This window comes from Oncorhynchus keta, unplaced genomic scaffold (assembly GCF_023373465.1).
Source record: "Oncorhynchus keta strain PuntledgeMale-10-30-2019 unplaced genomic scaffold, Oket_V2 Un_contig_3009_pilon_pilon, whole genome shotgun sequence".
Lineage (NCBI taxonomy): Eukaryota > Metazoa > Chordata > Actinopteri > Salmoniformes > Salmonidae > Oncorhynchus > Oncorhynchus keta.
In genome coordinates, this window is record NW_026286891.1 from 17665 (window position 1) to 89753 (window position 72089).

A 72089-nucleotide genomic window follows, 5' to 3' on the forward strand; every position below is an offset into this window, starting at 1 on the left:
AGCTCTTCAGGCCATTCTACTGACAATGTTTGTCTATGGAGATTGCATGGCTGTGTGTTTCTATTGTATACACCTGCCAGCAACGGGTTTAGCTGAAATAGCAGAATCCACTAATGTGATGTGGTGTCCTCATACTTATGTATAAATAGTGTATCAGTAGTAGGAAGAATTATGATGTAAATGTTCTGATGATTATTCCCCATTTGAGGCACTCGCTAGCAATGCTTAGTAGGCTCGCAAACCATATAAGACAATAGCGAGCCTATTTTGATTATTTTTCCCCCCATTGCGCATACTCACGTTGCTGTTTCTTAATTTGGTAGTTTAAAGCTGAGAATAGTTCATAAGCATTGTATTGTCAGAGTGTAACTGCCAAAATGGTTTAACATTAAACGGACAGAATGACAGTCTACTTTCTTCAATACTGTCACTTGATCAGAAAGAAACGCAACGCCAAGATTTCTTGACATTGAACGAAGCGGTCGTTGTCGTCGATGTTTCCCGAGTCACATCGGCCATTTCCGGAAGTATCGGAGAACGGATGCACGGATAAGTTGTCAGGCTACTAGTTCCAGCACATCTTTTATCCCCGACATCTTTATCTTTAATTCATCGGTTTATCCGTTTACAGTGGGGTTTGATGTAACTTGTTGCTTGTACCAATGTCGCTTCTGTGTTACAACAAAGGATGTGGTCAACGTTTTGAGGCGGACAACAACCCCGAGGGTAAGCTAGCCAACGTTAGCCTAGCGTTAACTTGAAACCACATAAAGCGACATGCTCCGTTTGGCGATAAAAGCATTTATTCATCTGTACTATTACAACGAGCTAACACGTGGAACAATATCAAACGTGATGCCTAGTCATTTTACCCTGCCCATTGATCTGTCCCCTTGTAACTTACACCCTGTAGTTTACTCCTCTTCTTGCTATTTAGGATTTGTTCATATGTATTTTTAAACATCTGAATCGGTGGGAAGGGCTCCTATGTCGGTATTTCGATGTAGTCTACACCTGTTGTAATTTGTCTCATGTGAATGTTGTGATTCTTCGCTTACAGTACAGTAACTAACGTCGGTCTCCAGTAGCTACTGTTGCTAGCCACGTTAACAAGTACTCTCTTTATTAAACGTGAATATCCGTTTAGGGGACTATATCGTTGTCATTTCATCAGTGACGGGGTGGTTTGATTAGCGAAGCGCCGACACTTCGATGCAGTTTTCAAAGCACTAACGTGGCTGTACGTAATTTCAACACCACGTATCGAGGAAGAGACGCGGCAGAAATATGTCTCCCTCCAGCATGTGGCCCATTTCGTCCACCCAAAACCGGGAATGGTTGTATGTAAAAGGGCTTATTCGCTACGTGAGGTTGTATTTAATCGAATGAAAGTTTCTTAATGCTTAAATTGTTACTAGTGTTCGGATTTAAGTAGGACAAGTGACACCCCGGGAATTTTGATAAAATAAAAAAAAAAAAACACTTTATATCTGAAGATGGCTATACATATTCATAGTTGAGGCTGGTAAGCATAGCATCTATACGTTGAATTTACGTGCGGCTGACGTCAACAGCCCTCATCGAATATTCAAAATAGGATTAGAATACGTCGTGCTGCCTCTACGTGATGACGTGTGAATCTTCTTCTTTTTATGTCGAACTACACTCAGGTTTTGTTGTCGCCACCTGCTGGACTGGGGGAAAACTTTTACAAAAGAAAAGTAAATTCCATACATGTAGAGAAAAATTCAGCGTTAGCTAGCTAACTGCTAGAAGGATGCCATCTGAGGAGTGAATGAGTGATCGTGACTTTCCCCCGTCATATTGTTTTCCTTCCGGGGGCTATAACGTTACACAACTAGAGATGCAGTTATCATTTGGTTAGCTAGCAAGAAGTTGAGTTACCCAGTTAGCATATCTCTTGAATTTGTAAATTCAGTCTGGAATCTGCTCTGATTTCAGAGCACTTTCGTCTGAATAGCACAGTAAACGTAGGTTAGTTAAGAACGCTCTAGATAACCAGCTCTGCTACGGCAAGTAAAATGGTCAGTGTTTTCTCATTTGTGTCTGGAAGTAGTTAGCTAGCCAGCTTTAGCCAGTTAGCTTGGGTACTTTTGAGAGGGTTCATCTAAAGTTCCTTCGTTAGATTTTAGCTCATCTTGCTCTGGCTAGCATTAGTTGTTGATCTTGTTGTTGTTGATGTGTATAACTGAGGGAGGGAGAGCCTACCGTTTTCATGTTGTTTATTTTTATTTCACCTTTATTTAACCAGGTAGGCCAGTTGAGAACAAGTTATGATTTCCGACTGCGACCTGGCCAAGATAAAGCAAAGCAGTGCGACAAAAACAACAACACAGAGTTACACATGGAGTAAACAAATGTACAGTCAATAACACTGTAATAATCTGTATACAGTGTGTGCAAATGAAATAAGGAAGTAATGAGGCTCTCTCTCCGTCTCCCTCTCTCTGTCTCCATCTCTCTCTCTGTCTCCCCCTCTCTCTGTCTCTACCTCTCTCTCTCTGTCTCCATCTCTCTCTCTGTCTCCCCCTCTCTCCGTCTCCCTCTCTCTGTCTCCATCTCTCTCTGTCTCCCCCTCTCTCTGTCTCCCCCTCTCTCTGTCTCTACCTCTCTCTCTCTGTCTCCATCTCTCTCTGTCTCCCCCCTCTCTCTGTCTCTACCTCTCTCTCTCTGTCTCCATCTCTCTCTGTCTCCCCCTCTCTCTGTCTCTACCTCTCTCTCTCTGTCTCCATCTCTCTCTCTGTCTCCCCCTCTCTCTGTCTCTACCTCTCTCTGTCTCCCCTCTCTCTGTCTCCCCCTCTCTCTGTCTCCATCTCTCTCTCTGTCTCCCCCTCTCTCTGTCTCTACCTCTCTCTCTCTGTCTCCATCTCTCTCTCTGTCTCCCCCTCTCTCTGTCTCCATCTCTCTCTCTGTCTCCCCCTCTCTCTCTGTCTCTACCTCTCTCTGTCTCTACCTCTCTCTCTCTGTCTCCATCTCTCTCTCTGTCTCCATCTCTGTCTCTACTCTCTCTCTCTCTGTCTCCATCTCTCTCTGTCTCCCTCTCTCTGTCTCCATCTCTCTCTCTGTCTCCCCCTCTCTCTCTGTCTCCCCCTCTCTCTCTGTCTCCACCTCTCTCTCTGTCTCCCCCTCTCTCTGTCTCTACCTCTCTCTCTGTCTCCATCTCTCTCTCTGTCTCCATCTCTCTCTCTGTCTCCCCCTCTCTCTCTGTCTCTCTGTCTCCCCCTCTCTCTCTCTCTCTCTCTGTCTCTCTCTGTCTCCCTCATTAGATGCCTGTACCCACCACCCTGGAGTTCCTGTGTTCCACGATGCACTGAAGGTAAAAGGAATACACACATACTCACTCTCTCGGACAACCTCCTGTCTGTCTCGTCAGGGCTTGTCTCTCTTTCTGACAACCTCCTGTCTGTCTCTTCAGGGCTGGTCTCTCTCTCTGACAACCTCCTGTCTCCTCTCCAGGGCTGGTCTCTCTCTGACAACCTCCTGTCTGTCTCTTCAGGGCTGGTCTCTCTCTGACAACCTCCTGTCTGTCTCCTCTCCAGGGCTGGGCTCTCTGACAACCTCCTGTCGGTCTCTTCAGGGCTGAGCTCTCTGACAACCTCCTGTCTGTCTCCTCTCCAGGGCTGGGCTCTCTGACAACCTCCTGTCTGTCTTTTCAGGGCTGGTCTCTCTCTTACAACCTCCTGTCTGTCTCTCCAGGGCTGTGCTCTCTGACAACCTCCTGTCTGTCTCTTCAGGGCTGGTCTCTCTCTCTGACAACCTCCTGTCGGTCTCTTCAGGGCTGGGCTCTCTCTGACAACCTCCTGTCTGTCTCCTCTCCAGGGCTGGGCTCTCTGACAACCTCCTGTCTGTCTTTTCAGGGCTGGTCTCTCTCTGACAACCTCCTGTCTGTCTCTTCAGGGCTGGTCTCTCTCTGACAACCTCCTGTCTGTCTCTTCAGGGCTGGTCTCTCTCTGACAACCTCCTGTCTGTCTCTTCAGGGCTGGTCTCTCTCTGACAACCTCCTGTCTGTCTCTTCAGGGCTGGTCTCTCTCTGACAACCTCCTGTCTGTCTCTTCAGGGCTGGTCTCTCTCTGCCTGTCTGTCTTTTCAGGGCTTGTCTCTCTCTGACAACCTCCTGTCTGTCTCTTCAGGGCTGGTCTCTCTCTCTGACAACCTCCTGTCTGTCTCCAGGGCTGGTCTCTCTCTGACAACCTCCTGTCTCCTCTCCAGGGCTGGGCTCTCTCTGACAACCTCCTGTCGGTCTCTTCAGGGCTGGTCTCTCTCTCTGACAACCTCCTGACTCCTCTCCATGGCTGGTCTCTCTCTGACAACCTCCTGTCTGTCTCTTCAGGGCAGGTCTCTCTGACAACCTCCTGTCTGTCTCCTCTCCAGGGTTGGTCTCTCTCTGACATTCTCCTGTCTGTCTCTTCAGGGCTGGTCTCTCTCTGACAACCTTCTGTCTGTCTCTTCAGGGCTGGGCTCTCTCTGACAACCTCCTGTCTGTCTCCTCTCCAGGGCTGGGCTCTCTGACAACCTCCTGTCTGTCTCCTCTCCAGGGTTGGTCTCTCTCTGACATTCTCCTGTCTGTCTCTTCAGGGCTGGTCTCTCTCTGACAACCTCCTGTCTGTCTCTTCAGGGCTGGTCTCTCTCTGACAACCTCCTGTCTGTCTCTTCAGGGCTGGTCTCTCTCTGACAACCTTCTGTCTGTCTCTTCAGGGCTGGTCTCTCTCTGACAACCTCCTGTCTGTCTCTTCAGGGCTGGTCTCTCTCTGACATTCTCCTGTCTGTCTCTTCAGGGCTGGTCTCTCTCTGACAACCTCCTGTCTGTCTCTTCAGGGCTGGGCTCTCTCTGACAACCTCCTGTCTGTCTCCTCTCCAGGGTTGGTCTCTCTCTGACAACCTCCTGTCTGTCTCTTCAGGGCAGGTCTCTCTGACAACCTCCTGTCTGTCTCCTCTCCAGGGTTGGTCTCTCTCTGACAACCTCCTGTCTGTCTCTTCAGGGCTGGTCTCTCTCTGACAACCTCCTGTCTCCTCTCCGGGGCTGGTCTCTCTCTGACAACCTCCTGTCTGTCTCTTCAGGGCAGGTCTCTCTCTGACAACCTCCTGTCTGTCTCCTTTCCAGGGTTGGTCGTGCTGTAAGAGGAGAACCACAGACTTCTCTGACTTCCTCAGCATTGCTGTAAGTTAACCTTTTTGTTGTCATGACAATGACAGAATGTCATGACAGAATGGCAGGTTATCCCAGCAGTAAGTGGTCATTACATTATCTATGTTGACATTGCTCCATAGCCATGTGTATCAAAGCACCACTACAGTCTATGGTCTACACCACTACGGTCTACACCAGCACAGTCTACACCACTACAATCTACACCACTACAGTCTATAGTCTACACCACTACAGTCTACACCACTACAGTCTACACCACTACAGTCTACGGTCTACACCACTACAGTCTATGGTCTACACCACTACGGTCTACACCAGCACAGTCTACACCACTACAGTCTACACCATAATATATAATAATAATAATATATGCCATTTAGCAGACGCTTTTATCCAAAGCGACTTACAGTCATGTGTGCATACATTCTACGTATGTATGCACACTACAGTCTACACCACTACAGTCTATAGTCTACACCACTACAGTCTACACCACTACAGTCTACACCACTACAGTCTACGGTCTACACCACTACAGTCTATGGTCTACACCACTACGGTCTACACCACTACAGTCTATGGTCTACACCACTACGGTCTACACCACTACAGTCTATGGTCTACACCACTACAGTCTACACCACTACAGTCTACACCAGCACAGTCTACACCACTACAGTCTACACCACTACAGTCTATGGTCTACACCACTACAGTCTACACCACTACAGTCTATGGTCTACACCACTACGGTCTACACCACTACAGTCTACACCACTACAGTCTACGGTCTACACCACTACAGTCTACACCACTACAGTCTACACCACTACAGTCAGCACCACTACAGTCTACAGTCTACACCACTACAGTCTACAGTCAGCACCACTACAGTCTACACCACTAGAGTCTACACCACTAGAGTCTACACCACTAGAGTCTACACCACTAGAGTCTACACCACTACATTCTACACCACTACAGTCTACAGTCAGTACCACTACAGTCAGTACCACTACAGTCAGTACCACTACAGTCTACACCACTACGGTCTACACCACTACAGTCTACACCACTACAGTCTACACCACTACAGTCTACACCACTACAGTCTACAGTCAGCACCACTAGAGTCTACACCACTACAGTCTACACCACTACAGTCTACACCACTACGGTCTACACCACTACAGTCAGTACCACTACAGTCTACACCACTACAGTCTACAGTCAGCACCACTAGAGTCAGCACCACTGGAGTCAGCACCACTAGAGTCAGCACCACTAGAGTCAGCACCACTAGAGTCAGCACCACTAGAGTCAGCACCACTAGAGTCAGCACCACTAGAGTCAGCACCACTAGAGTCAGCACCACTAGAGTCAGCACCACTAGAGTCAGCACCACTAGAGTCAGCACCACTAGAGTCTACAGCAGAGGTGGGCAAACTTTTTGACTCGCGGGCCACAATGGGTTCTCAAATTTGACAGAGGGGCCGGGCCAGGAGCATTTGGAGGGAGTGTTTGGGCCGGATATACTAAAGCATTAAATGTAGTGTGTGCAAACCTCATAGCACAGTAAGAACACTACAACCCAATTTATTAACTGTTAATAAATTTGTCTCAAGGAATATGCAAGATATGGCATTTACATACTATTTCGCAGATACTGGGAGGAGGAAATGTAAATAGATTAAAATAACATACGCACTGTGATTTATCAAGATTGCGTCTGTTTTTAATAAGTTTCAATCGAAGGTGCAAAGTTAAAGAAATCAACATTTATTGAAAAATGGAATCACTTTCAACATTCAAAACATATTATTACACAACGAAATACTCAAGCTCAATAATATCTACTTGTGTTAAACTCCGCAAAATCATGGATGGATTGTCCTGACCGCGCGCTCTACAAACTCGCCACGGACGCCCTCGCCTTCACGCGCAAACAGTACACGTGTATCGTTGCCAAGCACACAGACATAGGCTGTATTAAATATCCTACCTGCAGCTGAAAATTTAAATTAAGAGCGATGTGCGGCGTGTTAATTAAGCTACTGTACCGCTGCTGTGCGTAAATGCGCATTGCTCTTAATTAAAAGACGCACTTCCAAACTTTCCATATGCATTTTTTCATAACACAGCAGAAAAACTCACCATTTCAGTGGGAACAGTGTTGTTGGTCTCCCTTTTTTGCCAGTGCATCAAAGTCTGGAGTTAGTTTTGTTGTGGCAATTCTCAGGACAGATCTGAGGTGTTGGTCAGTTAACTTGGATCTGTGATGGGCTTTTGTTGAGTCAAGTTCTGTTGACTCTGTAAATTAGCTGCCAACCTCTGAGCAGTAGCCGCCCGTTCTTGTGTTGACTGCTTGCTAGCATAGTTTGCATGCTTCGTGGCAAAGTGACGGCTGATATTGTACTCTTTGAAAACCGCAACAGCTTCTTGGCATATCAGACATACAGCCGTTGATCGGTTCAGTGAAGAAGTATTTTGTTGTCCACTCCTTATTAAACACTCGGCATTCGCTGTCCACTTTCCTTCTCTTTGGTCCGCTCATTTTCACAGAATGGCTTAATGGTGACGTGAAAGAAGTGAAAATTAAAGTGAACTAAAGAGAAATACGCGCCACTCCAACAACGGTCAATGTGTTTTGAGTGCGCCATCTATTGGGGAAACGTGGGCATTGCAGGGAAAGGGGAAAAAAGGAGGTTTTTACTATAATTTGGACAAGTTCGGCGGGCCGGATTAAAAAGCCTAACGTCCATGTCTGGTCTACAGTCAGCACCACTACAGTCTACAGTCAGCACCACTAGTCAGCACCACTACAGTCTACAGTCAGCACCACTACAGTCTACAGTCAGCACCACTAGTCAGCACCACTACAGTCTACAGTCAGCACCACTACAGTCTACAGTCAGCACCACTAGTCAGCACCACTACAGTCTACAGTCAGCACCACTACAGTCTACAGTCAGCACCACTAGTCAGCACCACTACAGTCTACAGTCAGCACCACTACAGTCTACAGTCAGCACCACTACAGTCTACAGTCAGCACCACTAGTCAGCACCACTACAGTCTACAGTCAGCACCACTACAGTCTACAGTCAGCACCACTACAGTCTACAGTCAGCACCACTAGAGTCTACAGTCAGCACCACTAGAGTCTACAGTCAGCACCACTAGAGTCTACAGTCAGCACCACTACAGTCTACAGTCAGCACCACTAGAGTCTACAGTCAGCACCACTAGAGTCTACAGTCAGCACCACTACAGTCTACAGTCAGCACCACTACAGTCTACAGTCAGCACCACTACAGTCTACAGTCAGTACCACTAGAGTCTACAGTCAGCACCACTACAGTCTACAGTCAGCACCACTACAGTCTACAGTCAGCACCACTACAGTCTACAGTCAGCACCACTAGAGTCTACAGTCAGCACCACTACAGTCTACAGTCAGCACCACTACAGTCTACAGTCAGCACCACTACAGTCTACAGTCAGCACCACTACAGTCTACAGTCAGCACCACTAGAGTCTACAGTCAGCACCACTACAGTCTACAGTCAGCACCACTACAGTCAGCACCACTACAGTCTACAGTCAGCACCACTACAGTCAGCACCACTACAGTCAGCACCACTACAGTCTACAGTCAGCACCACTACAGTCTACAGTCAGCACCACTACAGTCAGCACCACTACAGTCTACAGTCAGCACCACTACAGTCAGCACCACTACAGTCAGCACCACTACAGTCAGCACCACTACAGTCTACAGTCAGCACCACTACAGTCAGCACCACTACAGTCTACTGTCAGCACCACTAGTCTACAGTCAGCACCACTACAGTCTACAGTCAGCACCACTACAGTCTACAGTCTACACCACTACAGTCTACAGTCAGCACCACTACAGTCTACAGTCAGCACCACTACAGTCTACAGTCAGCACCACTACAGTCTACAGTCAGCACCACTACAGTCTACAGTCAGCACCACTAGTCAGCACCACTAGTCAGCACCACTACAGTCTACAGTCAGCACCACTACAGTCAGCACCACTAGTCAGCACCACTAGAGTCAGCACCACTAGTCAGCACCACTACAGTCTACAGTCAGCACCACTAGTCAGCACCACTACAGTCAGCACCACTAGTCAGCACCACTAGTCAGCACCACTACAGTCAGCACCACTACAGTCAGCACCACTAGTCAGCACCACTAGTCAGCACCACTACAGTCAGCACCACTAGTCAGCACCACTAGTCAGCACCACTACAGTCAGCACCACTACAGTCAGCAGTCAGCACCACTAGTCAGCACCACTACAGTCAAGAGGTTCCATGTGTTGATCTAATAAAGAGGGAGTTTTCTAACCAGTTAAACGTGGCATAATAATGATGGAGTTAAATGAGCTAAATGAGTAGGGTGACATGGTCAACCGACAGTTAGGCTACTGTTTCATATGAATGGAGTTGTTGTTGACAAGGGCAGTGCAGCAAAATTACCTTGATTAGGCTTGCTAGCTAGCTGTGTAGCCAGCTACCTTTACAACGATTTGATGCAGTCATGACAGGCACTACCAGATGGTATGACGGATAACCTATGGCAGTGACTCATTTTTTCTAACTAGCCCATCGGTTCGGCTACTTTCTCTCTCTCTCTCCATCCCTGCCACAGACTGTCTCACACGCCGGCCCCTGTTCCTCTCTAGCCTCTCACCCACAAGCAGAGGGCCTCGCTCTCTCTCTCTCTCTCTCTCTCTCTCTCTCTCTCTTGCTCTTGCTCTCTCTCTCTCTCTCTCTCTTGCTCTCTCTTGCTCTCTCTCTCTCTTGCTCCCGCTCTCTCTCGCTCTCTCTCGCTTCTCTCTCTCTCTTGCTCTCTCTCTCTCTCTCTCTCTCTCTCTCTCTCTCTCTTGCTCTCTCTCTCTTGCTCTCTCTCTCTCTCTCTCTCTTGCTCTCTCTCTCTCTTGCCCTCGCTCTCTCTCTCGCTCTCTTGTCGCAAGCAAGGAAGTTGACACCCAAAAATGACTCACCTGATATCCAGATGTTTTTATTTATTTTTTGAATACTGTAATATTTTCAACATACCTAATTCCCTATGAAGGCCACTAAATTTGACAGAGGGATGGGCTATGTCTGGATGTAACGGAGATCAGAGCTTACCTTAGTCTCACTCCACAGCTAGCTTGAAATGTTGCCAATGGTGCTATCCAATAGGATCCATTTTATTTTGTAGGTTGTCAAACGGGCAGTCATGAGAGTGAGGTAGAGGGACCCTTTGTTCACCTGAAGCCCAGTCGGAGGCAGGTTCAGGGAGACTATATGCTAAGCCAGCACACTGTTTACACGAGAGTTAGTTTACTGCTGTGTTTGTCAGGGTCTTAGGGTTAGGTAGTAACTATACTGTGTGTGTGTGTGTGTGTGTGTGTGTGTGTGTGTGTGTGTGTGTGTGTGTGTGTGTGTGTGTGTGTGAGAGCAGGGCTGCACCAAAGGCCCCCTACAACCAGGAGAAGCCTCCTGAGCCTGTGAAACCAGACGTGCCGTCATCGGAAGACAAGGAGAGAGCTGAGACCTCAAACCAAAGTTCAGCGAGTTCACCATCTCTGCTCCCAAACCCCTGGAGTCCATACGCAGACCCAGGTAGGTCAGGGGTTAGAGTTCACCATCTCTGCTCCCAAACCCCTGGACTCCATACGCAGACCCAGGTAGGTCAGGGGTTAGAGTTCACCATCTCTGCTCCCAAACCCCTGAGTCCATACGCAGACCCAGGTAGGTCAGGGGTTAGAGTTCACCATCTCTGCTCCCAAACCCCTGGACTCCATACGCAGACCCAGGTAGGTCAGGGGTTAGAGTTCACCATCTCTGCTCCCAAACCCCTGGACTCCATACGCAGACCCAGGTAGGTCAGGGGTTAGAGTTCACCATCTCTGCTCCCAAACCCCTGGAGTCCATACGCAGACCCAGGTAGGTCAGGGGTTAGATGTCAGGCTCTTCAAAGCCCTCCTGGTATTTTCTTTGCGGTGACATCGGGACATTCATTATGTAGTCACATTGCTTCTCTTAGTTGTTATTGTTATTGTTTGTTGTTATTGTTTGTTGTTATTGTTTGTTGTTAATGTTTGTTGTTAATGTTTGTTGTTATTGTTTGTTGTTATTGTTTGTTGTTGATGTTTGTTGTTGATGTTTGTTGTTATTGTTTGTTGTTATTGTTTGTTGTTATTGTTTGTTGTTGATGTTTGTTGTTATTGTTTGTTGTTATTGTTTGTTGTTGATGTTTGTTGTTAATGTTTGTTGTTATTGTTTGTTGTTATTGTTTGTTGTTGATGTTTGTTGTTATTGTTTGTTGTTATTGTTTGTTGTTAATGTTTGTTGTTAATGTTTGTTGTTATTGTTTGTTGATGTTTATGTTGTTGTCTCCAGTCCAGATGAGCCAGTGGTCAGACTACAGCAGAAGATCTCTCCCTCTCTGAGACAGGCTCTGGAGAAACTGAAGCTGTCTGAGGATACTCTTACTGACAAGACAAGTAGGGACACTACCCCTCCTCCTTTCTCATGTCAGCATCCTCTCCTTCTCCTCCCTTTTCCTCTCATCTTCTCCTCGCCTCAGAGATGACCTCAGTACAGGACATGACAGTAACTAGTCTTCATTACCTCAGTACAGGACATGACATTAACTAGTCTTCATTACCTCAGTACAGGACATGACATTAACTAGTCTTCATTACCTCAGTACAGGACATGACAGTAACTAGTCTTCATTACCTCAGTACAGGACATGACATTAACTAGTCTTCATTACCTCAGTACAGGACATGACAGTAACTAGTCTTCATTACCTCAGTACAGGACATGACAGTAACTAGTCTTCATTACCTCAGTACAGGACATGACAGTAACTAGTCTTCATTACCTCAGTACAGGACATGACATTAACTAGTCTTCATTACCTCAGTACAGGACATGACATTAACTAGTCTTCATTATATCAGTACAGGACATGACAGTAACTAGTCTTCATTACCTCAGTACAGGACATGACAGTAACTTGTCTTCATTACATCAGGACAGGACAGTAACTAGTCTTCATTACATCAGGACAGGACAGGACAGTAACTAGTCTTCATTATATCAGGACAGTAACTAGTCTTCATTACCTCAGTACAGGACATGACAGTAACTAGTCTTCATTACCTCAGTACAGGACATGACAGTAACTAGTCTTCATTACCTCAGGACAGGACATGACAGTAACTAGTCTTCATTACATCAGGACAGGACAGGACAGTAACTAGTCTTCATTACATCAGGACAGGACAGGACAGTAACTAGTCTTCATTATATCAGGACAGTAACTAGTCTTCATTACCTCAGTACAGGACATGACAGTAACTAGTCTTCATTACCTCAGGACAGGACATGACAGTAACTAGTCTTCATTACATCAGGACAGGACAGGACAGTAACTAGTCTTCATTACATCAGGACAGGACAGGACAGTAACTAGTCTTCATTATATCAGGACAGTAACTAGTCTTCATTACCTCAGTACAGGACATGACAGTAACTAGTCTTCATTACCTCAGTACAGGACATGACAGTAACTAGTCTTCATTACATCAGGACAGGACAGGACAGTAACTAGTCTTCATTACATCAGGACAGGACAGGACAGTAACTAGTCTTCATTATATCAGGACAGTAACTAGTCTTCATTACATCAGGACAGTAACTAGTCTTCATTACATCAGGACAGTAACTAGTCTTCATTACATCAGGACATGACAGTAACTAGTCCTCATTACATCAGGACATAACAGTAACTAGTCTTCATTACATCAGGTCATGACAGTAACTAGTCTTCATTACATCAGGACAGGACAGTAACTAGTCCTCATTACATCAGGACATAACAGTAACTAGTCTTCATTACATCAGGTCATGACAGTAACTAGTCTTCATTACATCAGGACATGACAGTAACTAGTCTTCATTACATCAGGACATGACAGTAACTAGTCTTCATTACATCAGGACATGACAGTAACTAGTCTTCATTACATCAGGACATAACAGTAACTAGTCTTCATTACATCAGGACATGACAGTAACTAGTCTTCATTACATCAGGTCATGACAGTAACTAGTCTTCATTACATCAGGACATGACAGTAACTAGTCTTCATTACATCAGGACATGACAGTAACTAGTCTTCATTACATCAGGACAGGACAGTAACTAGTCCTCATTACATCAGGACAGTAACTAGTCTTCATTACAGCAGGACAGGACAGTAACTAGTCTTCATTACATCAGGACAGGACAGTAACTCGTCCTCATTACATCAGGACATGACAGTAACTAGTCTTCATTACATCAGGACATGACAGTAACTAGTCTTCATTACATCAGGACATGACAGTAACTAGTCCTCATTACATCAGGACATGACAGTAACTAGTCTTCATTACATCAGGACAGTAACTAGTCTTCATTACATCAGGACAGGACAGTAACTAGTCCTCATTACATCAGGACAGTAACTAGTCTTCATTACAGCAGGACAGGACAGTAACTAGTCTTCATTACATCAGGACAGGACAGTAACTCGTCCTCATTACATCAGGACATGACAGTAACTAGTCTTCATTACATCAGGACATGACAGTAACTAGTCTTCATTACATCAGGACATGACAGTAACTAGTCCTCATTACATCAGGACATGACAGTAACTAGTCTTCATTACATCAGGACAGTAACTAGTCCTCATTACATCAGGACATGACAGTAACTAGTCTTCATTACATCAGGACATGACAGTAACTAGTCTTCATTACATCAGGACATGACAGTAACTAGTCTTCATTACATCAGGACAGTAACTAGTCTTCATTACATCAGGACAGTAACTGGTCTTCATTACATCAGGACATAACAGTAACTAGTCTTCATTACATCAGGACATGACAGTAACTAGTCTTCATTACATCAGGACAGTAACTAGTCTTCATTACATCAGGACATGACAGTAACTAGTCTTCATTACATCAGGACAGTAACTAGTCCTCATTACATCAGGACAGTAACTAGTCTTCATTACATCAGGACAGTAACTAGTCTTCATTACATCAGGACATGACAGTAACTAGTCTTCATTACATCAGGACATAACAGTAACTAGTCTTCATTACATCAGGACATGACAGTAACTAGTCTTCATTACATCAGGACAGTAACTAGTCTTCATTACATCAGGACATGACAGTAACTAGTCTTCATTACATCAGGACAGTAACTAGTCCTCATTACATCAGGACAGTAACTAGTCTTCATTACATCAGGACAGTAACTAGTCTTCATTACATCAGGACATGACAGTAACTAGTCCTCATTACATCAGAACATGACAGTAACTAGTCTTCATTACATCAGGACATGACAGTAACTAGTCTTCATTACATCAGGAAATGACAGTAACTAGTCTTCATTACATCAGGACAGTAACTAGTCTTCATTACATCAGGACATAACAGTAACTAGTCTTCATTACATCAGGACATGACAGTAACTAGTCTTCATTACATCAGGACAGTAACTAGTCTTCATTACATCAGGACATGACAGTAACTAGTCTTCATTACATCAGGACAGTAACTAGTCCTCATTACATCAGGACATAACAGTAACTAGTCTTCATTACATCAGGACATGACAGTAACTAGTCTTCATTACATCAGGACATGACAGTAACTAGTCTTCATTACATCAGGACAGTAACTAGTCTTCATTACATCAGGTCATGACAGTAACTAGTCTTCAGTACATCAGGACAGTAATTAGTCTTCATTACATCAGGACAGTAACTAGTCCTCATTACATCAGGTCATGACAGTAACTAGTCCTCATTACATCAGGACATGACAGTAACTAGTCTTCATTACATCAGGACATGACAGTAACTAGTCTTCATTACATCAGGACAGTAACTAGTCCTCATTACATCAGGACAGTAACTAGTCTTCATTACATCAGGACAGTAACTAGTCTTCATTACATCAGGACATGACAGTAACTAGTCTTCATTACATCAGGACAGTAACTAGTCCTCATTACATCAGGACATGACAGTAACTAGTCTTCATTACATCAGGACAGTAACTAGTCTTCATTACATCAGGACATGACAGTAACTAGTCTTCATTACATCAGGACAGGACAGTAACTAGTCCTCATTACATCAGGACATGACAGTAACTAGTCTTCATTACATCAGGACATGACAGTAACTAGTCCTCATTACATCAGGACATGACAGTAACTAGTCTTCATTACATCAGGTCATGACAGTAACTAGTCTTCATTACATCAGGACAGTAACTAGTCCTCATTACATCAGGACAGTAACTAGTCCTCATTACATCAGGACAGTAGCTAGTCTTCATTACATCAGGACATGACAGTAACTAGTCTTCATTACATCAGGACAGTAACTAGTCCTCATTACATCAGGACATGACAGTAACTAGTCTTCATTACATCAGGACATGACAGTAACTAGTCCTCATTACATCAGGACATGACAGTAACTAGTCTTCATTACATCAGGTCATGACAGTAACTAGTCTTCATTACATCAGGACAGTAACTAGTCCTCATTACATCAGGACAGTAACTAGTCCTCATTACATCAGGACAGTAACTAGTCCTCATTACATCAGGACAGTAGCTAGTCTTCATTACATCAGGACATGACAGTAACTAGTCCTCATTACATCAGGACAGGACAGTAACTAGTCTTCATTACATCAGGACAGGACAGTAACTAGTCTTCATTACATCAGGACATGACAGTAACTAGTCCTCATTACATCAGGACAGTAGCTAGTCTTCATTACATCAGGTCATGACAGTAACTAGTCCTCATTACATCAGGACAGTAACTAGTCTTCATTACAGCAGGACAGGACAGTAACTAGTCTTCATTACAGCAGGACAGGACAGTAACTAGTCCTCATTACATCAGGACATGACAGTAACTAGTCTTCATTACATCAGGACAGGACAGTAACTAGTCCTCATTACATCAGGACATGACAGTAACTAGTCTTCATTACATCAAGACATGACAGTAACTAGTCTTCATTACATCAGGACAGGACAGTAACTAGTCCTCATTACATCAGGACAGTAACTAGTCTTCATTACAGCAGGACAGGACAGTAACTAGTCTTCATTACAGCAGGACAGGACAGTAACTAGTCCTCATTACATCAGGACATGACAGTAACTAGTCTTCATTACATCAGGACATGACAGTAACTAGTCTTCATTACATCAGGACATGACAGTAACTAGTCTTCATTACATCAGGACATGACAGTAACTAGTCTTCATTACATCAGGACAGTAACTAGTCCTCATTACATCGGGACAGTAACTAGTCCTCATTACATCAGGACATGACAGTAACTAGTCTTCATTACATCAGGACAGTAACTTGTCTTCATTACATCAGGACAGTAACTAGTCCTCATTACATCAGGACAGTAACTAGTCCTCATTACATCAGGACAGGACAGTAGCTAGTCTTCATTACATCAGGACAGGTCATGACAGTAACTAGTCTTCATTACATCAGGACATGACAGTAACTAGTCTTCATTACATCAGGTCATGACAGTAACTAGTCTTCATTACATCAGGACAGGACAGTAACTAGTCCTCATTACATCAGGACAGTAACTAGTCTTCATTACATCAGGACAGGACAGTAACTAGTCTTCATTACATCAGGACAGGTCATGACAGTAACTAGTCTTCATTACATCAGGACATGACAGTAACTAGTCTTCATTACATCAGGACATGACAGTAACTAGTCTTCATTACATCAGGTCATGACAGTAACTAGTCTTCATTACATCAGGACAGTAACTAGTCTTCATTACATCAGGACAGTAACTAGTCCTCATTACATCAGGACAGTAACTAGTCTTCATTACAGCAGGACAGTAACTAGTCTTCATTACATCAGGACAGTAACTAGTCTTCATTACATCAGGACAGTAACTTGTCTTCATTACATCAGGACATGACAGTAACTAGTCTTCATTACATCAGGTCATGACAGTAACTAGTCTTCATTACATCAGGTCATGACAGTAACTAGTCTTCATTACATCAGGTCATGACAGTAACTAGTCTTCATTACATCAGGACAGTAACTAGTCCTCATTACATCAGGACAGTAACTAGTCTTCATTACAGCAGGACAGTAACTAGTCTTCATTACATCAGGACAGTAACTAGTCTTCATTACATCAGGACAGTAACTAGTCTTCATTACATCAGGATAGTAACTAGTCTTTATTACATCAGGACAGTAACTAGTCTTCATTACATCAGGACAGTAACTAGTCTTTATTACATCAGGACAGGACAGTAACTAGTCTTCATTACATCAGGACAGTAACTAGTCTTCATTACATCAGGACAGTAACTAGTCTTCATTACATCAGGACAGGACAGTAACTAGTTTTTGTCTGTTCTCTAGATGAGGATGATGATGTGGTGAAGGTAGGGACACTGTGTAAGAATGGAGGCTGTGCCCGAAGCTTTGAGGGCCCTGCCAGCAATGACCAACTGTGTCTCTTCCACGCTGGAGTACCCATCTTCCATGAAGGGTACGTATACAACTGACACACACCACAAAGAGTACATCATCTTCTGTCTACAGCTGTGCTAGCTAATGGCTAGATGTGCTTGCTAGCTAATGGCTAGTTGTCCTTGCTCGCTAATAACTAGCTATCTAATGACTACTGTGATTGTAAGCTAATGACTAGCTATTCTTACTAGCTAATGACTAAATGTAGCTAATGACTAGCTGTGCTTGCTAGCTAATGACTCGCTAATGAGTAGCTAATGACTTGCTGTGCTTACTAGCTAATGACTAGCTGTGTTTCCTAGCTAATGACTTGCTGTGCTTGCTAGCTAATGACTTACTGTGCTTACTAGCTAATGACTAGCTGTGTTTGATAGCTAATGCGTAGCTAATGATGAGCTGTACTTACTATCTAATGACTTACTAATGAGTAGCTAATGACTAGCTGTGCTTGCTAGCTAATGACTAGCTGTGCTTGCTAGCTAATGACTAGCTGTGCTTGCTAGCTAATGACTAGCTGTGCTTGCTAGCTAATGACTAGCTGTGCTTGCTAGCTAATGACTAGCTGTGCTTGCTAGCTAATGACGAGCTGTGTTTGCTTGTTAATGATTAACTAATATAATAATAATAAAATAATAATAATAATAATATATAATAATAATAATATATGCCATTTAGCTGACGCTTTTATCCAAAGCGACTTACAGTCATGTGTGCATACATTCTACGTATGGGTGGTCCGGGAATCGAACCCACTACCCTGGCGTTACAAGCGCCATGCTCTACCAACTGAGCCACAGAAGGACCACTGCAAATCCCTTAAAGCTACAAAGATGCCAATAACATATTCCTGACTGCTTTTTCCCTTCAGATTTGTAGTTAGTTAATCCTGTGTATGTGTGTGTGTGTGTTGTGCTTGAATCCGTGTGTGTGTGTTTGTGTGTGTTTTGTGTGTGTGTGTGTGTGTGTCGTTGTGTGTGTGTGTGTGTGTGTGTGTGTGTGTGTGTGTGTGTGTGTGTGTGTGGTGTGTGTGTGTGTGTGTGTGTGTCGTTGTGTGTGTGTGTGTCGTTGTGTGTGTGTCGTTGTGTGTGTGTGTCGTTGTGTGTGTGTGTCGTTGTGTGTGTGTGTGTGTGTGTGTGTGTGTGTCGTTGTGTGTGTGTGTGTGTGTTGTTGTGTGTGTGTGTGTGTCGTTGTGTGTGTGTGTGTGTGTGTGTGTGTGTGTGTGTGTGTGTGTGTGTGTGTGTGTGTGTGTGTGTGTCGTTGTGTGTGGTGTGTGTGTGTGTGGTGTGTGTGTGTGTGTGTGTGTGTGTGTCGTTGTGTGTGTGTGTCGTTGTGTGTGTGTGTCGTTGTGTGTGTGTGTCGTTGTGTGTGTGTGTGTGTCGTTGTGTGTGTGTGTGTGTGTGTCGTGTGTGTGTGTGTGTGTGTGTGTGTGTGTGTGTGTGTGTGTGTCGTTGTGTGTGTGTGTTGTTGTGTGTGTCGTTGTGTGTGTGTGTTGTTTGTGTGTGTGTGCGTGTGTGCGTGTGTGTGTGTGTGTGTGTGTGTGTGTGTGTCGTGTGTGTGTGTGTTGTTGTGTGTGTGTGTGTGTGTGTGTGTGTGTGTGTGTGTGTGTCGTTGTGTGTGTGTGTGTGTTGTGTGTGTGTGTGTGTGTCGTTGTGTGTGTGTGTGTGTGTGTGTGTGTGTGTGTGTGTGTGTGTGTGTGTGTGTGTGTGTGTGTGTGTGTGTGTGTGTGTGTGTGTCGTTGTGTGTGTGTGTGTCGTGTGTGTGTGTGTGTGTGTGTGTCGTGTGTGTGTGTGTTGTTGTTGTGTGTGTGTGTGTGTGTGTGTGTGTGTGTGTGTGTGTGTGTGTGTCGTTGTGTGTGTGTGGTGTTGTGTGTGTGTGTGTGTGTGTCGTTGTGTGTGTGTGTGTGTCGTTGTGTGTGCGTGCGTGTGTGTGTGTGTGTCGTTTGTGTGTGTGTGTGTGTGTCGTTGTGTGTCGTTGTGTGTGTGTGTCGTTGTGTGTGTGTGTGTGTGTGTGTTCCCAGTATGAAGTACTGGAGTTGTTGCAAGAAGAAAACGTCAGACTTCAACACGTTCCTCTCACAGGAGGGCTGTAGCCGTGGCAACCACCTCTGGAGAAAGAAAGACACGGTGGGTTCGGGGTTGTTGGGTTCAGGGTTGGTGGGGTCGGTGGGTTCGGGGTTGGTGGGTCGGTCGGGGTTGGTGGGTCGGTCGGGGTTGGTGGGTCGGTGGGTTCGGGGTTGGTGAGTCAGTTGGATCGGGGTTGTTGGGTTCAGGGTTGGTGGGGTCGGTGGGTTCGGGGTTGGTGGGTCGGTGGGTCGGGGTTGGTGGGTCGGTTCGGGGTTGGTGGGGTCGGTGGGTTCGGGGTTGGTGGGTCGGGAGTTGGTGGGGTAGGGTTCGGGGGTCAGGGGTCTGTTCCAGAGAGCATGCTAGAGGTTGAGTTCCAACAATCTCTCCTTTCTGTGCCTCGTTCACCACTCCCCACACATTTAAAACCATCGGACTGATGGAAGGCATTGGCTAGAAGCACTTTCCATATTCCGGTAATTTCCTTTCAAATCCATGAAGGGAAGTGAACAAGTGCACACTTTGGTTGAACCTAGATTATTGGGACACACTCTTGAGTGTCTGTCTCCATCTGTTTTAGAAACACACTGGACAGATACATGGAATACAGGGGGTTGGAATACAGGGGGTTGGATATGGAATACAGGGGGTTGGATTTGGAATACAGGGGGTTGGATTTGGAATACAGGGGGTTGGATATGGAATACAGGGGGTTGGAATACAGGGGTTGGATATGGAATACAGGGGGATGGAATACAGGGGGTTGGATATGGAATACAGGGGTTGGATTTGGAATACAGGGGTTGGATTTGGAATACAGGGGTTGGATATGGAATACAGGGGTTGGATATGGAATACAGGGGTTGGATATGGAATACAGGGGTTGGAGTACAGGGGGTTGGATTTGGAATACAGGGGTTGGAATACAGGGGTTGGAATACAGGGGTTGGATATGGAATACAGGGGGTTGGAATACAGGGGTTGGAATACAGGGGGTTGGATGAGGAATACAGGGGTTGGATAAGGAATACAGGGGTTGGATATGGAATACAGGGGTTGAAATACAGGGGTTGGATATGGAATACAGGGGTTGGATATGGAATGCAGGGGTTGGATATGGAATACAGGGGTTGGATATGGAATACAGGGGTTGGATATGGAATACAGGGGTTGGATATGGAATGCAGGGGTTGGATAAGGAATACAGGGGGTTGGATATGGAATACGGGGGGTTGGATTTGGAATACAGGGGGTTGGATAAGGAATACAGGGGTTGGATGTGGAATACAGGGGTTGGAATACAGGGTTGGATATGGAATTACAGGGGGGTTGGATAAGGAATACAGGGGTTGGATAAGGAATACAGGGGTTGGATATGGAATACAGGGGGTTGGATATGGAATACAGGGGGTTGGATATGGAATACAGGGGGTTGGATATGGAATACAGGGGTTGGAATTACAGGGGGTTGGATATGGAATACAGGGGTTGGAATTACAGGGGGTTGGATATGGAATACAGGGGGTTGGAATTACAGGGGGTTGGATATGGAATACAGGGGGTTGGAATTACAGGGGTTGGGTATGGAATACAGGGGGTTGGAATTACAGGGGGTTGGGTATGGAATACAGGGGGTTGGAATTACAGGGGGTTGGGTATGGAATACAGGGGGTTGGAATTACAGGGGGTTGGGTATGGAATACAGGGGGTTGGAATTACAGGGGGTTGGGTATGGAATACAGGGGGTTGGAATTACAGGGGTTGGGTATGGAATACAGGGGTTGGAATTACAGGGGGTTGGGTATGGAATTACAGGGGTTGGGTATGGAATTACAGGGGTTGGAATTACAGGGGGTTGGATATGGAATACAGGGGGTTGGATATGGAATACAGGGGTTGGAATTACAGGGGTTGGATATGGAATACAGGGGGTTGGAATTACAGGGGTTGGGTATGGAATACAGGGGTTGGAATTACAGGGGGTTGGATATGGAATACAGGGGGTTGGAATTACAGGGGGTTGGGTATGGAATACAGGGGGTTGGATTTACAGGGGGTTGGGTATGGAATACAGGGGGTTGGATATGGAATACAGGGGGTTGGATATGGAATACAGGGTTTGGATATGGAATACAGGGGGTTGAAATACAGGGGGTTGGGTATGGAATACAGGGGTTGGATATGGAATACAGGGGTTGGGTATGGAATACAGGGGTTGGGTATGGAATACAGGGGTTGGGTATGGAATACAGGGGTTGGATATGGAATACAGGGGGTTGGATATGGAATACAGGGGTTGGATATGGAATACAGGGGTTGGATAAGGAATACAGGGGGTTGGATATGGAATACAGGGGGTTGGATATGGAATACAGGGGGTTGGATATGGAATACAGGGGGTTGGATATGGAATACAGGGGTTGGATATGGAATACAGGGGTTGGATATGGAATACAGGGGTTGGATATGGAATACAGGGGGTTGGATATGGAATACAGGGGTTGGATAAGGAATACAGGGGTTGAAATACAGGGGTTGGATATGGAATACAGGGGGTTGGAATACAGTTGGATTGTTGGAACTGTCTGTCTGTGAGTGTGACCCTGTCTGTGTGAGAGTCTGACCCTGTGTGTGTGTGTACATTGTTGTGTGTGAAGCTGACCCTGTGTGTGTTTGTGTGTGCTTAGGTAAGACAGTGGTCCCGTGCAGGTTCGACTGGCATCAGACAGGAAGTCAGGTGATCATCTCCATCTACGCTAAGAACTCTCTGCCAGCTGTCAGTTACGTAGAGGGAAACAGCTGCACGGTGAGACACACAGTCTTGTATAACTAACATTGTGGGGACACACAATTCAGTCCCATTCAAAATCCTGTTCCCAAACCTAACCCTAAAAACTAAGCCTAGCTCCTAACCCGTAATTCTAACCCCTAACCCTAAACCCTCTAGAAGTATAATTTGACTCTGTGGGGACTGACAAAATGTTCACAGTTTGTCATTTTTGTTGTCACTTCTGGACCCCACAATAATATTTAAACACACACACACATTGAGGGCTATATAGAGGGGTATTTAAAGGCGGGGAAAGAGGACTATACTACCGGTCAAAAGTTTTACAACACCTACTCATTCATAGTTTGTCTTTATTTTTTACTATTTTCTACATTGTAGAATAATAGTGAAGACATCAAAACCCTGAAATAACATATATGGAATCATGTAGTAACCAAAAAAGTGTAAAACAAATCCAAATATATTTTATATTTGAGATTCTCCAAATAGCCAATCTTTCCTATGAATTCATTTGTCAATAAAACTCATGAATTGCAATTAGTTATAGGTCATATTTCAAAGAAACCTGGAAACACTGTACAGTTGTTTTAAAGGTCGACTTTGGGCAAAAGCTAAAAAAATAATGTATTTAAACTGTATAACTGAACAATGCTCCATCATACCAGGCCATATAATGCTTCAAAACGACACTAAATTGATGAATAAGATTTTAGCTGATTGATGAATAAGATATTGGCTGCAGAAGTGCCATTTTTTTCATCGATCTCTGCAGCTTCAGTCCAAAAACAGTTGCCGTACCAGGCTGTGATGCAGACCGACAGTATGCTCTCGATGGTGCTCCTGTAGAACACTGTGATGCAGCCCGACAGTATGCTCTCGATGGTGGTCCTGTAGAACACTGTGATGCAGCCCGACAGTATGCTCTCGATGGTGGTCCTGTAGAACACTGTGATGCAGCCCGACAGTATGCTCTCGATGGTGGTCCTGTAGAACACTGTGATGCAGCCCGACAGTATGCTCTCGATGGTGGTCCTGTAGAACACTGTGATGCAGCCCGACAGTATGCTCTCGATGGTGGTCCTGTAGAACACTGTGATGCAGCCCGACAGTATGCTCTCGATGGTGGTCCTGTAGAACACTGTGATGCAGCCGACAGTATGCTCTCGATGGTGCTCCTGTAGAACACTGTGATGCAGCCCGACAGTATGCTCTCGATGGTGGTCCTGTAGAACACTGTGATGCAGCCCGACAGTATGCTCTCTATGGTGGTCCTGTAGAACACTGTGATGCAGCCCGACAGTATGCTCTCGATGGTGGTCCTGTAGAACACTGTGATGCAGCCCGACAGTATGCTCTCGATGGTGGTCCTGTAGAACACTGTGATGCAGCCCGACAGTATGCTCTCGATGGTGGTCCTGTAGAACACTGTGATGCAGCCCGACGGTATACTCTCGATGGTGCTCATGTAGAACATTGTGATGCAGACCGACAGTATGCTCTCGATGGTGCTCCTGTAGAACACTGTGATGCAGCCCGACAGTATGCTCGATGGTGCTCCTGTAGAACACTGTGATGCAGCCCCGACAGTATGCTCGATGGTGGTCCTGTAGAACACTGTGATGCAGCCCGACAGTATGCTCTCGATGGTGCTCCTGTAGAACACTGTGATGCAGACCGACGGTATGCTCGATGGTGCTCATGTAGAACATTGTGATGCAGACCGACAGTATGCTCTTGGTGGTGCTCCTGTAGAACACTGTGATAGCCCTCAGGGACAGGCTGAATTTCTTCAGCATCTAGAGGTTAAAGAGTCGCTGTCGTGCCTCTTCACTATACGGTGTCCGTGTGGTTATACCATTTCTGCTTCTTTGAGATGTTTACTACAAGGAATTTGAAGTTATTGACTGTCTCCATGGCAGTCCCGTTGATGAGGATGGGGGGCGTGAACAGCCTGGTTCCACCTGAATACCACAATCGGCTCCTTTGTTTTGTACCTGTTGTGTACCTGGCACTACGCCGTCAGAGTGCCTACCTCCTCTCTGTAGGCTGTCTAGTCGTTGTTGGTGATCAGGCCTACTACTGTCGTGTCTTCAGTGAACATGATGATGGAGTTGGAACTGTGTGAGGCCAGTCAGTCGTGGGTATACAAGGAGTACAGGAGGGGACTGAGGATGCACCCTTGTGGGGCCTACCCGCGTTGAGAATCAGTGTGGTGGAGGTAATGTTGCCTACCTTCACCACCTGTTTGAATATTGGGTGGGACATGTCCTCCCTCCACATCCCCCGTTGTAATAACGCCTATGACATACACACACACACACACACACACACACACACACACACACACACACACACACACACACACACACACACAGGGTCAATGGTCGAACCAACTACCTGACATCAGCTATGTAAAGGGAACAGTAACACCCTGAAACACACACCAGGCCCTGTATTCTCACTGTAGTGGGTCCTGATTTAGACCATTCTCCTCCACAGCTCAACATCCACATTATCTTTGATGGAGAGAAGGAGTTTGAGCAGACGATTAACTTGTGGGGGGTGAGTACTACTATAGTACTATACATCTATACCAGGCTTTCCCAAACTCGGTCCTGGGGTCACCCCTGTGTCCACGTTTTGGTGTTTGCTCCCAGCACTACACAGCTGATTCAAGTAATCAACTCATCATCAAGCTTTGAATCAGCTGTGTAGTGTTGGCGCAAAAACCAAAAAGTGCTCCCCTCGGGGTCCAGAGGACTGAGTTTGGGAAACGCTGGTCTATACTATACTTACTATTACTACTATACTTAATACTACTACTAATACTATTTGTCTATACTACACTCACTATTACTACTGTACTTACTACTACTACTACTATAATACTATTTGTCTATACTACACTTACTATTACTACTATATGTCTATACTATACTTACTATTACTACTATAATACTTTTTGTCTATACTATATTTACTATTAATAATATATGTCTATACTATATGTCTATACTATACTTACTAGTACTATTATAATACTATATGCCTGTACTATACTTACTATTACTATAATACTATACATCTGTACTATACTTACTATTATTATAATACTATACATCTTTACTATACGTGCTATTACTACTATAATACTATACATCTATACTATACTTACTATTACTACTATATGTCTATACTATACTTACTACTATAATACTATTCGTCTATACTGTATTTACTATTACTACTATAATACTATACATCTATACTATACTTACTATTACTACTATATGTCTATACTATACTTACTACTATAATACTATTCGTCTATACTGTATTTACTATTACTACTATAGTACTATTCGTCTATACTGTATTTACTATTACTACTATAATACTATTCGTCTATACTGTATTTACTATTACTACTATATTACTATTCGTCTATACTGTATTTACTATTACTACTATAATACTTTTTGTCTATACTGTATTTACTATTACTACTATACAACTATACAAAACTTGCTATTACTATTATAATACAATAATTATATACTATACGTCTATACTATATCTACTATTACTACTATAATACTATGTCTACTATACTTACTATGTCTATACTATACTTACTACTCTGCATCTATACTACACTTACTATTACTACTATACGCTATACTACACTTACTATTAATTTTATAATACTATGTCTATACTATACTTACTATGTCTATACTATACTTACTATGTCTATACTATACTTACTATGTCTATACTATACTTACTATGTCTATACTATACTTACTATGTCTATACTATACTTACTATGTCTATACTATGTCTATACTATACTTACTATGTCTATACTATGTCTATACTATACTATGTCTTTACTATACTTACTATGTCTATACTATAATATGTCTATACTATAATATGTCTATACTATACTATGTCTATACTATACTATGTCTATACTATAATATGTCTATACTATACTTACTATGTCTATACTATACTATGTCTATACTAACTATGTCTATACTATACTTACTATGTCTATACTATACTATGTCTATACTATACTATGTCTATACTATAATATGTCTATACTATACTGTCCATACTATACTATGTCTATACTATAATATGTCTATACTATACTTACTATGTCTATACTATACTTACTATGTCTATACTATACTATGTCTATACTATACTATGTCTATACTATACTATGTCTATACTATACTATGTCTATACTATACTTACTATGTCTATACTACGCTTACTATGTCTATACTATACTTACTATGTCTATACTATACTTACTATGTCTATACTATACTATGTCTTTACTATACTTACTATGTCTATACTATACTATGTCTTTACTATACTTACTATGTCTATACTATACTTACTATGTCTATACTATACTATGTCTTTACTATACTTACTATGTCTATACTATACTATGTCTATACTATACTATGTCTATACTATACTTACTATGTCTATACTATACTTACTATGTCTATACTATACTTACTATGTCTATACTATACTTACTATGTCTATACTATACTATGTCTTTACTATACTTACTATGTCTATACTATACTATGTCTATACTATACTTACTATGTCTTTACTATACTATACTATGTCTTTACTATACTTACTATGTCTATACTATACTATACTATGTCTATACTATACTATGTCTATACTATACTATACTATGTCTATACTATAATATGTCTATACTATACTATGTCTATACTATACTTACTATGTCTATACTATACTATGTCTATACTATACTATGTCTATACTATACTATGTCTATACTATACTATGTCTATACTATACTTACTATGTCTATACTATACTTACTATGTCTATACTATACTTACTATGTCTATACTATACTTACTATGTCTATACTATACTATGTCTTTACTATACTTACTATGTCTATACTATACTATGTCTATACTATACTATGTCTTTACTATACTATACTATGTCTATACTATACTGTCTATACTATACTATGTCTATACTATACTATGTCTATACTATAATATGTCTATACTATAATATGTCTATACTATACTATGTCTATACTATACTTACTATGTCTATACTATAATATGTCTATACTATAATATGTCTATACTATACTATGTCTATACTATACTATGTCTATACTATACTATAATATGTCTATACTATACTATGTCTATACTATACTATGTCTATACTATACTATAATATGTCTATACTATACTATGTCTATACTATACTATAATATGTCTATACTATAATATGTCTATACTATACTATGTCTATACTATACTATAATATGTCTATACTATACTATGTCTATACTATACTATGTCTTTACTATACTTACTATGTCTATACTATACTATGTCTATACTATACTATACTATGTCTATACTATAATATGTCTATACTATACTATGTCTTTACTATACTTACTATGTCTATACTATACTATACTGACTTTATTCCAGCCCAATGTTAACACGCTTTATTCAAATGTAGGGTGATTTCCTTTCATACAGTATGAATCCATTCTAACGCGCCCTTTACTCTCACCTCTTCTCCTCTCTTCCTACTCCTCTCTCTCCAGGTGATCGATGTCAGTAAGAGTGTGGTCAACATGATGGCAGCTAAAATAGAGGTAGCAATGAGAAAGTCTGAACCAATGACCTGGGCCCGACTGGACCTGCCGCCCCCCGCACCTCCCAAAGAGGAGGACAAAGAGGAGGAGGAGAGTGATAGTGAAGACGATGAGGAGCTCGATTGAAGATGCAGTGACAATGAGGGCTGCACTGATTGATTGATTGATTGATTGATTGATTGGCAGTTTGGTATATGTCCATCTGCTAGAACTCAACCCGCACATTGTAGTCCGACATAGCACTCATGGGAACGTTGACTAGTCTCCACTCCACCTCTCTCTCTCGTTGTCTCTCTCTCTCTCTCTCTCGTTGTCTCTCTCTCTCTCGCTGTCTCTCTCTCTCTCTCGTTGTCTCTCTCTCTCTCGTTGTCTCTCTCTCTCTCGTTGTCTCTCTCTCTCTCGTTGTCTCTCTCTCTCTCTCGTTGTCTCTCTCTCTCTCTCTCGTTGTCTCTCTCTCTCTCTCGTTGTCTCTCTCTCTCTCGTTGTCTCTCTCTCTCTCTCGTTGTCTCTCTCTCTCTCTCGTTGTCTCTCTCTCTCTCTCGTTGTCTCTCTCTCTCTCGTTGTCTCTCTCTCTCTCTCGTTGTCTCTCTCTCTCTCTCGTTGTCTCTCTCTCTCGTTGTCTCTCTCTCTCTCTCTCGTTGTCTCTCTCTCTCGTTGTCTCTCTCTCTCTCGTTGTCTCTCTCTCTCTCTCTCTCTCTCGTTGTCTCTCTCTCTCTCTCTCTCTCTCTCTCTCTCTCTCTCTCTCTCTCTCTCTCTCTCTCTCTCGTTGTCTCTCTCTCTCGTTGTCTCTCTGTCTCTCTCTTTCACCTCTCCACTTCTCTCTCTAAGCAGCACATGTACTGTAGGACCAATCCTCTGCCATACAGTTTCCCCTGCCTTGCCTTGCCTCCCCTCTACCCTCTAACCTCCGTGTTGAGAGTCAACATCCTGAGATTGATATCAACTGATAGCATGGGATCAGATGCTAGAACCATTTCCTAATTTATCCATATCATCTATCTGTATCCCAAATGGCACCCTAGTCTCTATATAGTGCACTACTTTAGACCAGGGCACACAGAGCTCTGACACCCTAGTCCCTATATAGTGCACTACTTTAGACCAGGGCACACTGGGCTCTGACACCCTAGTCCCTATATAGTGCACTACTTTAGACTAGGGAACACTGGGCTCTGACACCCTAGTCCCTATATAGTGCACTACTTTAGACCAGGGCACACAGAGCTCTGACACCCTAGTCCCTATATAGTGCACTACTTTAGACCAGGGCACACAGGGCTCTGACACCCTAGTCCCTATATAGTGCACTACTTTAGACCAGGGAACACAGAGCTCTGACACCCTAGTCCCTATATAGTGCACTACTTTAGACCAGGGCACACAGAGCTCTGACACCCTAGTCCCTATATAGTGCACTACTTTAGACCAGGGCACACAGAGCTCTGACACCCTAGTCCCTATATAGTGCACTACTTTAGACCAGGGCACACAGAGCTCTGACACCCTAGTCTCTATATAGTGCACTACTTTAGACCAGGGCACACAGAGCTCTGACACCCTAGTCCCTATATAGTGCACTACTTTAGACCAGGGCACACAGAGCTCTGACACCCTAGTCCCTATATAGTGCACTACTTTAGACCAGGGCACACAGAGCTCTGACACCCTAGTCCCTATATAGTGCACTACTTTAGACCAGGGCACACAGAGCTCTGACACCCTAGTCCCTATATAGTGCACTACTTTAGACTAGGGAACACTGGGCTCTGACACCCTAGTCCCTATATAGTGCACTACTTTAGACTAGGGAACACTGGGCTCTGACACCCTAGTCCCTATATAGTGCACTACTTTAGACTAGGGAACACTGGCCTCTGACACCCTAGTCTCTATATAGATTCCGTTGACTGAAAAATAAAATGTACTAATTAGTATTATAAGTATTTTTCTAAATATAAAGTAGTATATACTGTATAGGGAATGAAAAATACTTTTGACCAGTGTTTATAGTGAGACCAAAAAATATTATTTAACTAGGTGTTAAGTAATGTTGTACTTTAATGTTCATAAATTCCTACGATCTTTATCTGTCTGTTACCCAGAGGTTGTAACGTTCTGGTCTTCAATAAAACAGACAGAATTCCCAGCTCACAATTAATCAGATCCCAGATTTATTTGTGAGAGGTTTACACAAATGCAGTTTATACACAAATACATCCCTTTTATACCATTCTAACCTAGGCACAGACATACACACCAATATAGGGGTTTTCTCATGAGTCTCACCACAGATTATAAACCCCTCAGCTGACAGTTCCAGGCTCCCACAGATAGTAGAACTCTGGAGGGGCACTCCCTGTCCTCTCTTATCTCCACAGATGTACATCCAGGCCTGTTCAAACAGGTTAATGCCCCTCTCCCTTCTCCTTCTACCCCCCCCTCATACATTCCTTTCTTCCTAGGTGCATGCCATATAACCTCTTCCTAATGAACACACGTTATTTAACACTACTAGAAAGACAGGATTAGACTTCTTGCCAGTTATAGTGCCGTATACCTCATTTAGTCATTATTCATTAAAAAATCCCATAACACTAGGGCAAGTCGGTTAAGAACAAATTCTTATTTACATTGACGGCCTACCGGGGAACAGTGGGCAGAACTAAAGATTTTTTTTTTTTTACCTTGTCAGCTCGGGGATTCAATCTTGCAACCTTTGGGTTACTAGTCCCAACGCTCTGACCACTAAATACTTATAATAATAATTAGTTCATTTTATTTTTTCAGTCATCGGAAATGTGTCTTCTGCTTATCCTAACCCCTCAGAAAGATGGGGAATAGGGTGCGTTTTTAAATGAAAATCTGTCTGCATTCCACCTGTTTCATGTCATATTTAAATCTCTGGACAGTTTGCATGTAATGTTAAGATATAGCATCGAGAGGCTGAGATTATTATGGTTGTATTGTCCAGACTCTGGTAGTTAGGAGCGCTTCGGCGACGTTTCCCCCTAGGCACAGATCTAAGATCAGATTCCTCTTCTTCATTCCTAATCTTAACCATTTTAGTGGTGGAAATGTTAAACTGACCCAAGATCAGCATCTAGGGGCAACTTCACCCAAATTGCTCCAGGATTACTAAAGGTTAATGCTCAAGACTTGCTGTACTTGTCATTTTCTGAAACATCCCGACCCGACTGAGACCAACAGTGTTAAAAACAAACATGACCTGAACACACACACACACACACACACGTCTCCTTCCTTCTCACTGCAGCGCAGGGTCTGAGCTCGCAGAGGGGAACCATAGAGATGTTTTAGCATGGACAGGGCCTTTGGGGGCGTACACCAGTTTTGAAGTCATCCACTGGGTGGGACTTCCTACGGGTTAAAGAAGGATCACGTGATTCCATCCGGGTCATCAACGAGGGACAATTAATTATACTGGTGAGGAAACGTTCCATAACTCCAGGGGCATCATGCCTGTTCAGACATCATCCTCCAGGGGCAGTAAATCCCCAACCTTTATTCCTGTTCAGACATCATCCTCCAGGGCAGTAAATCCCCAACCTTTTTCAGACAACACCCTCCAGGGGGCAGTAAATCCCCAACCTTTATTCCTGTTCAGACAACACCCTCCAGGGGGCAGTAAATCCCCAACCTTTATTCCTGTTCAGACAACACCCTCCAGGGGGCAGTAAATCCCCAACCTTTATTCCTGTTCAGACAACACCCTCCAGGGCAGTAAATCCCCAACCTTTATTCCTGTTCAGACAACACCCTCCAGGGGGAAGTAAATCCCCAACCGTTATTCCTGTTCAGACAACACCCTCCAGGGCAGTAAATCCCCAACCTTTATTCCTGTTCAGACAACACCCTCCAGGGGGCAGTAAATCCCCAACCTTTATTCCTGTTCAGACATCACCCTCCAGGGAAGTTAATCCCCAACCTTTATTCCTGTTCAGACAACACCCTCCGGGGGCAGTAAATCCCCAACCTTTATTCCTGTTCAGACAACACCCTCCAGGGGGCAGTAAATCCCCAACCTTGTCTTTAAACCTGTTCAGACAACACCCTGCAGGGGGCAGTAAATCACCATCCTTGTCTTTATTCCTGTTCAGACAACACCCTCCAGGGGGCAGTAAATCCCCAACCTTTATTCCTGTTCAGACAACACTCTCCAGGGGGCAGTAAATCCCCAACCGTTATTCCTGTTCAGACAACACCCTCCAGGGGGCAGTAAATCCCCAACCTTTATTCCTGTTCAGACAACACCCTCCAGGGGGCAGTAAATCCCCAACCTTGTCTTTAAACCTGTTCAGACAACACCCTGCAGGGGGCAGTAAATCACCATCCTTGTCTTTATTCCTGTTCAGACAACACCCTCCAGGGGGCAGTAAATCCACAACCTTTATTCCTGTTCAGACAACACTCTCCAGGGGGCAGTAAATCCCCAACCGTTATTCCTGTTCAGACAACACCCTCCAGGGGGCAGTAAATCCCCAACCTTTATTCCTGTTCAGACAACACCCTCCAGGGGGCAGTAAATCCCCAACCTTTATTCCTGTTCAGACAACACCCTCCAGGGGGTAGTAAATCCCCAACCTTTATTCCTGTTCAGACATCACCCTCCAGGGCAGTAAATCCCCAACCTTTATTCCTGTTCAGACAACACCCTCCAGGGGGCAGTAAATCACCATCCTTGTCTTTATTCCTGTTCAGACAACACCCTACAGGGCAGTAAATCACCAACCTTGTCTTTAAACCTGTTCAGACATCACCCTGCAGGGGGCAGTAAATCACCAACCTGCTCTTTAAACCTGTTCAGACAACACCCTCCAGGGGGCAGTAAATCACCATCCTTGTCTTTATTCCTGTTCAGACAAGACCCTGCAGGGGGCAGTAAATCCCCAACCTTTATTCCTGTTCAGACAACACCCTCCAGGGGGCAGTAAATCACCACCCTTGTCTTTAAACCTGTTCAGACAACACCCTCCAGGGGGCAGTAAATCACCACCCTTGTCTTTAAACCTTTTCAGACAACACCCTCCAGGGCAGTAAATCACCATCCTTGTCTTTATTCCTGTTCAGACAACACCCTCCAGGGGGCAGTAAATCACCATCCTTGTCTTTATTCCTGTTCAGACAACACCCTCCAGGGCAGTAAATCACCAACCTTTATTCCTGTTCAGACAACAGCCTCCAGGGCAGTAAATCACCAACCTTTATTCCTGTTCAGACAACACCCTCCAGGGCAGTAAATCACCACCCTTGTCTTTATTCCTGTTCAGACAACACCCTGCAGTGTGCACCCTTTCAGTTGGTTTACCAACATAGAAACCGAAGAAGAAAAATAAACTTCTTCAAAATGGAGATGGCATGGGCAGCGCCACTGAGGCTCTCAAGACGCCAGAAGAAATCAAATGTATTTATATAGCCCTTCGTACATCAGCTGATATCTCAAAGTGCTGTACAGAAACCCAGCCTAAAACCCCAAACAGCAAGCAATGCAGGTGTATAGGAGAGGCGATATCTCAGTCCACGGGCTTAACGTTTTGGAGTCAGGTCTCTACCTGTGATGAAAGAACCCGACTCTGAACTCACTATGCCTTCATCTGAATATTAGGAAACACTTCATGTTGGTGTGTTGCAGCCGTATATTCCATCTGCTGCTTGGATGTAGACTTCCTTCTGTGGCTCAGTTGGTAGAGCATGGCGCTTGTAACGCCAGGGTAGTGGGTTCAATTCCCGGGACCACCCATACGTAGAATGTATGCACACATGACTGTATGTCGCTTTGGATAAAAGCGTCAGCTAAATGGCATATATTACCTGAATAAGTTTAATATAATGCATAGAATTTGGAGATTTAATCTAAGGCACCGAACAACAAAAAAACAAAAAACACATGAAGTTGTTGCGTTACAGAACGTGTGACTTTTGTGACTGATGAAAACAGCCCAGATGTGTACAAGTACAGCGTTTCAATATGATGTATAGAGTCGGGAATGACTCCATCATGAGTTCCATGTGTTTAATTCGTTATATAATCTCTACCATCTGATTTAAATAACTCTGTAAAGGCTGTAAGCTTTAGGATCCATTGAACCGTACAAAAAAAATAAAGTTTTCCATTTTAAATACACACGACCAGTATGTCCTGTTTTACTACACGTTGTTGTTTATCTGGTTCAAGCCTTCCTTCACATTAAAACCAATAAATACACATTCTAACAGAACCCTGCCCCACCTATTCCTCTGTAGCGGGACTTCCCTGTCAATCAGGTCAACCTGTGATGTCTCAATAAGAATTCAATTAGGGAATTGTGAGCCATTTGAGACCCTGTCTGAAACACCTTTGCAGCCTGAATACATGAAACGCCTTTACAGTCTGAATACATGAAACACCTTTACAGTCTGAGTACATGAAACACCTTTACAGTCTGAATACATGAAACACCTTTACAGTCTGAATACATGAAACACCTTTACAGTCTGAATACATGAAACACCTTTACAGTCTGAGTACATGAAACACCTTTACAGTCTGAATACATGAAACACCTTTACAGTCTGAGTACATGAAACACCTTTACAGTCTGAATACATGAAACACCTTTACAGTCTGAGTACATGAAACACCTTTACAGTCTGAATACATGAAACACCTTTACAGTCTGAATACATGAAACACCTTTACAGTCTGAATACATGAAACACCTTTACAGTCTGAATACATTAAACACCTTTACAGTCTGAGTACATGAAACACCTTTACAGTCTGAATACATGAAACACCTTTACAGTCTGAATACATGAAACACCTTTACAGCCTGAATACATGAAACACCTTTACAGCCTGAATACATGAAACACCTTTACAGTCTGAATACATGAAACACCTTTACAGTCTGAATACAAGAAACACCTTTACAGTCTGAATACAAGAAACACCTTTACAGTCTGAATACATGAAACACCTTTACAGCCTGAATACATGAAACACCTTTACAGTCTGAATACATGAAACACCTTTACAGTCTGAATACATTAAACACCTTTACAGTCTGAATACATTAAACACCTTTACAGTCTGAATACATTAAACACCTTTACAGTCTGAATACATTAAACACCTTTACAGTCTGAATACATTAAACACCTTTACAGTCTGAATACATGAAACACCTTTACAGTCTGAATACATGAAACGCCTTTACAGTCTGAATACATGAAACACCTTTACAGTCTGAATACAAGGTAAAACATGAAACACCTTTACAGTCTGAATACATGAAACACCTTTACAGCCTGAATACATGATACACCTTTACAGTCTGAATACATGAAACACCTTTACAGTCTGAATACATGAAACACATTTACAGTCTGAATACATGAAACACCTTTACAGCCTGAATACATGAAACACATTTACAGTCTGAATACATGAAACACCTTTACAGCCTGAATACATGAAACACCTTTACAGCCTGAATACATGAAACACCTTTACAGTCTGAATACAAGGTAAAACATGAAACACCTTTACAGTCTGAATACATTAAACACCTTTACAGTCTGAATACATGAAACACCTTTACAGTCTGAATACAAGGTAAAACATGAAACACCTTTACAGTCTGAATACATTAAACACCTTTACAGTCTGAATACATGAAACACCTTTACAGTCTGAATACATTAAACACCTTTACAGTCTGAATACATGAAACACCTTTACAGTCTGAATACATGAAACACCTTTACAGTCTGAATACATGAAACACCTTTACAGTCTGAATACAAGGTAAAACATGAAACACCTTTACAGTCTGAATACATGAAACACCTTTACAGTCTGAATACATGAAACACCTTTACAGTCTGAATACATGAAACACCTTTACAGTCTGAATACATGAAACACCTTTACAGTCTGAATACATTAAACACCTTTACAGTCTGAATACATGAAACACCTTTACAGTCTGAATACATTAAACACCTTTACAGTCTGAGTACATGAAACACCTTTACAGTCTGAATACATGAAACACCTTTACAGTCTGAGTACATGAAACACCTTTACAGTCTGAGTACATGAAACACCTTTACAGTCTGAGTACATGAAACACCTTTACAGTCTGAGTACATGAAACACCTTTACAGTCTGAGTACATGAAACACCTTTACAGTCTGAGTACATGAAACACCTTTACAGTCTGAGTACATGAAACACCTTTACAGTCTGAGTACATGAAACACCTTTACAGTCTGAGTACATGAAACACCTTTACAGTCTGAGTACATGAAACACCTTTACAGTCTGAGTACATGAAACACCTTTACAGTCTGAATACATGAAACACCTTTACAGTCTGAATACATGAAACACCTTTACAGCCTGAATACATTAAACACCTTTACAGTCTGAATACATGAAACACCTTTACAGTCTGAATACATGAAACACATTTACAGTCTGAATACATGAAACACCTTTACAGTCTGAATACATTAAACACCTTTACAGTCTGAATACATGAAACACCTTTACAGTCTGAATACATGAAACACCTTTACAGTCTGAATACATGAAACACCTTTACAGTCTGAATACATGAAACACCTTTACAGTCTGAATACATGAAACACCTTTACAGTCTGAATACATGAAACACCTTTACAGTCTGAATACATGAAACACCTTTACAGTCTGAATACATTAAACACCTTTACAGTCTGAGTACATGAAACACCTTTACAGTCTGAATACATTAAACACCTTTACAGTCTGAATACATGAAACACCTTTACAGTCTGAATACATGAAACACCTTTACATTCTGAATACATGAAACACCTTTACAGTCTGAATACATGAAACACCTTTACAGTCTGAATACAAGAAACACCTTTACAGTCTGAGTACATGAAACACCTTTACAGTCTGAATACAAGGTAAACTATGAAACGCCTTTGTTTGCTTGAGGGGGGGATGTACACAGCTGTGACTATAACTGACGAGAATTATCTTGGAAGGTATAATGGCTGACATGTTATTGTAAGGAATTCAAGATCGGGTGAGCAGTAGTGCTTGAGTTCCTGTATGTTGTTATGATTACAACAAGAGGTGTTCATCATAAAGCATACACCCCTGCCACTATTCCCAGAGAGGTGTTTTTCTCTGTCGGCGTGATGCTTGGAGAAGCCCGGTGGCTGAACTGATTCCGAGAGCATATCCCGACAGAGCCATGTTTCCATTAAACAGGGGAATGCTACAATCTCAGATGTCTTTCTGGAAGGCAACCCTCGCTCAAATTTTGTCTACCTCATTGTTAAGACACTGGACATTGGCGAGTAGTATACTTGGGAGCGGAGAGTGATGTATCTGTTTTTGAAGCCTGACCAGAAGACCGCTCCGTCTACCCCCTCTGCATCACCGTTGTTTTCGGTCAGCTGCTGATATTAGATCCATTGTCCTGGGTGGTGGTCCGAAGAGAGAATCTGCTTGGGGAAAGTCATATTCCTGGTCCCAATGTTGGTAAGTTGACATTGCTCGTATATCCAATCGTTCTTCCTGGCTGTATGTAATAATACTTAAGATTTCCAGGGTAACAATCTCTGGCTTTACTCAAAGTCAGTGGCATGTCCAATTAGAATCAGGAATTCCCCAGGGTAGTTGTTGAGGCCCCTTGCTTTTTTCAATTTTTAATAACGACATGCTACTGACTTTGAGTAAAGCCAGTGTGTCTATATATGCGGATGACTCAACACTATACATGTCAGCTACAACAGTGATTGAAATGACTGCAACACTTAACAAAGAGCTGCAGTTAGTTTCAGAGTGGGTGGCAAAGAATAAATTAGCCCTTAACATTTCTAAAACTGAAAGCATTGTATTTGGAACAAAACACTCACTAAAGCCTAAACCTCAACTAAATCTTGTAATAAATATTGTGGGAATTGAGCAAGTGGAGATGACTGTACTGCTTGGAGTAACACTAGATTGTAAACTGCCATGGTCAAAACATATTGATGCAGTAGTAGTTAAGATGGAGAGAAGTCTGTCCATAATAAAGTGATGCTCTACCTTCTTTACAACACTATCAACAAGGCAGGTCCTACAGGCTCTAGTTTTGTCACACCTGGACTACTGTTCAGTCGTGTGGTCAGGTGCCACAAAAAAGGACTTAGGAAAAATGCAAATGGCTCAGAACAGGGCAGCACGGCTGGCCCTTGGATGTACACGAAGATCTAATAATAATGTCAATCTCTCCTGACTGAAAGTGGAGGAGAGATTGACTTCATCACTACTTGTATTTATGAGAGGTGTTGTTGAATACACCGAGCTGTCTGTCTGAATTACTGGCACACAGCTCGGACACCCATCCATACCCCACAAGACATGCCACAAGAGGTCTCTTCACAGTCCCCAAGTCCAGAACAGACTATGGGAAGAGCACAGTACTACATAGAGCCATGACTACATGGAACTCTATTCCACATCAATTAACTGATGCAAGCAGTAAAAATTGTATTTAAAAAAACACCTTATGGAACAGCGGTGTCATGACGTTACCCTCTTTGGGGATAGCGAGTACCACCACCTCTCTGTCTTCCCCCTACCAACAGCCTCTGTTAGGCAGGTCATAAATTCCTAGAGGAGTTCTCTCCTCATGGCCAGAGTATAAGAGAGAGTGAGTTTTCATAGAGAGAACAAAGGAATTTCTTCCACATCACAGAACTTGAGAACTGAACAATATTCATGTTCTGGAGAATGTAAAACAGTCGGTGAAGTGGCCAGCGACGAACTGGTCCGTTTGGTACAATTTGTGAACCTCATGACAGACAATACAGCCACATTACCATAACCCTGCTTATACAAGAGTCTCAGTTGCGAGCTTGCATCTAATTGTTGTATAAAATGAATGAGTAAAGATGAAACTATTTGTGAAATGATGTAATGTGATTTTAAACTGTTTAATGAAGGAAACTCCAATTCCCTTTGGAGTTTAACTAAATCATTGGCCCGCCCCATGAGCACAGACATTGATATGGCGTCATGGGACAGCCCCTTTCTACTGTTTACGAATATAATCCCCACCAGGAGGAATTCCCTTCAGTCCAGTTTACCTCGATTACCACGAGAGGGCTAAGGTTTGAGGAGAGACCATAAACCTGAGTATAAGCTAAGGTTTGAGTAGATTGCTGAATCTTGTAACCATACCACGCGGTTAAACTCTGAGACTATCGATCCGACACAATAAGAGCTACTCTCCGATACTAATTACTAGTCTGCAACTAGAAATTATGAACCTGTGAATGCGAGGACCAACAACCACCGAAACATCTATTCTATAACGACATTGCTGGATGTTACTCTGAACTATCCATTCTAACCACGGCAGAGAGAGAGCGGGAGGACAAACTCTCCAACAGAAACAAACTTTCCAACAGAGATCACGACGACACACTGAGCGTAAATAGACATATTGATTGCAATTATTCCCGAATGAGTGAGCATTCATGTGCAAAGGATTAGCATTTCAATTGTTAGAATTATCAAGTGTGTAGTGATTAATTTGCGTAAATCCCGCCTTTCTCAGTCTACACCCACTTCCCTTTTGTCTACCAAGCCACCATGCCGGTTTATCCCACTAGGGCACATCCCCTATCATTTCCTTGTAACCATATCTACTGATTGTGTGTGCATTTCTGTGATTATTTAGTTCATTAATAAATAAATGATTTAAGACAATTGATGTATGGATGACTCATAGTGAAGACTGGGTTCGTGCAGATGACCAAAGATTTATGACGTTTGGAATGAGACAAACGTGAGGTAAAGAATAGTTCATTAATTTGAAGACTAATTGATCAGATATTAAAATATCAGAAGAGTTATATTAGGAAATTATAACTTTGTAATCGGACGATTTTCCTTGGTGCCCCGACTTCCTAGTTAATTACATCTACCTGATTAGTTTATCACGTAATAATAATTACAGAGAATTGATTTGATAAACTAACAGTCTTTATTTGAATGATGCCAAAGACACAGTGTGTTGTGAAATCTGTGAATGTACTGTAATGTTTTAAAATTGTATAAACTGCCTTAATTTTGCCCGACCCCAGGAAGAGTAGTTTCTGATTTGGCAGGAACTAATGGGGATCCATAATAAACCCCAGGAAGACTAGCTGCTGTCTTGACAGGAACTAATGGGGATCCATAATAAACCCCAGGAAGACTAGCTGCTGTCTTGACAGGAACTAATGGGGATCCATAATAAACCCCAGGAAGACTAGCTGCTGTCTTGACAGGAACTAATGGGGATCCATGATAAACCCCAGGAAGACTAGCTGCTGTCTTGACAGGAACTAATGGGGATCCATGATAAACCCCAGGAAGATTAGCTGCTGTCTTGACAGGAACTAATGGGGATCCATGATAAACCCCAGGAAGACTAGCTGCTGTCTTGACAGGAACTAATGGGGATCCATGATAAACCCCAGGAAGAGTAGCTGCTGTCTTGACAGGAACTAATGGGGATCCATGATGAACCCCAGGAAGAGTAGCTGCTGTCTTGACAGGAACTAATGGGGATCCATGATAAACCCCAGGAAGAGTAGCTGCTGTCTTGACAGGAACTAATGGGGATCCATAATAAACCCCAGGAAGACTAGCTGCTGTCTTGACAGGAACTAATGGGGATCCATAATAAACCCCAGGAAGAGTAGCTTCTGCCTTGGCAGGAACTAATGGGGATCCATAATAAACCCCAGGAAGTGTAGTTGCTGCCTTGGCAGGAACTAATGGGGATCCATAATAAACCCCAGGAAGAGTAGCTGCTGCCTTGGCAGGAACTAATGGGGATCCATAATAAACCCCAGGAAGAGTAGCTGCTGCCTTGGCAGGAACTAATGGGGATCCATAATAAACCCCAGGAAGACTAGCTGCTGTCTTGACAAGAACTAATGGGGATCCATAATAAACCCCAGGAAGAGTAGCTGCTGCCTTGGCAGGAACTAATTGGGATCCATAATAAACCCCAGGAAGAGTAGCTGCTGCCTTGGCAGGAACTAATGGGGATCCATAATAAACCCCAGGAAGTGTAGTTGCTGCCTTGGCAGGAACTAATGGGGATCCATAATAAACCCCAGGAAGAGTAGCTGCTGCCTTGGCAGGAACTAATGGGGATCCATAATAAACCCCAGGAAGAGTAGCTGCTGCCTTGGCAGGAACTAATGGGGATCCATAATAAACCCCAGGAAGAGTAGCTGCTGCCTTGGCAGGAACTAATGGGGATCCATAATAAACCCCAGGAAGAGTAGCTGCTGCCTTGGCAGGAACTAATGGGGATCCATAATAAACCCCAGGAAGTGTAGTTGCTGCCTTGGCAGGAACTAATGGGGATCCATAATAAACCCCAGGAAGAGTAGCTGCTGCCTTGGCAGGAACTAATGGGGATCCATAATAAACCCCAGGAAGAGTAGCTGCTGTCTTGACAGGAACTAATGGGGATCCATAATAAACCCCAGGAAGAGTAGCTGCTGTCTTGACAGGAACTAATGGGGATCCATAATAATAATAGAGAATAACCTGACAAAGATCTCTACTGTGATGTAATATAGAATATCCTGACAGAGAGATCTCTACTGTGATGTAATAGAGAATATCCTGACAGAGATATCTACTGTGATGTAATAGAGAATATCCTGACAGAGAGATCTCTACTGTGATGTAATAGAGAATATCCTGACAGAGATATCTACTGTGATGTAATATAGAATATCCTGACAGAGAGATCTCTACTGTGATGTAATATAGAATATCCTGACAGAGAGATCTCTACTGTGATGTAATAGAGAATATCCTGACAGAGATATCTACTGTGATGTAATAGAGAATATCCTGACAGAGATCTCTACTGTGATGTAATAGAGAATATCCTGACAGAGATATCTACTGTGATGTAATATAGAATATCCTGACAGAGAGATCTCTACTGTGATGTAATATAGAATATCCTGACAGAGATCTCTACTGTGATGTAATAGAGAATATCCTGACAGAGATATCTACTGTGATGTAATAGAGAATATCCTGACAGAGAGATCTCTACTGTGATGTAATAGAGAATATCCTGACAGAGATATCTACTGTGATGTAATATAGAATATCCTGACAGAGATCTCTACTGTGATGTAATATAGAATATCCTGACAGAGAGATCTCTACTGTGATGTAATAGAGAATATCCTGACAGAGATCTCTACTGTGATGTAATAGAGAATATCCTGACAGAGATCTCTACTGTGATGTAATAGAGAATATCCTGACAGAGATATCTACTGTGATGTAATATAGAATATCCTGACAGGTGTCTCTACTGTGATGTAATATAGAATATCCTGACAGGTATCTCTACTGTGATGTAATAGAGAATATCCTGACAGAGAGATCTCTACTGTGATTCCTAGGAGCAAAATACCCCCCGAGGGGTCAAAACACTCTGAAAACCAATGTGTTTGGTTTAATTGACATTGACAATATGTCTCATTGGGATCTAATAGAGTATAATCTGTTCATCCTTCCTCTGAGATGTTGTTAGATCACGTTAAATACGACCTAAATACGACCTCACACTAGCTTACCATCCACACATTATGTGTGTGTGTTCCCTAAGTGCGTGTGTGTGTAGGGAGGTTCTCTCTGGCAAGGCCTAAATGATTGTGTGTGTGTGTAGGCGTTAGTGAGTAGGAGGTTCTCTCTGGCAAGGCCTAAATGATTGTGCCCTTATCCAATACATATATGATATAGGCTACTGCACATTACACACGACAGTTGAAACATAACATAGATGTAACTAGCTATATGCTCTCTGGGGTACATACAGGAGACTCAATCTGTTTGAGTGTGAACTGTGCTACTGTATTGTATTGTATTATATGGACAGGAATTGCAAACCAGGTAGCTGGGAGAGAACAGGTGATTATGGTGCAGCCCATGTGCCTTACATGTATAGGCTACTATAGGCTAGTATAGGCAAATGTAGGATAGTATAGGCTAATGTAGGCTAATGTAGGCTAGTATAGGCAAATGTAGGCAAATGTAGGCTAATATAGGCTAATGTATGCTACTATAGGCTACTATAGGCTAGAATAAGCTAGTATAGTATAGGTTACTATATTTAATTTATTTTACTTGGCAAGTCAGTTAAGAACAAATTCTTATTTTCAATGACGGCCTAGGAACAGTGGGTTAACTGCCTGTTCAGGGGCAGAACGACAGATTTTTGTACCTTGTCAGCTCAGGGATTCGAACTTGCAACCTTTCGGTTACTAGTCCAACGCTCTAACCGCTAGGCTGCCGCCCCACTATAGGCTAGTATAGGCTAGTATAAACTAGTGTAGGTTAGTTTAATTTCCCAAAATGTTATTTTCCTACCTCCTCTATCTCTCACTCATTCAACGGTTAAATGAAGTACCTATCGTTGTCCTGATCTTCATCATTCTATTGAATGGTTATGGGTCTGATTGAATGGTTATGGGTCTGAATTAATAACTGCTATAGTCTACCACCATCTGAATGGTTATGGGTCTGAATTAATAACTGCTATAGTCTACCACCATCTGAATGGTTATGGGTCTGAATTAATAACTGCTATAGTCTACCACCATCTGAATGGTTATGGGTCTGAATTAATAACTGCTATAGTCTACCACCATCTAAATGGTTATGGGTCTGAATTAATAACTGCTATAGTCTACCACCATCTGAATGGTTATGGGTCTGAATTAATAACTGCTATAGCCTACCACCATCTAAATGGTTCTGGGTCTGAATTAATAACTGCTATAGTCTACCACCATCTGAATGGTTATGGGTCTGAATTAATAACTGCTATAGTCTACCACCATCTGAATGGTTATGGGTCTGAATTAATAACTGCTATAGTCTACCACCATCTGAATGGTTATGGGTCTGAATTAATAACTGCTATAGCCTACCACCATCTAAATGGTTCTGGGTCTGAATTAATAACTGCTATAGTCTACCACCATCTAAATGGTTATGGGTCTGAATGGTTATGGGTCTGATTGAATGGTTATGGGTCTGAATTAATAACTGCTATAGCCTACCACCATCTGAATGGTTATGGGTCTGAATTAATAACTGCTATAGTCTACCACCATCTGAATGGTTATGGGTCTGAATTAATAACTGCTATAGTCTACCACCATCTGAATGGTTATGGGTCTGAATTAATAACTGCTATAGTCTACCACCATCTGAATGGTTATGGGTCTGAATTAATAACTGCTATAGTCTACCACCATCTGAATGGTTATGGGTCTGAATGGTTATGGGTCTGAATTAATAACTGCTATAGTCTACCACCATCTGAATGGTTATGGATCTGAATGGTTATGGGTCTGATTTAATAACTGTTATAGTCTACCACCATCTGAATGGTTATGGGTCTGAATGGTTATGGGTCTGAATTAATAACTGCTATAGTCTACCACCATCTGAATGGTTATGGGTCTGAATTAATAACTGCTATAGTCTACCACCATCTGAATGGTTATGGGTCTGAATGGTTATGGGTCTGAATTAATAACTGCTATAGTCTACCACCATATGAATGGTTATGGGTCTGAATTAATAACTGCTATAGTCTACCACCATCTGAATGGTTATGGGTCTGAATTAATAACTGCTATAGTCTACCACCATCTGAATGGTTATGGGTCTGAATTAATAACTGCTATAGTCTACCACCATCTGAATGGTTATGGGTCTGAATTAATAACTGCTATAGTCTACCACCATCTGAATGGTTATGGGTCTGAATTAATAACTGCTATAGTCTACCACCATCTGAATGGTTATGGGTCTGAATTAATAACTGCTATAGTCTACCACCATCTGAATGGTTATGGGTCTGAATTAATAACTGCTATAGTCTACCACCATCTGAATGGTTATGGGTCTGAATTAATAACTGCTATAGTCTACCACCATCTGAATGGTTATGGGTCTGAATTAATAACTGCTATAGTCTACCACCATCTGAATGGTTATGGGTCTGAATGGTTATGGGTCTGAATTAATAACTGTTATAGTCTACCACCATCTGAATGGTTATGGGTCTGAATTAATAACTGCTATAGTCTACCACCATCTGAATGGTTATGGGTCTGAATTAATAACTGCTATAGTCTACCACCATCTGAATGGTTATGGGTCTGAATGGTTATGGGTCTGAATTAATAACTGCTATAGTCTACCACCATCTGAATGGTTATGGGTCTGAATTAATAACTGCTATAGTCTACCACCATCTGAATGGTTATGGGTCTGAATTAATAACTGCTATAGTCTACCACCATCTGAATGGTTTAGGGACTGAATTAATAACTGCTATAGTCTACCACCATCTGAATGGTTATGGGTCTGAATTAATAACTGCTATAGTCTACCACCATCTGAATGGTTATGGGTCTGAATGGTTATGGGTCTGAATTAATAACTGTTATAGTCTACCACCATCTGAATGGTTATGGGTCTGAATTAATAACTGTTATAGTCTACCACCATCTGAATGGTTATGGGTCTGAATTAATAACTGCTATAGTCTACCACCATCTGAATGGTTATGGGTCTGAATTAATAACTGCTATAGCCTACCACCATCTAAATGGTTATGGGTCTGAATGGTTATGGGTCTGAATTAATAACTGCTATAGTCTACCACCATCTGAATGGTTATGGGTCTGAATTAATAACTGCTATAGTCTACCACCATCTGAATGGTTATGGGTCTGAATTAATAACTGCTATAGTCTACCACCATCTGAATGGTTATGGGTCTGAATGGTTATGGATCTGAATTAATAACTGCTATAGTCTACCACCATCTGAATGGTTATGGGTCTGAATGGTTATGGGTCTGAATTAATAACTGCTATAGTCTACCACCATCTGAATGGTTATGGGTCTGAATAAATAACTGCTATAGTCTACCACCATCTGAATGGTTATGGGTCTGAATGGTTATGGGTCTGAATTAATAACTGCTATAGTCTACCACCATCTGAATGGTTATGGGTCTGAATTAATAACTGCTATAGTCTACCACCATCTGAATGGTTATGGGTCTGAATAAATAACTGCTATAGTCTACCACCATCTGAATGGTTATGGGTCTGAATGGTTATGGGTCTGAATAAATAACTGCTATAGTCTACCACCATCTGAATGGTTATGGGTCTGAATGGTTATGGGTCTGAATTAATAACTGCTATAGTCTACCACCATCTGAATGGTTATGGGTCTGAATTAATAACTGCTATAGTCTACCACCATCTGAATGGTTATGGGTCTGAATTAATAACTGCTATAGTCTACCACCATCTGAATGGTTATGGGTCTGAATTAATAACTGCTATAGTCTACCACCATCTGAATGGTTCTGGGTCTGAATTAATAACTGCTATAGTCTACCACCATCTGAATGGTTATGGGTCTGAATGGTTCTGGGTCTGAATTAATAACTGCTATAGCCTACCGCCATCTGAATGGTTATGGGTCTGAATGGTTATGGGTCTGAATTAATAACTGCTATAGTCTACCACCATCTGAATGGTTATGGGTCTGAATGGTTATGGGTCTGAATTAATAACTGCTATAGTCTACCACCATCTGAATGGTTATGGGTCTGAATGGTTATGGGTCTGAATTAATAACTGCTATAGTCTACCACCATCTGAATGGTTATGGGTCTGAATTAATAACTGCTATAGTCTACCACCATCTGAATGGTTATGGGTCTGAATTAATAACTGCTATAGTCTACCACCATCTGAATGGTTATGGGTCTGAATGGTTATGGGTCTGAATTAATAACTGCTATAGTCTACCACCATCTGAATGGTTATGGGTCTGAATTAATAACTGCTATAGTCTACCACCATCTGAATGGTTATGGGTCTGAATTAATAACTGCTATAGTCTACCACCATCTGAATGGTTATGGGTCTGAATTAATAACTGCTATAGTCTACCACCATCTGAATGGTTATGGGTCTGAATTAATAACTGCTATAGTCTACCACCATCTGAATGGTTATGGGTCTGAATTAATAACTGCCATAGTCTACCACCATCTGAATGGTTATGAGTCTGAATTAATAACTGCTATAGTCTACCACCATCTGAATGGTTATGGGTCTGAATTAATAACTGCTATAGTCTACCACCATCTGAATGGTTATGGGTCTGAATTAATAACTGCTATAGTCTACCACCATCTGAATGGTTATGGGTCTGAATTAATAACTGCTATAGTCTACCACCATCTGAATGGTTATGGGTCTGAATTAATAACTGCTATAGTCTACCACCATCTGAATGGTTATGGGTCTGAATTAATAACTGCCATAGTCTACCACCATCTGAATGGTTATGAGTCTGAATTAATAACTGCTATAGTCTACCACCATCTGAATGGTTATGGGTCTGAATTAATAACTGCTATAGTCTACCACCATCTGAATGGTTATGGGTCTGAATTAATAACTGCCATAGTCTACCACCATCTGAATGGTTATGAGTCTGAATTAATAACTGCTATAGTCTACCACCATCTGAATGGTTATGAGTCTGAATTAATAACTGCCATAGTCTACCACCATCTGAATGGTTATGAGTCTGAATTAATAACTGCTATAGTCTACCACCATCTGAATGGTTATGGGTCTGAATTAATAACTGCCATAGTCTACCACCATCTGAATGGTTATGAGTCTGAATTAATAACTGCTATAGTCTACCACCATCTGAATGGTTATGGGTCTGAATTAATAACTGCTATAGTCTACCACCATCTGAATGGTTATGGGTCTGAATTAATAACTGCTATAGTCTACCACCATCTGAATGGTTATGGGTCTGAATTAATAACTGCTATAGTCTACCACCATCTGAATGGTTATGGGTCTGAATTAATAACTGAACTGCTATAGTCTACCACCATCTGAATGGTTATGGGTCTGAATTAATAACTGCTATAGTCTACCACCATCTGAATGGTTATGGGTCTGAATTAATAACTGCTATAGTCTACCACCATCTGAATGGTTATGGGTCTGAATGGTTATGGGCCTGAATTAATAACTGCTATAGTCTACCACCATCTGAATGGTTATGGGTCTGAATTAATAACTGCTATAGTCTACCACCATCTGAATGGTTATGGGTCTGAATTAATAACTGCCATAGTCTACCACCATCTGAATGGTTATGAGTCTGAATTAATAACTGCTATAGTCTACCACCATCTGAATGGTTATGGGTCTGAATTAATAACTGCTATAGTCTACCACCATCTGAATGGTTATGGGTCTGAATGGTTATGGGTCTGAATTAATAACTGCTATAGTCTACCACCATCTGAATGGTTATGGGTCTGAATAAATAACTGCTATAGTCTACCACCATCTGAATGGTTATGGGTCTGAATGGTTATGGGTCTGAATTAATAACTGCTATAGTCTACCACCATCTGAATGGTTATGGGTCTGAATTAATAACTGCTATAGTCTACCACCATCTGAATGGTTATGGGTCTGAATAAATAACTGCTATAGTCTACCACCATCTGAATGGTTATGGGTCTGAATGGTTATGGGTCTGAATTAATAACTGCTATAGTCTACCACCATCTGAATGGTTATGGGTCTGAATTAATAACTGCTATAGTCTACCACCATCTGAATGGTTATGGGTCTGAATTAATAACTGCTATAGTCTACCACCATCTGAATGGTTCTGGGTCTGAATTAATAACTGCTATAGTCTACCACCATCTGAATGGTTCTGGGTCTGAATTAATAACTGCTATAGTCTACCACCATCTGAATGGTTATGGGTCTGAATTAATAACTGCTATAGCCTACCGCCATCTGAATGGTTATGGGTCTGAATGGTTATGGGTCTGAATTAATAACTGCTATAGTCTACCACCATCTGAATGGTTATTGGTCTGAATGGTTATGGGTCTGAATTAATAACTGCTATAGTCTACCACCATCTGAATGGTTATGGGTCTGAATGGTTATGGGTCTGAATTAATAACTGCTATAGTCTACCACCATCTGAATGGTTATGGGTCTGAATTAATAACTGCTATAGTCTACCACCATCTGAATGGTTATGGGTCTGAATTAATAACTGCTATAGTCTACCACCATCTGAATGGTTATGGGTCTGAATGGTTATGGGTATGAATTAATAACTGCTATAGTCTACCACCATCTGAATGGTTATGGGTCTGAATGGTTATGGGTCTGAATTAATAACTGCTATAGTCTACCACCATCTGAATGGTTATGGGTCTGAATTAATAACTGCTATAGTCTACCACCATCTGAATGGTTATGGGTCTGAATTAATAACTGCTATAGTCTACCACCATCTGAATGGTTATGGGCCTGAATTAATAACTGCTATAGTCTACCACCATCTGAATGGTTATGGGCCTGAATTAATAACTGCTATAGTCTACCACCATCTGAATGGTTATGGGTCTGAATTAATAACTGCTATAGTCTACCACCATCTGAGTGGTTATGGGTCTGAATTAATAACTGATATAGTCTACCACCATCTGAGTGGTTATGGGTCTGAATTAATAACTGCTATAGTCTACCACCATCTGAATGGTTATGGGTCTGAATTAATAACTGCTATAGTCTACCACCATCTGAATGGTTATGGGTCTGAATGGTTATGGATCTGAATTAATAACTGCTATAGTCTACCACCATCTGAATGGTTATGGGTCTGAATGGTTATGGGTCTGAATGGTTATGGATCTGAATTAATAACTGCTATAGTCTACCACCATCTGAATGGTTATGGGTCTGAATGGTTATGGGTCTGAATTAATAACTGCTATAGTCTACCACCATCTGAATGGTTATGGGTCTGAATTAATAACTGCTATAGTCTACCACCATCTGAATGGTTATGGGTCTGAATGGTTATGGGTCTGAATTAATAACTGCTATAGTCTGCCACCATCTGAATGGTTATGGGTCTGAATTAATAACTGCTATAGTCTACCACCATCTGAATGGTTATGGGTCTGAATTAATAACTGCTATAGTCTACCACCATCTGAATGGTTATGGGTCTGAATGGTTATGGGTCTGAATGGTTATGGGTCTGAATTAATAACTGCTATAGTCTACCACCATCTGAATGGTTATGGGTCTGAATGGTTATGGGTCTGAATTAATAACTGCTATAGTCTACCACCATCTGAATGGTTATGGGTCTGAATTAATAACTGCTATAGTCTACCACCATCTGAATGGTTATGGGTCTGAATTAATAACTGCTATAGTCTACCACCATCTGAATGGTTATGGGTCTGAATGGTTATGGGTCTGAATGGTTATGGGTCTGAATTAATAACTGCTATAGTCTACCACCATCTGAATGGTTATGGGTCTGAATTAATAACTGCTATAGTCTACCACCATCTGAATGGTTATGGGTCTGAATTAATAACTGCTATAGTCTACCACCATCTGAATGGTTATGGGTCTGAATTAATAACTGCTATAGTCTACCACCATCTGAATGGTTATGGGTCTGAATTAATAACTGCTATAGTCTACCACCATCTGAATGGTTATGGGTCTGAATTAATAACTGCTATAGTCTACCACCATCTGAATGGTTATGGGTCTGAATTAATAACTGCCATAGTCTACCACCATCTGAATGGTTATGGATCTGAATTAATAACTGCTATAGTCTACCACCATCTGAATGGTTATGGGTCTGAATTAATAACTGCTATAGTCTACCACCATCTGAATGGTTATGGGTCTGAATTAATAACTGCTATAGTCTACCACCATCTGAATGGTTATGGGTCTGAATTAATAACTGCTATAGTCTACCACCATCTGAATGGTTATGGGTCTGAATGGTTATGGGTCTGAATTAATAACTGCTATAGTCTACCACCATCTGAATGGTTATGGGTCTGAATTAATAACTGCTATAGTCTACCACCATCTGAATGGTTATGGGTCTGAATGGTTATGGGTCTGAATTAATAACTGCTATAGTCTACCACCATCTGAATGGTTATGGGTCTGAATTAATAACTGCTATAGTCTACCAACATCTGAATGGTTATGAGTCTGAATTAATAACTGCTATAGTCTACCACCATCTGAATGGTTCTGGGTCTGAATGGTTATGGGTCTGAATTAATAACTGTTATAGCCTACCACCATCTGGATGGTTATGGGTCTGAATGGTTATGGGTCTGAATTAATAACTGCTATAGTCTACCACCATCTGAATGGTTATGGGTCTGAATTAATAACTGCTATAGTCTACCACCATCTGAATGGTTATGGGTCTGAATTAATAACTGCTATAGTCTACCACCATCTGAATGGTTATGGGTCTGAATGGTTATGGGTCTGAATTAATAACTGCTATAGTCTACCACCATCTGAATGGTTATGGGTCTGAATGGTTATGGGTCTGAATTAATAACTGCTATAGTCTACCACCATCTGAATGGTTATGGGTCTGAATTAATAACTGCTATAGTCTACCACCATCTGAATGGTTATGGGTCTGAATTAATAACTGCTATAGTCTACCACCATCTGAATGTTTATGGGTCTGAATTAATAACTGCTATAGTCTACCACCATCTGAATGGTTCTGGGTCTGAATGGTTATGGGTCTGAATTAATAACTGCTATAGTCTACCACCATCTGAATGGTTATGGGTCTGAATTAATAACTGCTATAGTCTACCACCATCTGAATGGTTATGGGTCTGAATTAATAACTGCTATAGTCTACCACCATCTGAATGGTTATGGGTCTGAATTAATAACTGCTATAGTCTACCACCATCTGAATGGTTATGGGTCTGAATGGTTATGGGTCTGAATTAATAACTGCTATAGTCTACCACCATCTGAATGGTTCTGGGTCTGAATGGTTATGGGTCTGAATTAATAACTGCTATAGTCTACCGCCATCTGAATGGTTATGGGTCTGAATTAATAACTGCTATAGTCTACCACCATCTGAATGGTTATGGGTCTGAATTAATAACTGCTATAGTCTACCACCATCTGAATGGTTATGGGTCTGAATGGTTATGGGTCTGAATTAATAACTGCTATAGTCTACCACCATCTGAATGGTTATGGGTCTGAATTAATAACTGCTATAGTCTACCACCATCTGAATGGTTATGGGTCTGAATGGTTATGGGCCTGAATTAATAACTGCTATAGTCTACCACCATCTGAATGGTTATGGGTCTGAATTAATAACTGCTATAGTCTACCACCATCTGAATGGTTATGGGTCTGAATTAATAACTGCTATAGTCTACCACCATCTGAATGGTTATGGGTCTGAATTAATAACTGCTATAGTCTACCACCATCTGAATGGTTATGGGTCTGAATGGTTATGGGTCTGAATTAATAACTGCTATAGTCTACCACCATCTGAATGGTTATGGGTCTGAATGGTTATGGGTCTGAATTAATAACTGCTATAGTCTACCACCATCTGAATGGTTATGGGTCTGAATGGTTATGGGTCTGAATTAATAACTGCTATAGTCTACCACCATCTGAATGGTTATGGGTCTGAATGGTTATGGGTCTGAATTAATAACTGTTATAGCCTACCACCATCTGAATGGTTATGGGTCTGAATTAATAACTGCTATAGTCTACCACCATCTGAATGGTTATGGGCCTGAATTAATAACTGCTATAGTCTACCGCCATCTGAATGGTTATGGGTCTGAATTAATAACTGCTATAGCCTACCACCATCTGAATGTTTATGGGTCTGAATTAATAACTGCTATAGTCTACCACCATCTGAATGTTTATGGGTCTGAATTAATAACTGCTATAGTCTACCACCATCTGAATGTTTATGGGTCTGAATTAATAACTGTTATAGCCTACCACCATCTGAATGGTTATGGGTCTGAATTAATAACTGCTATAGTCTACCACCATCTGAATGGTTATGGGCCTGAATTAATAACTGCTATAGTCTACCGCCATCTGAATGGTTATGGGTCTGAATTAATAACTGCTATAGCCTACCACCATCTGAATGTTTATGGGTCTGAATTAATAACTGCTATAGTCTACCGCCATCTGAATGGTTATGGGTCTGAATTAATAACTGCTATAGCCTACCACCATCTGAATGTTTATGGGTCTGAATTAATAACTGCTATAGTCTACCACCATCTGAATGGTTATGGGTCTGAATTAATAACTGCTATAGCCTACCACCATCTGAATGTTTATGGGTCTGAATTAATAACTGCTATAGTCTACCACCATCTGAATGGTTATGGGTCTGAATGGTTATGGGTCTGAATTAATAACTGCTATAGTCTACCACCATCTGAATGGTTATGGGTCTGAATTAATAACTGCTATAGTCTACCACCATCTGAATGGTTATGGGTCTGAATGGTTATGGGTCTGAATTAATAACTGCTATAGTCTACCACCATCTGAATGGTTATGTGTCTGAATTAATAACTGCTATAGTCTACCACCATCTGAATGGTTATGGGTCTGAATTAATAACTGCTATAGTCTACAACCATCTGAATGGTTATGGGTCTGAATGGTTATGGGTCTGAATTAATAACTGCTATAGTCTACCACCATCTGAATGGTTATGGGTCTGAATTAATAACTGCTATAGTCTACCACCATCTGAATGGTTATGGGTCTGAATTAATAACTGCTATAGTCTACCACCATCTGAATGGTTATGGGTCTGAATGGTTATGGGTCTGAATTAATAACTGCTATAGTCTACCACCATCTGAATGGTTATGGGTCTGAATGGTTATGGGTCTGAATTAATAACTGCTATAGTCTACCACCATCTGAATGGTTATGGGTCTGAATTAATAACTGCTATAGTCTACCACCATCTGAATGGTTATGGGTCTGAATGGTTATGGGTCTGAATTAATAACTGCTATAGTCTACCACCATCTGAATGGTTATGGGTCTGAATGGTTATGGGTCTGAATTAATAACTGCTATAGTCTACCACCATCTGAATGGTTATGGGTCTGAATGGTTATGGGTCTGAATTAATAACTGCTATAGTCTACCACCATCTGAATGGTTATGGGTCTGAATTAATAACTGCTATAGTCTACCACCATCTGAATGGTTATGGGTCTGAATGGTTATGGGTCTGAATTAATAACTGCTATAGTCTACCACCATCTGAATGGTTATGGGTCTGAATTAATAACTGCTATAGTCTACCACCATCTGAATGGTTATGGGTCTGAATTAATAACTGCTATAGTCTACCACCATCTGAATGGTTATGGGTCTGAATGGTTATGGGTCTGAATTAATAACTGCTATAGTCTACCACCATCTGAATGGTTATGGGTCTGAATGGTTATGGGTCTGAATTAATAACTGCTATAGTCTACCACCATCTGAATGGTTATGTGTCTGAATTAATAACTGCTATAGTCTACCACCATCTGAATGGTTATGGGTCTGAATTAATAACTGCTATAGTCTACCACCATCTGAATGTTTATGGGTCTGAATTAATAACTGCTATAGTCTACCACCATCTGAATGGTTCTGGGTCTGAATGGTTATGGGTCTGAATTAATAACTGCTATAGTCTACCACCATCTGAATGGTTATGGGTCTGAATGGTTATGGGTCTGAATTAATAACTGCTATAGTCTACCACCATCTGAATGGTTATGGGTCTGAATTAATAACTGCTATAGTCTACCACCATCTGAATGGTTATGGGTCTGAATTAATAACTGCTATAGTCTACCACCATCTGAATGGTTATGGGCCTGAATTAATAACTGCTATAGTCTACCACCATCTGAATGGTTATGGGTCTGAATGGTTATGGGTCTGAATTAATAACTGCTATAGTCTACCACCATCTGAATGGTTATGGGTCTGAATTAATAACTGCTATAGTCTACCACCATCTGAATGGTTATGGGTCTGAATTAATAACTGCTATAGTCTACCACCATCTGAATGGTTATGGGTCTGAATGGTTATGGGTCTGAATTAATAACTGCTATAGTCTACCACCATCTGAATGGTTCTGGGTCTGAATGGTTATGGGTCTGAATTAATAACTGCTATAGTCTACCGCCATCTGAATGGTTATGGGTCTGAATTAATAACTGCTATAGTCTACCACCATCTGAATGGTTATGGGTCTGAATTAATAACTGCTATAGTCTACCACCATCTGAATGGTTATGGGTCTGAATGGTTATGGGTCTGAATTAATAACTGCTATAGTCTACCACCATCTGAATGGTTATGGGTCTGAATTAATAACTGCTATAGTCTACCACCATCTGAATGGTTATGGGTCTGAATGGTTATGGGCCTGAATTAATAACTGCTATAGTCTACCACCATCTGAATGGTTATGGGTCTGAATTAATAACTGCTATAGTCTACCACCATCTGAATGGTTATGGGTCTGAATTAATAACTGCTATAGTCTACCACCATCTGAATGGTTATGGGTCTGAATTAATAACTGCTATAGTCTACCACCATCTGAATGGTTATGGGTCTGAATGGTTATGGGTCTGAATTAATAACTGCTATAGTCTACCACCATCTGAATGGTTATGGGTCTGAATGGTTATGGGTCTGAATTAATAACTGCTATAGTCTACCACCATCTGAATGGTTATGGGTCTGAATGGTTATGGGTCTGAATTAATAACTGCTATAGTCTACCACCATCTGAATGGTTATTGGTCTGAATGGTTATGGGTCTGAATTAATAACTGTTATAGCCTACCACCATCTGAATGGTTATGGGTCTGAATTAATAACTGCTATAGTCTACCACCATCTGAATGGTTATGGGCCTGAATTAATAACTGCTATAGCCTACCACCATCTGAATGGTTATGGGTCTGAATGGTTATGGGTCTGAATTAATAACTGCTATAGTCTACCACCATCTGAATGGTTATGGGTCTGAATGGTTATGGGTCTGAATTAATAACTGCTATAGTCTACCACCATCTGAATGGTTATGGGTCTGAATGGTTATGGGTCTGAATTAATAACTGCTATAGTCTACCACCATCTGAATGGTTATGGGTCTGAATTAATAACTGCTATAGTCTACCACCATCTGAATGGTTATGGGTCTGAATTAATAACTGCTATAGTCTACCACCATCTGAATGGTTATGGGTCTGAATTAATAACTGCTATAGTCTACCACCATCTGAATGGTTATGGGTCTGAATTAATAACTGCTATAGTCTACCACCATCTGAATGGTTATGGGTCTGAATTAATAACTGCTATAGTCTACCACCATCTGAATGGTTATGGGTCTGAATGGTTATGGGTCTGAATTAATAACTGCTATAGTCTACCACCATCTGAATGGTTATGGGTCTGAATGGTTATGGGTCTGAATTAATAACTGCTATAGTCTACCACCATCTGAATGGTTATGGGTCTGAATTAATAACTGCTATAGTCTACCACCATCTGAATGGTTATGGGTCTGAATTAATAACTGCTATAGTCTACCACCATCTGAATGGTTATGGGTCTGAATGGTTATGGGTCTGAATGGTTATGGGTCTGAATTAATAACTGCTATAGTCTACCACCATCTGAATGGTTATGGGTCTGAATGGTTATGGGTCTGAATTAATAACTGCTATAGTCTACCACCATCTGAATGGTTATGGGTCTGAATTAATAACTGCTATAGTCTACCACCATCTGAATGGTTATGGGTCTGAATTAATAACTGCTATAGTCTACCACCATCTGAATGGTCATGGGTCTGAATGGTTATGGGTCTGAATGGTTATGGGTCTGAATGGTTATGGGTCTGAATTAATAACTGCTATAGTCTACCACCATCTGAATGGTTATGGGTCTGAATTAATAACTGCTATAGTCTACCACCATCTGAATGGTTATGGGTCTGAATTAATAACTGCTATAGTCTACCACCATCTGAATGGTTATGGGTCTGAATTAATAACTGCTATAGTCTACCACCATCTGAATGGTTATGGGTCTGAATTAATAACTGCTATAGTCTACCACCATCTGAATGGTTATGGGTCTGAATTAATAACTGCTATAGTCTACCACCATCTGAATGGTTATGGGTCTGAATTAATAACTGATATAGTCTACCACCATCTGAATGGTTATGGATCTGAATTAATAACTGCTATAGTCTACCACCATCTGAATGGTTATGGGTCTGAATTAATAACTGCTATAGTCTACCACCATCTGAATGGTCATGGGTCTGAATTAATAACTGCTATAGTCTACCACCATCTGAATGGTTATGGGTCTGAATTAATAACTGCTATAGTCTACCACCATCTGAATGGTTATGGGTCTGAATGGTTATGGGTCTGAATTAATAACTGCTATAGTCTACCACCATCTGAATGGTTATGGGTCTGAATTAATAACTGCTATAGTCTACCACCATCTGAATGGTTATGGGTCTGAATGGTTATGGGTCTGAATTAATAACTGCTATAGTCTACCACCATCTGAATGGTTATGGGTCTGAATTAATAACTGCTATAGTCTACCAACATCTGAATGGTTATGAGTCTGAATTAATAACTGCTATAGTCTACCACCATCTGAATGGTTCTGGGTCTGAATGGTTATGGGTCTGAATTAATAACTGTTATAGCCTACCACCATCTGGATGGTTATGGGTCTGAATGGTTATGGGTCTGAATTAATAACTGCTATAGTCTACCACCATCTGAATGGTTATGGGTCTGAATTAATAACTGCTATAGTCTACCACCATCTGAATGGTTATGGGTCTGAATTAATAACTGCTATAGTCTACCACCATCTGAATGGTTATGGGTCTGAATGGTTATGGGTCTGAATTAATAACTGCTATAGTCTACCACCATCTGAATGGTTATGGGTCTGAATGGTTATGGGTCTGAATTAATAACTGCTATAGTCTACCACCATCTGAATGGTTATGGGTCTGAATTAATAACTGCTATAGTCTACCACCATCTGAATGGTTATGGGTCTGAATTAATAACTGCTATAGTCTACCACCATCTGAATGTTTATGGGTCTGAATGAATAACTGCTATAGTCTACCACCATCTGAATGGTTCTGGGTCTGAATGGTTATGGGTCTGAATTAATAACTGCTATAGTCTACCACCATCTGAATGGTTATGGGTCTGAATTAATAACTGCTATAGTCTACCACCATCTGAATGGTTATGGGTCTGAATTAATAACTGCTATAGTCTACCACCATCTGAATGGTTATGGGTCTGAATTAATAACTGCTATAGTCTACCACCATCTGAATGGTTATGGGTCTGAATGGTTATGGGTCTGAATTAATAACTGCTATAGTCTACCACCATCTGAATGGTTCTGGGTCTGAATGGTTATGGGTCTGAATTAATAACTGCTATAGTCTACCGCCATCTGAATGGTTATGGGTCTGAATTAATAACTGCTATAGTCTACCACCATCTGAATGGTTATGGGTCTGAATTAATAACTGCTATAGTCTACCACCATCTGAATGGTTATGGGTCTGAATGGTTATGGGTCTGAATTAATAACTGCTATAGTCTACCACCATCTGAATGGTTATGGGTCTGAATTAATAACTGCTATAGTCTACCACCATCTGAATGGTTATGGGTCTGAATGGTTATGGGCCTGAATTAATAACTGCTATAGTCTACCACCATCTGAATGGTTATGGGTCTGAATTAATAACTGCTATAGCCTACCACCATCTGAATGGTTATGGGTCTGAATTAATAACTGCTATAGTCTACCACCATCTGAATGGTTATGGGTCTGAATTAATAACTGCTATAGTCTACCACCATCTGAATGGTTATGGGTCTGAATGGTTATGGGTCTGAATTAATAACTGCTATAGTCTACCACCATCTGAATGGTTATGGGTCTGAATGGTTATGGGTCTGAATTAATAACTGCTATAGTCTACCACCATCTGAATGGTTATGGGTCTGAATGGTTATGGGTCTGAATTAATAACTGCTATAGTCTACCACCATCTGAATGGTTATGGGTCTGAATGGTTATGGGTCTGAATTAATAACTGCTATAGCCTACCACCATCTGAATGGTTATGGGTCTGAATTAATAACTGCTATAGCCTACCACCATCTGAATGGTTATGGGTCTGAATTAATAACTGCTATAGTCTACCGCCATCTGAATGGTTATGGGTCTGAATTAATAACTGCTATAGCCTACCACCATCTGAATGGTTATGGGTCTGAATTAATAACTGCTATAGCCTACCACCATCTGAATGTTTATGGGTCTGAATTAATAACTGCTATAGTCTACCACCATCTGAATGGTTATGGGTCTGAATGGTTATGGGTCTGAATTAATAACTGCTATAGTCTACCACCATCTGAATGGTTATGGGTCTGAATTAATAACTGCTATAGTCTACCACCATCTGAATGGTTATGGGTCTGAATGGTTATGGGTCTGAATTAATAACTGCTATAGTCTACCACCATCTGAATGGTTATGGGTCTGAATTAATAACTGCTATAGTCTACCACCATCTGAATGGTTATGGGTCTGAATTAATAACTGCTATAGTCTACCACCATCTGAATGGTTATGGGTCTGAATGGTTATGGGTCTGAATTAATAATGGCTATAGTCTACCACCATCTGAATGGTTATGGGTCTGAATTAATAACTGCTATAGTCTACCACCATCTGAATGGTTATGGGTCTGAATTAATAACTGCTATAGTCTACCACCATCTGAATGGTTATGGGTCTGAATGGTTATGGGTCTGAATTAATAACTGCTATAGTCTACCACCATCTGAATGGTTATGGGTCTGAATGGTTATGGGTCTGAATTAATAACTGCTATAGTCTACCACCATCTGAATTAATAACTGCTATAGTCTACCACCATCTGAATGGTTATGGGTCTGAATGGTTATGGGTCTGAATTAATAACTGCTATAGTCTACCACCATCTGAATGGTTATGGGTCTGAATGGTTATGGGTCTGAATTAATAACTGCTATAGTCTACCACCATATGAATGGTTATGGGTCTGAATGGTTATGGGTCTGAATTAATAACTGCTATAGTCTACCACCATCTGAATGGTTATGGGTCTGAATGGTTATGGGTCTGAATTAATAACTGCTATAGTCTACCACCATCTGAATGGTTATGGGTCTGAATTAATAACTGCTATAGTCTACCACCATCTGAATGGTTATGGGTCTGAATGGTTATGGGTCTGAATTAATAACTGCTATAGTCTTCCACCATCTGAATGGTTATGGGTCTGAATTAATAACTGCTATAGTCTACCACCATCTGAATGGTTATGGGTCTGAATTAATAACTGCTATAGTCTACCACCATCTGAATGGTTATGGGTCTGAATGGTTATGGGTCTGAATTAATAACTGCTATAGTCTACCACCATCTGAATGGTTATGGGTCTGAATGGTTATGGGTCTGAATTAATAACTGCTATAGTCTACCACCATCTGAATGGTTATGGGTCTGAATTAATAACTGCTATAGTCTACCACCATCTGAATGGTTATGGGTCTGAATTAATAACTGCTATAGTCTACCACCATCTGAATGTTTATGGGTCTGAATTAATAACTGCTATAGTCTACCACCATCTGAATGGTTATGGGTCTGAATGGTTATGGGTCTGAATTAATAACTGCTATAGTCTACCACCATCTGAATGGTTATGGGTCTGAATGGTTATGGGTCTGAATTAATAACTGCTATAGTCTACCACCATCTGAATTAATAACTGCTATAGTCTACCACCATCTGAATGGTTATGGGTCTGAATTAATAACTGCTATAGCCTACCACCATCTGAATTAATAACTGCTATAGTCTACCACCATCTGAATGGTTATGGGTCTGAATGGTTATGGGTCTGAATTAATAACTGCTATAGTCTACCACCATCTGAATGGTTATGGGTCTGAATTAATAACTGCTATAGTCTACCACCATCTGAATGGTTATGGGTCTGAATTAATAACTGCTATAGTCTACCACCATCTGAATGGTTATGGGTCTGAATGGTTATGGGTCTGAATTAATAACTGCTATAGTCTACCACCATCTGAATGGTTCTGGGTCTGAATGGTTATGGGTCTGAATTAATAACTGCTATAGTCTACCGCCATCTGAATGGTTATGGGTCTGAATTAATAACTGCTATAGTCTACCACCATCTGAATGGTTATGGGTCTGAATTAATAACTGCTATAGTCTACCACCATCTGAATGGTTATGGGTCTGAATGGTTATGGGTCTGAATTAATAACTGCTATAGTCTACCACCATCTGAATGGTTATGGGTCTGAATTAATAACTGCTATAGTCTACCACCATCTGAATGGTTATGGGTCTGAATGGTTATGGGCCTGAATTAATAACTGCTATAGTCTACCACCATCTGAATGGTTATGGGTCTGAATTAATAACTGCTATAGTCTACCACCATCTGAATGGTTATGGGTCTGAATTAATAACTGCTATAGTCTACCACCATCTGAATGGTTATGGGTCTGAATTAATAACTGCTATAGTCTACCACCATCTGAATGGTTATGGGTCTGAATGGTTATGGGTCTGAATTAATAACTGCTATAGTCTACCACCATCTGAATGGTTATGGGTCTGAATGGTTATGGGTCTGAATTAATAACTGCTATAGTCTACCACCATCTGAATGGTTATGGGTCTGAATGGTTATGGGTCTGAATTAATAACTGCTATAGTCTACCACCATCTGAATGGTTATGGGTCTGAATGGTTATGGGTCTGAATTAATAACTGTTATAGCCTACCACCATCTGAATGGTTATGGGTCTGAATTAATAACTGCTATAGTCTACCACCATCTGAATGGTTATGGGCCTGAATTAATAACTGCTATAGCCTACCACCATCTGAATGGTTATGGGTCTGAATGGTTATGGGTCTGAATTAATAACTGCTATAGTCTACCACCATCTGAATGGTTATGGGTCTGAATTAATAACTGTTATAGTCTACCACCATCTGAATGGTTATGGGTCTGAATTAATAACTGCTATAGTCTACCACCATCTGAATGGTTATGGGTCTGAATGGTTATGGGTCTGAATTAATAACTGCTATAGTCTACCACCATCTGAATGGTTATGGGTCTGAATGGTTATGGGTCTGAATTAATAACTGCTATAGTCTACCACCATCTGAATGGTTATGGGTCTGAATTAATAACTGCTATAGTCTACCACCATCTGAATGGTTATGGGTCTGAATTAATAACTGCTATAGTCTACCACCATCTGAATGGTTATGGGTCTGAATTAATAACTGCTATAGTCTACCACCATCTGAATGGTTATGGGTCTGAATTAATAACTGCTATAGTCTACCACCATCTGAATGGTTATGGGTCTGAATTAATAACTGCTATAGTCTACCACCATCTGAATGGTTATGGGTCTGAATGGTTATGGGTCTGAATTAATAACTGCTATAGTCTACCACCATCTGAATGGTTATGGGTCTGAATGGTTATGGGTCTGAATTAATAACTGCTATAGTCTACCACCATCTGAATGGTTATGGGTCTGAATTAATAACTGCTATAGTCTACCACCATCTGAATGGTTATGGGTCTGAATTAATAACTGCTATAGTCTACCACCATCTGAATGGTTATGGGTCTGAATTAATAACTGCTATAGTCTACCACCATCTGAATGGTTATGGGTTATAACCAACCACCATCTTAGTCTTCAAACATCTGAATTAATAACTGCTATAGTCTACCACCATCTGAATGGTTATGGGTCTGAATTAATAACTGCTATAGCCTACCACCATCTGAATTAATAACTGCTATAGTCTACCACCATCTGAATGGTTATGGGTCTGAATGGTTATGGGTCTGAATGGTTATGGGTCTGAATTAATAACTGCTATAGTCTACCACCATCTGAATGGTTATGGGTCTGATTTAATAACTGCTATAGTCTACCACCATCTGAATGGTTATGGGTCTGAATGGTTATGGGCCTGAATTAATAACTGCTATAGTCTACCACCATCTGAATGGTTATGGGTCTGAATTAATAACTGCTATAGTCTACCACCATCTGAATGGTTATGGGTCTGAATTAATAACTGCTATAGTCTACCACCATCTGAATGGTTATGGGTCTGATTTAATAACTGCTATAGTCTACCACCATCTGAATGGTTATGGGTCTGAATGGTTATGGGCCTGAATTAATAACTGCTATAGTCTACCACCATCTGAATGGTTATGGGTCTGAATTAATAACTGCTATAGTCTACCACCATCTGAATGGTTATGGGTCTGAATTAATAACTGCTATAGTCTACCACCATCTGAATGGTTATGGGTCTGAATGGTTATGGGCCTGAATTAATAACTGCTATAGTCTACCACCATCTGAATGGTTATGGGTCTGAATGGTTATGGATCTGAATGGTTATGGGTCTGAATTAATAACTGCTATAGTCTACCACCATCTGAATGGTTATGGGTCTGAATTAATAACTGCTATAGTCTACCACCATCTGAATGGTTATGGGTCTGAATTAATAACTGCTATAGTCTACCACCATCTGAATGGTTATGGGTCTGAATGGTTATGGGTCTGAATTAATAACTGCTATAGTCTACCACCATCTGAATGGTTATGGGTCTGAATGGTTATGGGTCTGAATTAATAACTGCTATAGTCTACCACCATCTGAATGGTTATGGGTCTGAATTAATAACTGCTATAGCCTACCACCATCTGAATGGTTATGGGTCTGAATTAATAACTGCTATAGTCTACCACCATCTGAATGGTTATGGGTCTGAATTAATAACTGCTATAGTCTACCACCATCTGAATGGTTATGGGTCTGAATTAATAACTGCTATAGTCTACCACCATCTGAATGGTTATGGGTCTGAATTAATAACTGCTATAGTCTACCACCATCTGAATGGTTATGGGTCTGAATTAATAACTGCTATAGTCTACCACCATCTGAATGGTTATGGGTCTGAATTAATAACTGCTATAGTCTACCACCATCTGAATGGTTATGGGTCTGAATTAATAACTGCTATAGTCTACCACCATCTGAATGGTTATGGGTCTGAATTAATAACTGCTATAGTCTACCACCATCTGAATGGTTATGGGTCTGAATTAATAACTGCTATAGTCTACCACCATCTGAATGGTTATGGGTCTGAATGGTTATGGGTCTGAATTAATAACTGCTATAGTCTACCACCATCTGAATGGTTATGGGTCTGAATTAATAACTGCTATAGTCTACCACCATCTGAATGGTTATGGGTCTGAATTAATAACTGCTATAGTCTACCACCATCTGAATGGTTATGGGTCTGAATGGTTATGGGTCTGAATTAATAACTGCTATAGTCTACCACCATCTGAATGGTTATGGGTCTGAATTAATAACTGCTATAGTCTACCACCATCTGAATGGTTATGGGTCTGAATTAATAACTGCTATAGTCTACCACCATCTGAATGGTTATGGGTCTGAATGGTTATGGGTCTGAATTAATAACTGTTATAGTCTACCACCATCTGAATGGTTATGGGTCTGAATTAATAACTGCTATAGTCTACCACCATCTGAATGGTTATGGGTCTGAATGGTTATGGGTCTGAATTAATAACTGCTATAGCCTACCACCATCTGAATGGTTATGGGTCTGAATTAATAACTGCTATAGTCTACCACCATCTGAATGGTTATGGGTCTGAATTAATAACTGCTATAGTCTACCACCATCTGAATGGTTATGGGTCTGAATTAATAACTGCTATAGTCTACCACCATCTGAATGGTTATGGGTCTGAATGGTTATGGGTCTGAATTAATAACTGCTATAGTCTACCACCATCTGAATGGTTATGGGTCTGAATGGTTATGGGTCTGAATTAATAACTGCTATAGTCTACCACCATCTGAATGGTTATGGGTCTGAATTAATAACTGCTATAGTCTACCACCATCTGAATGGTTATGGGTCTGAATTAATAACTGCTATAGTGTATTTAACATTCAGCAAACAAGAGCGTGCGTCCTTCGAATAGTCCATTTGTTTAAGAAATGCTACACTAGTCTATCTTTTCCTGCATGGGACTCCGAGAGCTAAGGAGCGTTTTGTAAGGAGATAGACCCGCGGAGCACTGGTGCTAAAGGTATTGGGCAAGAGGCCGAGGCTATAAGTGTCACTATCATTGAATGAGGAGGACCAAAGCGCAGCGTGGTGAGGGTACATATTACTTTATTTCGGATGACGCTGACTAAAACAACAACCAATACAAAAAATACAAAAAACAATTATAGCTATAATTCTACAAACAAAGACAACTTCCCACACCCACAGGTGGGTAAAGGCTGCCTAAGTATGGTTCCCAATCAGAGTCAACTTCCCACACCCACAGTTGGGAAAAAAGGCTGCCTAAGTATGGTTCCCAATCAGAGTCAACTTCCCACACCCACAGGTGGGTAAAGGCTGCCTAAGTATGGTTCCCAATCAGAGACAACGATAGACAGCTGTCCCTGATTGAGAACCATACCCGGCCAAAACATAGAAATAGAAAACATAGAACACAAAACATAGAATGCCCACCCCAACTCACGCCCTGACCAAACCAAAACAGAGACATAAAAAGGATCTCTAAGGTCAGGGTGTGACAATAAGTTAGGAGCTTATTATGTATAACCCATCATTAACTAGCTAAATATAAGGCCAATACTGCATTGAATCTATTACCTGAAAGAGGTAGGATCTGACATCTATATATAGGGCTATCTAGAACAGGGTTATCTATTTTGGATGCAATTTGAATGGAACTGATGGAGAGAGAGAAAGACTGTGAGAGAGCGCTCACTGGTGCACTGATTTAAACCAATGACAGAGAAGTGTTTTAAAACTCTGCAGCCGCAATTTAAAAATAATACTCTTTACAATTAAAAGTTAAGGTGACCCCTTAAAGCCAGAAGGAGATGTGTAGATTAGGTCTACACAATGAGATGACTGGTCTACACACTGAGATGACTGGTCTACATACTGAGATGACTGGTCTACATACTGAGATGACTGGTCTACACACTGAGATGACTGGTCTACATACTGAGATGACTGGTCTACATACTGAGATGACTGGTCTACACACTGAGATGACTGGTCTACACACTGAGATGACTGGTCTACACACTGAGATGACTGGTCTACACACTGAGATGACTGGTCTACATACTGAGATGACTGGTCTACACACTGAGATGACTGGTCTACACACTGAGATGACTGGTCTACACACTGAGATGACTGGTCTACACACTGAGATGACTGGTCTACATACTGAGATGACTGGTCTACACACTGAGATGACTGGTCTACACACTGAGATGACTGGTCTACACACTGAGATGACTGGTCTACACACTGAAATGACTGGTCTACATACTGAGATGACTGGTCTACACACTGAGATGACTGGTCTACACACTGAGATGACTGGTCTACACACTGAGATGACTGGTCTACACACTGAGATGACTGGTCTACATACTGAGATGACTGGTCTACACACTGAGATGACTGGTCTACACACTGAGATGACTGGTCTACATACTGAGATGACTGGTCAACACACTGAGATGACTGGTCTACTCACTGAGATGACTGGTCTACATACTGAGATGACTGGTCTACATACTGAGATGACTGGTCTACACACTGAGAAGACTGGTCTACACACTGAGATGACTGGTCTACACACTGAGATGACTGGTCTACATACTGAGATGACTGGTCTACATACTGAGATGACTGGTCTACATACTGAGATGACTGGTCTACATACTGAGATGACTGGTCTACACACTGAGATGACTGGTCTACATACTGAGATGACTGGTCTACATACTGAGAAGACTGGTCTACTCACTGAGATGACTGGTCTACATACTGAGATGACTGGTCTACATACTGAGAAGACTGGTCTACACACTGAGATGACTGGTCTACATACTGAGATGACTGGTCTACACACTGAGAAGACTGGTCTACACACTGAGATGACTGGTCTACACACTGAGATGACTGGTCTACATACTGAGATGACTGGTCTACATACTGAGATGACTGGTCTACATACTGAGATGACTGGTCTACATACTGAGATGACTGGTCTAGAAACTGAGATGACTGGTCTCCATACTGAGATGACTGGTCTACATACTGAGATGACTGGTCTACACACTGAGATGACTGGTCTACACACTGAGATGACTGGTCCAGATACTGAGAATACTGGTCTACATACTGAGATGAATGGTCTACATACTGAGATGACTGGTCTACACACTGTTACCATACTGAGATGACTGGTCTACATACTGTTACCATACTGAGATGACTGGTCTACACACTGAGATGACTGGTCTACACACTGAGATGACTGGTCTACACACTGAGATGACTGGTCTACATACTGAGAAGACTGGTCTACACACTGAGATGACTGGTCTACATACTGAGAAGACTGGTCTACACACTGAGATGACTGGTCTACATACTGAGAAGACTGGTCTACACACTGAGATGACTGGTCTACATACTGAGAAGACTGGTCTGCACACTGAGATGACTGGTCTACATACTGAGATGACTGGTCTACACACTGAGATGACTGGTCTACATACTGAGATGACTGGTCTAGATACTGAGATGACTGGTCTACATACTGAGATGACTGGTCTAGATACTGAGATGACTGGTCTACATACTGAGATGACTGGTCTACACACTGAGATGACTGGTCTAGATACTGAGATGACTGGTCTACATACTGAGATGACTGGTCTACACACTGAGATGACTGGTCTACATACTGAGATGACTGGTCTACACACTGTTACCATACTGAGATGACTGGTCTACATACTGAGATGACTGGTCTAGATACTGAGATGACTGGTCTACATACTGAGAAGACTGGTCTGCACACTGAGATGACTGGTCTACATACTGAGATGACTGGTCTACACACTGAGATGACTGGTCTACATACTGAGATGACTGGTCTAGATACTGAGATGACTGGTCTACATACTGAGATGACTGGTCTAGATACTGAGATGACTGGTCTACATACTGAGATGACTGGTCTACACACTGAGATGACTGGTCTACATACTGAGATGACTGGTCTACACACTGTTACCATACTGAGATGACTGGTCTACATACTGAGATGACTGGTCTACACACTGTTACCATGATGAGATGACTGGTCTACACACTGTTACCATACTGAGATGACTGGTCTACACACTGAGATGACTGGTCTACACACTGAGATGACTGGTCTACATACTGAGATGACTGGTCTACATACTGAGATGACTGGTCTACACACTGAGATGACTGGTCTACATACTGAGAAGACTGGTCTACACACTGAGATGACTGGTCTACATACTGAGAAGACTGGTCTACACTGAGATGACTGGTCTACATACTGAGAAGACTGGTCTACACACTGAGATGACTGGTCTACATACTGAGAAGACTGGTCTGCACACTGAGATGACTGGTCTACATACTGAGATGACTGGTCTACACACTGAGATGACTGGTCTACATACTGAGATGACTGGTCTAGATACTGAGATGACTGGTCTACATACTGAGATGACTGGTCTAGATACTGAGATGACTGGTCTACATACTGAGATGACTGGTCTACACACTGAGATGACTGGTCTAGATACTGAGATGACTGGTCTACATACTGAGATGACTGGTCTACACACTGAGATGACTGGTCTACATACTGAGATGACTGGTCTACACACTGTTACCATACTGAGATGACTGGTCTACATACTGAGATGACTGGTCTAGATACTGAGATGACTGGTCTACATACTGAGAAGACTGGTCTGCACACTGAGATGACTGGTCTACATACTGAGATGACTGGTCTACACACTGAGATGACTGGTCTACATACTGAGATGACTGGTCTAGATACTGAGATGACTGGTCTACATACTGAGATGACTGGTCTAGATACTGAGATGACTGGTCTACATACTGAGATGACTGGTCTACACACTGAGATGACTGGTCTACATACTGAGATGACTGGTCTACACACTGTTACCATACTGAGATGACTGGTCTACATACTGAGATGACTGGTCTACACACTGTTACCATGATGAGATGACTGGTCTACACACTGTTACCATACTGAGATGACTGGTCTACACACTGAGATGACTGGTCTACACACTGAGATGACTGGTCTACATACTGAGATGACTGGTCTACATACTGAGAGATGACTGGTCTACATACTGAGATGACTGGTCTATACATACTGTTACCATACTGAGATGACTGGTCAACATACTGAGATGACTGGTCTACATACTGAGATGACTGGTCTACACACTGAGATGACTGGTCTGACATACTGAGATGACTGGTCTACATACTGAGATGACTGGTCTACATACTGAGATGAGACTGGTCTACACACTGAGATTGGTCCATACTGAGATGACTGGTCTACACTGAGATGACTGGTCTACATACTGAGATGACTGGTCTACACTGTTACTGAGATGACTGGTCTACATACTGAGATGACTGGTCTACACACTGAGATGACTGGTCTACATACTGAGATGACTGGTCTACTGAGATACTGTTACCATGATGAGATGACTGGTCTACATACTGAGATGACTGGTCTACACACTGAGATGACTGGTCTACATACTGAGATGACTGGTCTACACACTGAGATGACTGGTCTGAGATGACTGGTCTACATACTGAGATGACTGGTCTACATACTGAGATGACTGGTCTACACACTGAGATGACTGGTCTACATACTGAGATGACTGGTCTACATACTGAGATGACTGGTCTACATACTGAGATGACTGGTCTACATACTGAGATGACTGGTCTACATACTGAGATGACTGGTCTACACACTGAGATGACTGGTCTACATACTGAGATGACTGGTCTACATACTGAGATGACTGGTCTACATACTGAGATGACTGGACTGAGATGACTGGTCTACATACTGAGATGACTGGTCTACATACTGAGATGACTGGTCTACACACTGAGATGACTGGTCTACATACTGAGATGACTGGTCTACATACTGAGATGACTGGTCTACTACTGAGATGACTGGTCTACATACTGAGATGACTGGTCTACTCACTGAGATGACTGGTCTACATACTGAGATGACTGGTCTACATACTGAGACACACTGAGATGACTGGTCTACATACTGAGATGACTGGTCTACTCACTGAGATGACTGGTCTACATACTGAGATGACTGGTGTACTCACTGAGATGACTGGTCTACATACTGAGATGACTGGTCATACTGAGATGACTGGTCTACATAATGTTACCATACTGAGATGACTGGTCTACATACTGAGATGACTGGTCTACTCACTGAGATGACTGGTCTACATACTGAGATGACTGGTCTACTCACTGAGATGACTGGTCTACATACTGATGACTACCATACTGAGATGACTGGTCTACACACACTGAGATGACTGGTCTACTCACTGAGATGACTGGTCTACATACTGAGATGACTGGTCTACATACTGAGATGACTGGTCTACATACTGTTACCTGAGATGACTGGTCTACATACTGAGATGACTGGTCTACATACTGAGATGACTGGTCTACACACTGAGATGACTGGTCTACATACTGAGATGACTGGTCTACACACTGAGATGACTGGTCTACATACTGAGATGACTGGTCTACACACACTGTTACACTGAGATGACTGGTCTACATACTGAGATGACTGGTCTACACACTGAGATGACTGGTCCATACTGAGATGACTGGTCTACTGAGATGACTGTTACATACTGAGATGATGATGAGATGACTGGTCTACACACTGAGATGACTGGTCTCATACTGAGATACTGGTCCATACTGAGATGACTGGTCTACACACTGAGATGACTGGTCTACACACTGAGATGACTGGTCTACTCACTGAGATGACTGGTCTACATACTGAGATGACTGGTCTACATACTGAGATGACTGGTCTACACACTGAGATGATGGACTGAGATCTCTACACACTGAGATGACTGGTCTACACACTGAGATGACTGGTCTACATACTGAGATGACTGGTCTACACACTGAGATGACTGGTCTACACACTGAGATGACTGGTCTACATACTGAGATGACTGGTCTACATACTGAGATGACTGGTCTACACACTGAGATGACTGGTCTACACACTGAGATGACTGGTCTACACACTGAGATGACTGGTCTACACACTGAGATGACT

General features: G+C 41.7%; 1 long non-coding RNA gene and 1 pseudogene across 50 annotated transcripts; one reads left to right on the forward strand and one right to left on the reverse strand.

Annotated features, from left to right (window-relative positions):
• Window positions 1-394: 394 nt before the first annotated feature.
• LOC127923577 (cysteine and histidine-rich domain-containing protein 1-like) lies at window positions 395-31565 on the forward strand (annotated as a pseudogene).
• A 168-nt stretch (window positions 31566-31733) lies between these two features.
• Window positions 31734-33753, reverse strand: LOC127923578 (uncharacterized). 50 transcript variants are annotated; one of them, XR_008114737.1, is made up of 9 exons: window positions 33631-33753; window positions 33323-33583; window positions 33228-33273; window positions 33013-33121; window positions 32866-32963; window positions 32660-32708; window positions 32405-32561; window positions 32165-32309; window positions 31734-32117 (listed from the first exon to the last, which is right to left on the reverse strand). It is a non-coding gene; the product is annotated as an uncharacterized LOC127923578 (long non-coding RNA). The 50 variants fall into 50 exon arrangements; XR_008114755.1 differs by having other exon boundaries at window positions 32261-32356; window positions 32405-32453; window positions 32611-32708; XR_008114749.1 differs by lacking the exon at window positions 32660-32708 and adding an exon at window positions 32611-32659 and having other exon boundaries at window positions 31734-32164; window positions 32261-32309; window positions 32405-32453; window positions 32817-32963.
• Between the last annotated feature and the right edge of the window lie 38336 nt (window positions 33754-72089).